The sequence below is a fragment of the Antechinus flavipes genome, chromosome 2 (assembly GCF_016432865.1).
Source record: "Antechinus flavipes isolate AdamAnt ecotype Samford, QLD, Australia chromosome 2, AdamAnt_v2, whole genome shotgun sequence".
Lineage (NCBI taxonomy): Eukaryota > Metazoa > Chordata > Mammalia > Dasyuromorphia > Dasyuridae > Antechinus > Antechinus flavipes.
In genome coordinates, this window is record NC_067399.1 from 405,092,369 (window position 1) to 405,164,457 (window position 72,089).

Sequence of the window (72,089 nt, forward strand, 5' to 3'; positions counted from 1 at the left end):
ATCTGGGTTGTCTTTATCTTTGACATCCTTAGGATATATATCTGTTAATGAGATCATATCAAAGAGTATGAACATTTTAATGACCTTTAAAAATACACTATTTCAAATTGTTTTCCATAATGGTTGGACCCATTCACAACACCATAAACAGTTCATAAATGTGTCTATCTTTCCACAATTCCTCTATAGTTTCATATTCCAAATCATTTGTCACTATTTTTCCGGTAAAATTTAATCATTGTTTTGATTTGCATTTTTTTACTAGTGATAAGAACTAATATGTTAAATGGTTCTTTGTTTGGAGTCCCTTTGTTTGTTCAAATTCTTTGACCACTTATGTAGTGTGGTTTAGCCTTCCTTTGTCCTCATATGTGTATATCTTTATATTAGTTGCCTATGTAACTTGTCTATATTTGATGCAAGGATAGCTTGTCCCAATTGATTCTTTTCATTCTTTTCAGCTACATTGATTTTGTCTTTACAAAAGCATTTTGATTTTGGGTAATCAAAATTATTTAGCTTATCTTTTTGACCTGAATAAGAAATAATAGTTATTAGAAAAAAGTTTGCACCTCATTGATTCTAAGAAAAGTAACAGAAAAGATCAAAATTACTGAACTGTACATCTGCATTCCCAATCTTTTTGCAAGATCTTACAAAATCAAATGCATTTCTTTTGTATACATCAAAGACTCTTGATGAGGATATTATTAAGGAACAGAAGGATATTTGGAAATAGAGAAGTATCATTTCTGAATTGACTGAAAAATGGAGAAGATATAAGATTTCATTGTGTTTATTATTTGTTGATAATTTTATGAAACATTTTGACATAGCAGAAATACCATTTAAAGGCTGTTAAGTGCTTTCAGGATCCAGAAAGTAGGATCAGAAACAAAATGCTCTGTTTGGCACTCAAAGACCTTCAAAAACCTAGTTCCCTCTTCTCTTTCCAATCTTCTAATATCTTACTCCTCTATGTGTACTCTTTATTCCAATGACATTGCTTCCTGACACAAACAAACTACTCTGTCTCTCATTTCAGGGCATTTTCTTCAACTATCCTTTAGGCCTGAAACAGTCTTCCTCCTTTGTTACAGTCACTACTCCCTGGCTTTCTTTAAGCCCTTATTAAACCCCCCCCCCCTTTTATAGAAAGCTTTACTTGAATCCCAGCTCTGTTTTTTTTTTTTTTAATTTTTTTTAGTTAGTTACATGTAAAAGAAATCTTAAACATTTATTTGTAAAATTTTGAGTTCTAAATTATCTTCCTCCCTTTCTTTCCTCCTCAAGAAAGCAAATAATTTGTTATAGACTCTACATGTGCAGTCATGCAAAACATATTTCCACAGGAGGCAAAAAAACACCCTAAGAAAAATAAAGTAAAGAATAGTATGCCTTATTTAACATGTATTGGTCAACCTGCCATCTGGGGGAAGAGGTGGGGGGAAGGAAGGAAAAAGTTGAAACAAAAGGATTTGCAACTGTCAATGCTAAAAAATTACCTATGCATATATCTTGTAAATAAAAAGCTATAATAAAATTTTTAAAAATGAACAATATGCTTCTGTCTATATTCGGACTCTGTCAGTTCTTTCTCTGGAGGTGATTAGCATTTTCATTAAAAAAAATTTTGGAATTGTCTTGGAACTTTATATTTCTGGAGATATTTTAGAACTTTAGTAAATCATTCACAGTTGATCATCACAGGATATTGCTGTTATGTGTACAATATTCTCCTAGTCCTTGTCATTTCACTTTGCATCATTTCATATAAGTATTTTCAATTTTTTTTTCTGAGAGCACCGTGCTCATCATTTCTTATGGTACAATAGTATTCCATCATAAACATACACCACAACTTGATCAGGAAGCCATTCCCTAATTGATGGGCAGATTCCTCAATTTCCAATTCTTTGCTATCATAAAAAAAGAGCTATTATACATATAGGTCCTTTTATTCTTTCTTTCTTTCTTTTATAAGAAATATCTTTCAGATATAGATTTAGTAATTTTTTTTTGGCTAGGTCAAAGAGTATGTATGGTTTTATAGCTCTTTGGTTATAGCGTTAAATTGTTTTCCAGAATTTTTGGATCACTTCACAACTCCACAAACAATGCATTAGTGTCTCATTTTTTCCACATTCTCTCCAACATTTGCCTTTTCTTTTTTTTCTGTCATGTTAACCAGTCTGATAGATGTGAAGTGGTGCTCAGAACTGTTTTAATTTGCAGGTCTCTACTCAATAGTGCTTTAGAGCATTTTTTTTTTCATATGACTATATATAAGTTTGATTATTTTGAGTGAAAACTTCCTGGTCATTTGCTTTGACCATTTATCAGTTGGAGAACAACTTGTATTCTCATTTGACATGTATTTTCATAAACTTAAAAAAGTGAGTTCCTTAGTGGCCAGAAACTGAAAACTAAGTGGATGCCCATCAATTGGAGAATGGCTGAATAAATTGTGGTATATGAATATTATGGAATATTATTGTTCTGTAAGAAATGACCAGCAGGATGATTTCAGAAAGGCCTGGAGAGACTTACATGAACTGATGCTGAGTGAAATGAGCAGGACCAAAAGATCATTATATACTTCAACAACAATCCTATATGATGATCAATTCTGATGGACATGGCCCTCTTCAACAATGAGATGAATCAAATCAGTTCCAATAGAGTAGTAATGAACTGAACCAGCTACACCCAGGGAAAGAACTCTGGGAGGTAACTATGAACCACTACATAGAATTCTCAATCCCTCTATTTTTGTCTGCCTATATTTTTTATTTCCTTCACAGGCTAATTGTACACTATTTCGAAGTCTGACTCTTTTTATACAGCAAAATATTTGAACATGTATACATATATTATATTTAACTTATACTTTAACATATTTAACATGTATTGGTCAACCTGCTATCTGGGGGAAGGGGTGGGGGGAAGGAGGGAAAAAGTTGGAACAAAAGGATTTGCAACTGTCAATGCTGAAAAATTACCTATGCATATATCTTGTAAATAAAAAGCTATTTTAAAAAAAGAACTGATAAACCAAAAAAAAAAAAAGTGAGTTCTTTTCCCAAACATTTGGATCTTTGTGCTTATGAAACACTAGATTATATAGTCATTTACCACAGTTTACTATGTTCCCTAATCTATTCCAGTGGAATACTACTTTATTTCTTAGCCAATAGCAGATTGTTTTAATGATTACCACTGTTAAATATAATTTAGAACTATTACTAGTAGACACCCTCTCTCCATTTTTTTCATCAATTCCCTTGACATTGTAGAATTTTTTATTCCAGATGAATTTTGTCATTTTTGGTAATCTGACTTATATGGTACTGAATAAGTTTATTAATTTAGGCAGAAATCATCATTTTTGTTATATTGCCTTAGCCAACCAATGAGCAATTATTTTGTTGTTATGTTGATGTCCCCCACTAATATAGTTTTGCTATCTACTTTTTCCTGTAATTCATTTAATCTCCCTAAGAATTTGGATGCTATACCACTTAGTGTATACATATTTATTATTGATATTACTTCATTGTCTATGATGCCTTTTAGTAAGTAGTTTCTTTCTTGTATCTTTGACTTATATCTATTTTTGCTTTTGCTTTGTCTGAGGTCAACATTGCTACCCCTGCCATTTTTACTTCGGCTAAAGCATAATAGATTGTGCTTCAATTTTTTACTTTTATTCTGTATGTATCTGCTTTAAATGTAAACAAAATACTTATATGATTCTGTTTTTTTTTAAATTAACTTAGCTATCCAATTCCATTTTATGGGAGAAGTCATTCCATTAATATTCACAGTTATGATTACTAACTATATATTTCCTTCCATCCTATTTTCCCCCTATTTTGCCTTTCTCCTTTTACTCTTTCCCTCACCAGTGTTTTACTTCTGACCATTGTCTCCCTAAATCTGCTTTTCCTTCCATCAGCCCACTCTTTTCTTTCCTTTTCCCTTCCTACTTCTACCCTTCTTTTTACCATTTTCCTCTTTTCCATTCATCACTCCATTCCCTTCCTACTTCTCTCCAGGGTAAGATAAATTTCTGTATCCAATTGAGTGTATATGTTATTCTCTTTTTGAGTCAAATTCAATAAAAGTTAGTTTCAAATGATGCTCACCCCTTCTCTTCTTTTCCTTTACTGTAATAGGTCTTTTGCACAACTTCATATGATATAATTTATTTTATTCTGCCTCCTCCTTTCCTCTTCTACTACAATTGTTTTTATTACCCCATTTTTTTTATACCATTACATATCTACACCCTCTGTCTATGTATAGTTCTTCCTGCTCTTCTAATAGAGATACAGTTTTCAAGAGTAACCGGTATCATCTTCCATGTAAGAATGCCAACAGTTAAAATTTATTGAATAACACATTTATTTTTTTCTTTCCTGTTTATCTTTTAATGTTTCTCTTGAGTCTTATTTTTGAAAATTGAATTTTTTGTTCAGGTCTACTCTTTCTATCAATGCTCCTCTTTCACTGAATAAAAATCTTGCCTTCTAGAATATAATTTTTCAAGCCCTTCTTTAGTGTAGAAGCTGCCAAGTCCTGTGCAATCCTGACTTTTGACATCTTCATATTTCAGGTTTTTCTTGGCTGCTTGGAGTATTTTGTCCTTGAGCTGGGAGCACTGGAATTTGGATATAATATTCCTGGGAATTTTCATTTTGGGATTTCTTTCAGAAAATGATTGATGAATTCTTTCAATGATATTTTTCCCTCTGTTTTTAGGGCATCAGGGCAGTTTTCTTTGATAATTTCTTTAAATATGCTGTATAGAATAAATTTTTGATCACAGTCTTCAGACAGTCCAATAATTTTAAAATTATGTCTCCTGGATCTATTTTCCCGGTTAGCTAGTTATTCAAATAAGATATTTTATATTTCAATTTTTTCAATTTTTAAATTTTGTTTGAGTGATTCTTGATGTCTTTTAGAGTTATTAGCTTCCACTTGCCCAAATCTAATTTTCAAGGCATTTTTTTAAAGTTAGATTTTGTCCCTCAATTTCCATCTGGCCAATTCTACTTCTGTTTTCTTTAGTCAATTTTTATGTTTCTTTTTTCAAGTCTTTGACCTTTTTTCTTAATAATAGGTTTTGTTTTCAAAATATATGAGAGGATAGTATTCAACATTTACTCTTGCAAAACCTTGTGTTTCAAATTTTTCTCTCTCCATTCCCCTCCTTCCCTATTCAGCAAATAATCCCAAATAGCTTAAACATGCAAAATTCTTCTATAGATATTTCAAAACATGTTGAACAAGAAAAATCAGATCAAAATGGAAAAAAAATGAGAAAGAAAAAAAACAAGCAAACAACAGCCAAAAAGGTGGAAATACTGAGTTGTGATCCACATTCAGTCCCCATAGTCCTCTTTCTGAATGTAGATGGCTCTCTCCATCACAAGTCTATTAGAATTGGCCTGAATCACCTCATTGATGAAAAGAGCCAAATCCATCATAGTTGATCATCACATAATCTTGTTATTGTTTACAATTTTTTTTGGTTCTACTCACTTCACTTAGCACCAGTTCATGTAACTCTCCCCAGGTCTTCCTGAAATCATCCTGCTGATTGTTTTTTTAACAAAATAATAAAATTCTATAACATTAATATGCCATAACTTATTCAGTCCTTCTCCACCTGATGGGTATCCACTCAGTTTCCATTTCCTTGCCACTACAAAAAAGGGGTGCTATAAACATTTTTGCACATGTAAGTCCTTTACTGTGATCCAGACACACTAGATCAAAGGATATGCACAGCTTGATATCCCTTTGGGCATAGCTCCAAATTGTTCTCCAGAATGGAGAACACAACTTCACCAACAATGGATTTTAGTGTCCCAGTTTTCCCACATCCCCTCCAACATTTATCATTATCTTTTCCTGTCATGTTAGTCAATCTGAGAGGAGTGTTATGGTATCGCAGAGTGGTCTTAATTTGAATTTCTTTAATTAAGAGTGATTTAGAGCATTTTTTCATAAAACTAGAAATGGTTTTAATTTCTTTTTGTTTATTCTTTTTTCATAGGTCTTCTGCATAATTCTCACTCTCCCCCCTCCCCCCCCAATTTTGCTTTTACCTCTCTTACTTTATTTGTCAAAACCTTTTGAACTGTTCCAAAAGGAATTTGGGGACAATTTATATTTTTTTGAGGCTTCATGTAAAGGCATTTTGATAGTATTATCATCTTCTGAATTTCTGTTTTGATTCTCCCTGTTGCTTTAGTATCTTTCTATGAGGCCTGACCATACTTATTTTTATTAAGTATATATTAAGTATAATGCTTATTTTTAGCCCATTTTGTAGTTTTTCAAGTTGAGCTTTGCTCCTAATGCATTGGGGTCAATCACAAGCTTCCTATACTTGGAGCAAGGGGCCTGGTCACTCACAGCTAGTGAGTGAGTCACTCACAGGCATCACAGCTAGCCTGCTGTGCCAATGTCTGCTGAGCCTGTATCAACCTTGGTTACTGATGTGTATTGTGGCCAAGAGCTCTTGCTGGCTTGTCTAGCCTCCATCTATTGGCTAGCTGAATTATACTCTTTTACCCAAATGGGACAAATCTTTCCCAAAGTCCTTCTGAGTTACCCCATAAGCTGTAGAATTGTTGCATTCTGTATTTCTGTGGGGTCTGACATTCCAAAATCTCATTAGAGGCTTGGTTTAACATTGTTTCTGAGGGAAACTCAGGAGAGTTCAGGCAACTTCCTGGCTTCTTTCCATGATCTTGGCTCTGCCTTTCTGCTGTTGTTTTAAATGGAATTTCTCTTTCTATATCTTCTTGCTGTACTTTTTGGTTAATATATAGACATGCTGATAATTTATTTGGGTTTATTTTGTAACCTGCAACTTTGCCAAATTTTTAAAAAGTAATTCCAATTAGTTTTTCAGTTATTTCCCCATGATTCTCTAAGTATACCATTGTATTATCTGCAAAGAATGATAGTTTTATTTATTCCAATTCTTTTCATTTATTTTTCTTCTCTAATTGCTATAGTTAATATATCTAATATAATATTAAATAATAGTTGTGACACTGAGTATCCTTGTTTTGGACTTTCTTCTTGGGGTAGCCTTTAGCTCATCTCCACTATAGAAAATGCTTGTTGGTGATGTTAGAGGTAAGAAAACTCCATTTATTCTATATTTTCTAGTTGTTGTTTTTGAATAAGAATGAATATTATATGTTCACAAAAGCTCTGCATCTTTTGAGAAAATCATATGATTTCTGTTGCTTTTGATATTAATGATAACTTATGCTATTAGTTTTCCTCATATTGAACAAGTATTGCATTTCTTCTATAAATACCACCTGATCATAGTCTATGATTTTTGAGATATATTACTGTAATGTCCTTATTAGAGTTTTAATAAGTTTTTTACATTAATTATTCATTAAGGAAATTGGTTTGTTGTTTTCTTTTTTGTTTTTTGCTCTTCCTGGTTTAAGTATCAGCAGCATTTTTGTGTCATAAAAGGAATTTGGTAGAACTTTGCCTATTTTTCCAAATAGTTTATATAGGATTGGAATTAAATGTTCTTTAAAAGTTTTAAATAATTCATTTATGAATCCACCTGGTTTTTCTTTTTGTTTGTTTTTTAGTTAATTTTATCTAGATCTGAAAGGGAAAAGTTGAGGTACTACTCAAGAATTATTTTATTTTCTCTTGTGATTCATTCAACTTTTCCTTTAAGAATTTGGATGCTATATCATTTGGTATATGTATGTTTAGGATTGATATTATTTCATTGTCTATGGCACCTTTTATCAAAATGTAATTTCCCTGCTTCTCTCTTTCAATTAGATCTATTTTTCCTTTTGCTTTTTCTGATATTATGTTAACTACCCCTCATTTTTTCTTCTTCTTTTTTTTCATCAGCTGTGGCATAACCTCTTATCTTTATTCTCTGTGTGTTTCTGTTTCAAATGTGTTCCTTCTATACAACATATTGTTGGATTCTGATTTCTAATCCACTCTCTTATTTGTTTCCATTTAATAGCTTAGTTCATCCTATGCACATTTGTAGTTATTATTACTAACTGTATTACTGTATATCACTCCATCCTATCCTTCCCACCCTGTTTATCCTTCTCCGTCTCTCCTTCTATACTGTCTCTTCTCAAAAATCTGTTTTGTGGCTGACCCCTGCCTTGTTTAATCTACACTTTTTTCCTGTAATCTTCCTTCCCTCCTACTTCTTTGGAGGGTAAAATAGATTTCTATATTCACTTCTTTATTATTATTATAGCTTTTTATTTACAAGATATATACATAGGTAATTTTTCAGCATTGACAATTGCAAATCTCCTCCTTCCCCCACCCCTTCCCCCAGATGGCAGGTTGACCAATACATGTTAAATATGTTAAAGTATAAGTTAAATACAATATATGTATACATGTTCAAATAGTTATTTTGCTGTATAAAAAGAGCACTTTGAAATAGTATACAATTAGCCTGTGAAGGAAATAAAAAATACAGGCGAACAAAAATAGAGGGATTGAGAATTCTATGTAGTGGTTCATAGTCATCTCCCAGAGTTCTTTCCCTGGGTGTAGCTGGTTCAGTTCATTACTGCTCTATTGGAACTGAGTTGTTTCATTTCATTGTTGAAGAGGGCCACGTCCATCAGAATTGATCATCATATAGTATTGTTGTTGAAGTATATAATGATCTCCTGGTCCTGCTCATTTCACTCAGCATCAGTTCATGTAGGTCTCTCCAGGCCTTTCTGAAATCATCCTGCTGGTCATTTCTTACAGAACAATAATATTCCATAATATTCATATACCATTCATATACCAGAATTTATTCAGCCATTCTCCAATTGATGGACATCCACTCAGTTTCCAGTTTCTGGCCAGTTTCTACACAAAGAGAGCTGCCACAAACATTCTTGCACATACAGGTCCCTTTCCTTTCTTTAAAATCTCTTTGGGATATAAGCCCAGTAGTAACACTGCTGGATCAAAGGATATGCACAGTTTGATAGCTTTTTGAGATCTATACTCACTTCTAATAAGAGTAACATTCAGGCATTGCCTCCTGTCCTTCACTATCTTTCCATCTAGTGTTAAATTATTCTTTTTAGACCTTTTTTATGTGAGATAACTTGTCTCATTCTACTTCCCCCTTTCCCCTTCTTTCAGTGCATCCTTCTCCCAGCTAAATTTTATTTTTTTTTTAAATCACCTATTTATAGTTAACTCACACCCATGCACTCTTGTCAGATATTCATATTCCTTCTTACTGTCCTACTAATGATGCAGTTCTTAAAAATAAAAAGTGTCCTTTCTCCATGTAGGAATGCAAACAGTTTAGTTTTATTGAATCTCTTATGTATTATATTCTAATTTACCTTTTACCTCTTGTGACTTGTATTTGAAAGTCACATTTTCTTTTCTTGATTTTTTTTCTCTGAACTTTTCATCAAGAATTCTTGAAAGTCCTCTATTTTCTTGAATATCCATTTCCCTTAAAGGGTTATATTTAGTTTTATTGTGTAGGTGATCCTTGGTTGTAATCCTACCTTCTTTTCCTTCCAGAATATTTTATTCTAAAAACTGATCCTTTAAAGTAGAAGTTGCTAAATCTTATGTTATTCTAACTGGCTCAATGATATTTGGACTATTTCTTTTGGATCATTTGTGGTATTTTCTCCTTGACCTGAAAGCTCCTGAAATAGGCTATTTATTTCTTGGAGTTTTCATTTTGGTGTCTCTTTCAGGAAGTAAATGATGTATTCTTTCAATTTCTATTTTATTCTCTGGTTCTAAGCAATTTTCCTTGATAATTTCTTTCTTTTTTGGTAGCTTTTTTATTTTCAAAATATATACAAAGACAGTTTTCAACAGTCACACTTGGAAAAACTTTGTGTTTCAAATTTCCTCCATCCCTTCTCCTATCCCCTCCCCATGACAAGGAGTAATCCAATATATGTTAAACATGTACAATTCTTCTACATATATTTCCACATTTATCATCCTTCACAAGAAAAAAACAGATCAAAAAGGGAAAAAATGAGAAAGAAAACAAAAAGTAAGCAAACAACAACAAAAATGGTGAAAAACCTATGTTGTGATCCACATTTAGTTAGAGGACTGCTGGTCCTCTTTCTGGATTCAGATGGCTCTCTCCATCACAAGTCTGTTGGAATTGTCCTGAATCACTTCAGTATTGAAAAGAGCCTTGTCCATAAGACTTGATCATCACACAATCTTGTTGCTGCCATGTACAATGATCTCTTGGTTCTACTTACTTAATTTAGCAGTGGTTCATATAAGTTTCTGCAGGCCTTGCTGAAGTCATCCTCCTGATAGTTTCTTATAGAACAATAATATTCCATAACATTCATATATTGCAATTTATTCAGCTATTCTCCAATTGATGGGCATCCATTCAGTTTACAGTTCCTTGCCACTACAAAAAGTGCCCCTTTAATCTTGTCTGCATTATTTTTGTTTGTTTGAAAACTTTTAAATTTAATATAAACAAAATCATCCATTTTGCATTTCATATTGTACTCTAGTTCTTCTTTGGCTATAAATTCCTTCCTTCTCACAGATCTGAGAAATAGACTACTTTGTTCTTCTGATTTGCTTATAGTATCACTCTTTATATCTAAATCATGAAGCCATTTTGATCTTATTTTGGAATAGGGTGTTAGGTGTTGGTCAATGCTTAGTTTCTGACATATTATTTTCCAATTTCCCCAATATTTTTAGTCAAATAATGAGTTCTTATCTGAAGCTGAAATCTTTGGGTTTATCAAACACTAGATTACTATGATCACTGATTATTGTGTCTTATGGCCCCAACCTATTCCACTGATGATTTTGATGACTGCTGCTTTATAATATAGTTTTAGATCTGTTATAGCTAAGCCGTCTTAATTTGCATTTTTTTCATTAATTCCATTGAAATTTTTGACCTTTTTCTTCCAGATGAACTTTGTTATTATTTTTTTTTTAGCTCTGTAGTTTCTTGGCAGTTTGATTTGTATGCCACTGAATAAATAGATTAATTTAGGTAGAATTGTCATTTTTATTATATTAGCTCAGTTTACCCATGAGTACTTGATGTTCTTTCAATTGTTTAGATCTGACTTTATTTTGATAAAAAGTATTTTCTAATTGTGTTCATGATAATTTCTTGAAAGATGATGTCTAGGCTCTGTTTTATCATGTCTCTTAGTCCAACAATTCTTAAATTATCTCTTATGGTCTATTTTCTAGGTAAGTTATTTTTCCAAAGAAGTATTTCACATTTTTTTATGTTTTCATCCTTTTGATTTTGTCACAAGCTTTCTCTTGCCCTCTTCTAATTTTTAAGTAATTGTTTTCTTCAATTAGTTTTTGTTTCTTTTTATTTGGCCAATTCTATTTTAAGGTGTTATTTTTTCCTGTATTTTTTCTATCTTATTTACCAAATTGTTATCTATCTTTTCATGATTTTCTCACATCACTGTTATTTCTTTTCCACATTTTCCTTCAACCTCTCTTATGTGATTTTTGAAGTCTTTTTTGATGTCTTCAGGATTTTTTTTTATAGGAGGCTGAGATTAATTCACATTTTTTCTTTTAAGCTTTGTATATATATGTTTTACTTTGTTGTTTATGTCTAGGTTTGCGTCTTGATCTTTTTTGTAACTATAGTAACTTTCTATGATCAGATTCCATTGTTGTCATTGTTGTTTACTCATTTTCCATCTTATTTCTTGACTTATAAGTCTGTTTGGGTTCTATTGCCAGGGTAGAGTAGGCACTACCTCAAGCTTCAGTCTATTAGCTTCAGAGCTAGTTGTGGGAGCCTATAGGTTTTCAGTTTTTTTCAGAGGGGTATCATCTAAGAAGATATGTGGTCAATGCCCTCCTGGCCTGTATTCTGGTCTGTGAATAACTAGAAAGAAGTGTTCTTCTCCTTTCTGTAACTGTGACCAGGGCCTCTGAACCCATGCTGCCACAAGTGTTAGTGACCTAGTGTTCTACTTAGCTCTGAGACTGTGATCTAAAACTGCCTATGGATAAGTGTCCTTTGTAATCTCTTTCTGACCAATTTTTTACCCTCTTAATGTCTGCTGATTGAACAGCTGCTGTTGTTGTTCATGAACTTTCTCCAAGGTCTGTTGCTGGTTCCCTAGCAAGCCCAGACTGTGCTAAGGGCCCTGTATGACCACTGCTTCATTGAGACAGGCTTTTCCTAATGACTTTTAAGTTAGATTTACTCTGACCTTTTGTTATTATATTGATCAAAAATTCAATTTGAGGCATTATTTTTAAAGTTGTTTGGAGAAGAATTTTGGAGAGCTCAGATGAATCCAGGCCTTTATTCAGTTATCTTGACTCCCTCCTTCCCAATCCCTCTTAATTCCAAGGTGTTCCTTCTGTTAATTATCTCCTATTTATTCCCTATTTAGTTTGCTTTGTATATACTTGTTTGCATATCCTTTCCCCCATTACATCGTAAACTCCTTAAGGGCAGGGCTGTCTTTTGTCTCTTTTGCATCCCTAATTATTAGCAAAATACCTGCCTCATAATGGCATTTATTAAAGTTTAATAATTGGCTGATCTTTTTTTAAAGTGCCTGGTATCAATTCATCAAAAAAAAAATTTCATGATTTTGTGAAAGACAACAATCATTCTCTCCCTAAACACAACCCTCTCCTCCCCTCCTGCCCCCCAAATCTGTAAAGTGGCCATCTGATTATAAATATCAGGCCAAATAGAACAAAAGAGATCCATATTCACCAAAGGCATTTGTGTCTATGATGGGGGAGATTTAATTGAGATTCCAAATTGAAGTATCTATTGGTATGAGTGAGGTCCACCAGATGCTACTTTATTGTGGCAATTGTAACAAGTTCTGGAACATTGAAAACCCATCAGGAAGATATCTGCAATTTCTTACATTTGTCCTATTCCTTAGCACAAGAAAGACTAAGCTGGAGAAGAATGTTCATTGCTTGGTTAGGGATATATTTGGATGAATATACTCTAGCAGGGGTCCTCAAACTTTTTAAATAGGGGGCCAGTTCACTGTCCCTCAGACTGTTGGAGGGGGCTATAGACTATAGTAAAAACAAAAACTTTGTTTTGTGGGCTTTTCTAGCCCTGGGTAAGGGGAATAATCGTCCTTAGCTGCAACATCTGGCCCGCGGGCCATAGTTTGAGGACCCCTGCTAGAATATACATCACTATACCTAGTTGAGAATGATTCCCTGGGACAGGCATTGCTGATAAACAATGAACTGAGCCCAGAGTTGAACAGGAGAGAGTAGATTGTATTAAAGGTATTTCACAATTCTTTTAATAATCCCCAGGTTCCCATGGAAATTAATGCCTATCCTCTTATTAGCCACATTCAATTTTCAGTGTTGCTATATATCAGTGAGAGAGGAAATAAATTCCTTAAAGATTTAAAAATGAATTATACACAGAAATCAATGGAGAGGTACATGATGGGAATACAGAGTCTACATCATGTAATTGAGGAACTTTGAAGAACATGATTAAAAAATGACATCAAGGAAATGTATGATAGAAAGAGAAGATGGTCATGAGGCAAAGGTAAAAAAGATAAACAGCCAGAATGGTCCACCAATATCTTTACACTGTCAGGAGAAAAGGAGGAAGGCCTTTAATATTGAATGGACCTTTTATAATGAGACCATGGAAGGACAGTGGCACAGGATGGGAATGGTTGGATAAGTTTTGATCTGTTGAATCACTAATGGAACTGATGACATCAAAGATATATTTTAGTATCTTTTGTGATGATCTCTATTACTTGCCTAAGAATCTCTCTCAGTTCCACTATCCCTCCTCTCAATACTCCCTGCTGTAATTGTGAAAGTTACTTGATATTTTTCCTTCTATTTTTACAATGAAAATATATCTCTCCATGTTCAAATCAAGAATCATTTTATGATCATTGTGGTATATGATGCAAGGTATAAATTTGAAACTAATATCTTCTAAATAGCTTTAAATTTTTTCTAGAAATTCTTGTCAAAAAGGAGTAATCCTCCAATTAATTTAATCATCAACATCATTGTTACCATAATAGCTAACATTATCATAGCACCTACTATATACCAAATATTTTGCTAAGCATTTTATGAATATTAGCTCATTTAATTCTCATAACAATCCTGAACATAGATGCTATTATTTTCCTCTTTAATAAATGAGAAAATGGAGGCAAAGGGAGGTCAAGTAACTTTCCCAGTAACTATTATGGTTTGAATTTATCAAACATTGGGTCATGAAGGAGAAAGTGTTTTGTTTTACTTTGTTTTCACCATAATGTAAGTGATACTGGCAATTTGACTATTTGATTTAAGTATTGTAGAATGAATGATGTTTGTTCATAACAAAGGGAAAAGCATCATCCTTTAAAATCCTCTTTGTCTACTATGTGTTTTTAGCAATTCTGTTTTCTGGACAAAAAACATTCTCCAAGGCCTCCTTCCACAGAAGGCCATCCTCCCTCTATGTGACCTAATTTTCCAACTAAGCAGTTGAGATTATTTAACAACCAATTAAAGGATCAAGGAATCTCAAAAACCAGAGCCTCGTTTTTCTCACAAGCATATTTCTTTGATGTGAGGTTGGGCCTGGAATATCTTTAAGACACCACAGAGCATTGATTGACAAGCCTATTAGACAGAGAATTTTCCACACAGAGCTGGGTGAAACTTAAAGGGTCATGAGATTATCTATTGCATGCTATCTTGCCAACACTGGTGCAAATACTTGAAGATTAGAAAAGAAAAAAAAAGTGGTAGAGGCCATTGCTATATGATATTTATTCTGGACTTAAGTGACATATGAATATATCTTCTATTTCAGATGAACCTCAAGAGGGAAACCAGAAAGTTTCGTCAAGATTTTAGTGTCCTAATTGTTCTGTTTGGGGGAGGAAAAAGATGAGTCATGGGTATTGTTGATTGTTTTTATTTATCTTGATTTAAAAAAAAAATTCAGACAAAAACCAAACGCTCAAATAGTTACTTCCGGCAAGAATACATTCTTACCTTGGAATTTTCTAAGAATTCTGAGATCCTTTTGATTCCCAATTGCAAGCATTTTCTTCTAAGGATAGTAGGAACTAATATATCCAGACAAATGAAGCCAGCATTATGAGAAATGGAGGAGGGGGAAAAATCATAGTAGAGTGGTAAAGTAATAGGATTTGGAATCATCGGCTGCATTGTATTTAAAGAAAGGAATTTAGATCTCATCTAGTGCAAGTATCTCATTTTACTGGTGAGGAGACTGAAGCCAAGAGAAAAATGTGGTCACACAGGTTAAAAAGTAGCAGAGTTAAAAGACTGGTTCAAATTCTTCCTCCCCCTATGATCTTGAGAAAATCATTTAATACCTCTCTCTCATTAAAAAGGAGAGTATTTTACTATATGGTTTATATCCTTTCAAGCTCTAAATCCTACAATTCATTACTTCCTCGGCAAAAAATGTTCACAGAACTGGGATAGATACAATGAATGCCTATCTAATGGGCAGTGGGTAAGAGAAAAATGTAGACGTGAAAAGACATAAAATTGATGCTTGATATTACAGAAAAATCAAAGAAAAAAAATCACATAAAGTTATTTGAAAAAAAAAAAAGCCAAAAAGCCAAATCATAGCCTAAGAAGAAGCTTATGAAGAGGGATAGCCCAAAGCAAAAATTCAGTCATTTATTCATTCAACAAACATAACACCAGCTAGTTTTAAAGCTTTGTATCTAGCACTGTGAATTCAGCATCCTTAACCCTCACTTTTATTTGCATCCTGTTAAACTCCCCTCCTGGGCTTTCTTCAAACATCTATCTCTATAGTTCAGGGTTCTCTATTGTCTCTCATACCTTCTATTAGATGGAAAGCAGACCTGATTAATCACTGTTTAAGCATATTTTTAAAAACATTAGGAATATATTATTATTATTATTAGGAATAATAGGAAGATAAATGCAAAAGAATGAATATCTAAGAATGGAATTTCAGACACTGGTAACTGGAAAGGAAAGAATCATTTTGTGGGGAAGGCAATAGGATCTTCCCAATGCCCTTCAAATCAAGCCTCCTCTTGATTTACATTTAAGTCATTTGTATAGTAAATATATAGTAAATTTCAGCTGATTTGATTTTTCACATAACAGTTATCTAAATCATTCAAAACCTATCAAATGGCTGAGATACAAACAAATAACAACAAATACAACAATTACAGATAAGGCAGTGTAATGATCTGGAGCAAAGTTAAACTGAGTCATGGGACCTGTGCTAAATCCCAGTCTTTCTACTTCTTATAACTTGTGTGGTTATGGGTAATCAGTTAACTTTTCTGGACTTTAGTTTCCTTAGATATAAAATTATGGTGTTGAACTAGATGATACCAAAATTCTCTTCTAACTCTAGACCTAAAGTGTTTCATTCTTTGATTCTTAAAACACTCCACTCACTGATTAGGGAACTGAGATTCAGAGAGATTAAACAATGGGCTCATCATCACACAGATAACAAATATCATTAGTGGAATGTGAGAATATGTTCACCTTCACCCCAAATTTGGTACTCTAGCCATTTTCACATTTTTTAAAATTTGAAAAAGTGACTACTTCCCTTGAATGTGCTCTTTCCAATCCACTATGCTTCTAAGTACTTCTTACTGTTCTATGACCCTAAGTACATGGCTTTTTTTTTTTTTTTTGATGTTATTTTTGCACACATTTTATCTACCCGATTTAGATGTGACTTCCTAGAAGGCAAGGGCTTCCTGGCTGTGTAACCTACTTCCTGGCTGTGTGACCCTGGGCAAAGTCACTTAACCCCAATTGCCCCAGCAAATAAATAAATAAATGCCTGTTGCATTAGATTTATAGAACATGAAATCTAGAAGGGAACTTAGTGATAATTTAGTCCAATTCTCTACTTATATAGATGAAAAAAACTGAGTCTCAGAGAAGCTAAGATACACAAGTTCACACAATTAATAACTTTCCTGGTCTTTTTCTACACAGAAATTTTTGACTCTTGTTCAATTCTCTTTTCAGTACCCTTCTCCTTCATTTTACTTTTTAAAGAAGTATACACTCTTTATTAGGCTTATCAAATGCAAAGTTAAAGAGGGTTTTTAGTCATTTTGGTTCTAGAGTCATTTCAAGGGTACTAATTCAGTTTTGCCAAGATGAGCCAAGTAACTGTGTTGACCTGGACCTGGAGTTAAAATTTTGACAGAGGACTTTTTGGTGTTGGTAAGTAAGCCATCTTAGCTTCTGGTGTTTTCTTTAACTTTCTCCTCTTTCTTTTGCTTCTCAGAAAATTTAAAAGCAGGACTACAAGAAGGATCTTCTCTTCACCAGACTTCAGTATGAATTTCTACAATGCGCTAATAGTTCTTTCATCCTGTTTTAGGGAGCTTCCTTTTTCTCTCCACCACTCCTGTTATTTTAATCCTGGACTATAAATAAGGTTGTTTTCCACACCCTTAGCAAACTCTCTGAGAAATTATCTATTGTTGCTATGTGACGAAAATGTGCTATGCTTTCTGTTTGATGAATTGGGTGCTCTTTTCTGCCCTGAAAGTTCTGAGAAATGGAGATTGGGGGAGCTTTCCCAGACTCCAGGACTTATCCCCTCAACAAACACATCCACACTGCTTCAACTATCAGGTCTAGTCTCAATCCTGAGCAAAGGTAAAGCTTGAGAATAAAGTCTGAAACTCCACCCTTAGAATTTTTTCCTTAGCATAACAATATCATTTTCTCCTAAAAAGTAAGTATCTCTGATATAAGTAAGCAGCTTTTTGAACCATGTCATTCATAAATAGCTGTGTAATCTTTAACAGTCCCTTAACCTCACTGAGTCTTCTACCTCTTCTGTAAAATGAGTGTTGCTTGGAAATCCTCTGAGGTACCTTTGGCTCTAGATCTGTGATCCTTTGACATTCCTGACTTATGTGGAAAAACAATTTTTGTCTCTCGAACTGATCATTTTACTTTTATGTGCTTCAGTTTCTTTATCTCTGAAATAAAAGGTATAGATTAGATGGCATCTGTGGTATCTTCTAGTTTTAGATCTAGTTCTAGATTTACTAATTGGTGGCAATGTAGTTCAATTCAACAAATATATAAGTTATGAATTTAACTTCATAATTTTTATTTTTTTTACTATTCATTTAAAAAAATTTTTCTTCCTCATTTTACCCTCTCTTTCACCCACTGAGAAGGCAGGTAATATGATATTCATTATACAAGTGAAATCATACTAAACCTATTTCTATATTAGCTATTCAAGAACTATATATTAACATGCAAAGTAAAAGGCACTGTGTTATAGTGAAAGGATATTCAATCAATTGGGTCAATATTTATTAAGCACCAGCTATGTGTCAGACACAGATGCTAAGCTCTAGTGATAAAAAAGTGTAGTTCCTTCTCTCAAAGAGCTCACACACAATCTTGTTGTTACTGTGTACATTGTTCTCTTGGTTCTGCTTACTTTATTCAGCATCAGCTCATATAAGTCTTTTCAGGCTTCTCTGAATCAGACTGTTCATCATTTCTTATAACACAATAATAATCTATTATATTCATATACCATAACTTACTCAGCCATTCCCCAACTGAGTTATCCATTTCCATTAGACTATTAGCATTTAAGTGAGACTATCAGCATTTAAGTGTTTAGTATATTCCAGGTAACTGTTCTAGGCACAGAAGACACAAATGCAAAAGGCAGATAGTCTTTTCCCTCAAGGAAGAACATACATTGTTCACAAATAAATATGTTTAATAGGTGGTTACTCAGATCTAGTAAGATCAGGAAAGACTGTCAAGGAAGCAGCATTTGGACTGAGTCTTCAGAGAATCTAAGGGTTCTAAGAGGTGAAAGCAAGGTGAGAAAACCTTCTAGGGAGGGAGAATGGCTTGGGCAAAGGTACAGAGGAGGGAAATGGAAAATCATGTATGGAGATCCGCAAACACCTCATTTAGGCTGGATCAAAAAGTGTGGGAAGTGTGTAACAAGCTTCTAAAATAGTCATGAATCACACTGCAGAGAGCTTGAAATGGCCATGGGCTTGCATTTAGGTTTTCCAGATTTAATCAGAAGATCTAACTTCAAACCAGAATTGGCCAATTACTAGGTATGTGACTAAGAGCCAATTACTAATCTCCCTGAACTTCAGTTTTCTCATTTGTAAAATGGAGATCTTAATATGGCTGCCTATTAGCCATTTACAAACAATAAAGCATTGTAACAATGAGAACTATTGCATTGCTTTTACTAGTCCAGTCTGATGACAGAAAGTGGATATTAATAGAGAAAACAAGCTAAAGAAAATGCAACTATCCAAAGATTGATATAGTTAAGTATGCCAGAGGAATATTATAGTCTCTGAATGAGTATTTACTCTCCAGTAGCATCTACGGATGATATAGAAGGTTGAATCCCCAGGGTTTTTTGGTCAGCATTGTTACTGTTGAATAATCAGACACAATTGTCCTGCTTACCAGAAATCAGTGTTGTCATGTGAAAGGCCTGAGAAGAGAGAGATGGCGAAGGTATTGCTTAGGGCTTTGAGGGAGTTTACAGCATCATTATGTACCACTGTTTCTCTAGCTAGATTTTATTTGCATGGAGTGGAAGCTGATGAGAAATTCTTGATAACTAAACTTAAATTACAATTACAATCCTAAGTATTTAATAGCCTGAAATGGACACTTAGTAGTAAGAGAGCCTTTTAATGAGAAGGTGAAGATGGTACTTCAGTGAACTGAAAAAATTCTGATTAGAAGTCTCCATGTTCTCTCTCTTTCTCTGTCTGTCTGTCTGTCTGTCTCTCTCTCTCACATACACACATACATGCACACATGCGCACACACACACACACACTCTCACACACACTCACATATTTGGCAGAAGCAATCATTGATAGGCTCATGGTTTCATTTCCAACACTAGATATATACTTGTCAAAAACCCCAGGAGTAATATCTTTAGTCAATGACTGAATTGTTCAAAAGATCTCTCAGACCACACAGCCACATCGTTATTAAACTGAACTTGATTTAGGAGAATGGGTGAAAAGAGACAGCAGTCTCAAAGCCCCAAGGAAGGTTTGAATACTGTGAGCACTAATATTAGCAGTGGGGCTTCCAGGGAGTATTTTTCCAAGAGCAGCTGTGCCCAGTGTGCTGAAAAGCTGCCTAGCTCAGTGGGCCAATCACAACAGAAGTGGGGCTTGGGATTCTCACATTTGCAATGTCTATCATCTGTTTTGCAGTTTCCTAGTGAATTACCTCATCTCTTTATTAAATCTGGGGACAAGCAAAGGGGTGGAAAATACTACTGCCAATTCCCAGAAACAGCAGAAAAAGGCTAATAGACTAAGTAGGTAAGGTTGGGGTCTCCATTCAGTGAGGTCAGTTTCAGTTCTGTCTGCTACATGGAGAAGGCTGAGGCGAAGGTTGCAACAAGTTGTAGCATATGCAGTGTTGGATTGGGAATCTAGACTGGCATTTAAATCTTGTCTAAAGCATTTCTTGGTTTTGTGACCCTGAACAAATCACTTAACCTCTTAAGAATTCAGTTTCCTCATCTGTAAAATAAGTGGGATAAAAACACTTATCTTTCCAACTTAACAGAATTATGGTGAGAATTAAATGAGGTAATTTTTAAGATGTATTAACATCAAAGACTATAAAATAATAGTTATCAAAATAAAACTTTAAAATACTTGACAGATTTTTATGAACAATGAATGAAAAGATTAAAAAATTATATTTAGTACTTATTAAAATAAAGGTTGTTTTTACAAGAATAGAAAGAGGAGACCCACAGACAAAATATTTTTTAAAATAGGAAGGCACCTTAAAGTAATTTAGCCCAATACTTCAGTTTTCAAAAGCAGAAATTGAGATCCAGAGAAGAGGAATTACTCCAAATGACACAAATTATTGATTCCACTTTAAGGTTACTTCTCCCCAAAAAGTCCCCAAAAGGTAGATAGTTATTATCTTGGGTTCTATGTGGAGTCTCCTATTATTATATTTCCTGGGCCCCTACTAGTATGCTTCTCCTTAATAATTATCTAGCAAATAAAAATTCACTCTTAGCATAGCTATCTAATATGATAGCAAATATAAAAATAGTGGTTCCAAAACATTTCCCCATAAACCCAAGGCATATTGTTCCACAAAAACATATAGTATCTGTGGGAAAAGTGGGTTCAAAGAAAGTACAAAGGTAGGAGGCACATACATAAGATAAACACACGTCAAAGGTAACTCCAACTCCTGCTTCTGTCAGAAAGGAAATTCTTCCTTTCTTTGAAGAGTTTTCACACAGCTATCCTTGAATGAAGCATCACTTCTGGGGGGTTGTTCATCTGTGTTCCCAGGATCTGCTTTTCTTTCCTTTCCTCAAAAGAGCTTCCTTATGTGAATGACATTAAAAAAAAACCCAGTATCTGTCTAGAATGTATATCTTTGCTTTTCTTATTATGCCCAAAGTCTTAAATTGACAAACTCTTGAAATGGTAGATGGGAATCTTCCTGTATTGCTTCTATTCACAGTAACCAGTAGGTAGGCAGGGAAGATAAAATCCCTACCCCTATTCCTTTAAGGGTCTTGTTCACAAAGAACCTCCAAGTCTGCACTATTCTAGGGTTTAACTCTTTAACTCAAAACTTCTTTTTTGATTAAAGCTTTTTATTTACAAAACATATGCATGGGTAATTTTTCCAACATTGACCCTTGCATAATCTTTTGTTCTAAATTTTCCCCTCCTTCCCCCTACCCCCTCCCCTAGCTGGCAGGTAGTCCAATACATGTTAAATATGTTGAAATGCATGTTAGATCCTATATATATATATATATATATATACATATTTATTTACATACATACATATATATTTATACAGTTATCTTGTTGCACCAAAAAAATCAGATCAACAAAGAAGAAAAAGAAAAACTTGAGAAAGAAAATAAAATGCAAGCAAATAACAATAGAGAGAGTGAGAATGCTATGTTGTGTTCCACACTCTTTTTCCATGGTTCTCTTTCTGGATGTAGATGGCTCTCTTCATCACTGCACAAGTGGAACTGGTTTGTCAGAATTGATCGTCATATAGTCTTATTGTTGCCATGTATAGTGATCTCCTGGTTCTGCTCATTTCACTTAGCATTAGTTCATGTAGGTCTCTCCAAGCCTCTCTGAAGTCATCTTGCTGGCTGTATTCCATACACAATAGTATTCCATAGCACTCATATGTCATAATTTATTCAGCCATTTTCCAAATGATGGGCATCCATTCAATTTCCAGTTTTTTGCTAATACAAAGAGGGCTGCCACAAACATTTTTGCACATGTGGGCCCTTTTCCCTCCTTTAAAATCTCTTTGGGATATAATCCCAGTAGAAACACTGCTGGATCAAAGGGTATGCACAATTTGATAACTTTTTGAACATAGTTCCAAACTGCTTTCCTGAATGGTTGGATCCATTCACAGTTCCACTAACAATGTATCAGTGTCCCAGTTTTCCCACATCCCCTCCAACATTCATCATTTTTTCCTGTCATCTTAGCCAATCTGACAGGTAAGACAATCTGATATGTCTTAATGTGCATTTTTCTGAACAATAGTGATTTGGAGCATCTTTTCTCATGTAGCTACAAATAGTTTAATTCTTCATCTAAAAATTGTCTGTTCATATTCTTTGACCATTTATCAATTGGAGAATGGCTTGAACTATTATAAATTTGAGTCAATTCTCTATATATTCTAGAAATGAGGCCCTTATCAGAACCTTTGAATGTAAAAATGTTTTCCCAGTTTGTTGCTTCCCTTCTAATCTTGTCTGCCTTAGTTTTGTTTGTTCAAAACCTTTTTAATTCAATATAATCAAAATTATCTATTTTATGATCAATAATGATCTCTAGTTCTTCTTTGGTCACAAATTCCTTCCTCCTCCACAAATCTGAAAGATAAACTATCCTATGTTCTTTTAGTTTTTATCATTCTTTATGTCTGGATCATGAACCCATTTCAACTTTATCTTGGTATATGGTGTTAGGTGTGGATCTATACCTACTTTCCACCATACAAGTTTCCCAGCAGTTTTTGTCAAATAGTGAATTCTTATTCCAAAAGGTGGGGCCTTTAGGTTTTTCAAATACAAGATTATTTTAGTCATTGGCTATTTTGTTCTGTAACCCTAACCTATTCCACTGATCAAGTTATCTATTTCTTAGCCAGTACCAAATGGTTTTGATGACCACTGCTTTATAATATAGTTTTAGATCAGATACAGCTAGGTCACCTTTAATTCCTTTTCTCTTCATTAATTCCTTTGAAATTCTTGGACTTTTTGTTCTTTCATATGAATCTTTTTGTTATTTTTTCTAGTTCAATAAAATAGTTTCTTGGAAGTTTGATTAGCAGAGCACTAAATAAAGAGATTAGTTTAGGGAATATTGTTATCTTTATTATATTCACTAGACCCATCCACAAGCACTTGATATCTTTCCAATTGCTTAGATCTGACTGTATTTGTGTGGAAAGTGTTTTGTAATTTTGCTTATATAGTTCCTGACTGTCCTTTGGCAGATAAATTCCCAAATACTTTAAACTATCGACAATTATTTTAAATGGAATTTCTCTTTGTATCTCTTGTTGATGGATTTTGTTAGTTATGTATAAGAATGCTGATGATTATGTGGCTTTATTTTTTATCCTGCAACTTTGCTAAAGTTGTGAATTATTTCTAATAGTTTTTTAGTTGATTCTCTGGGGTTCTCTAAGTATACTATCATATCATCTGCAAAGAATGATAATTTGGTTTCCTCATTACCTACACTAATTCTTTAATAGCATTTTCTTCTTTTATTGCCAAGGCTAGCATATCTAATACAATATTAAATAGCAATGGTGATAGTAGGCAATCTTATTTCACCCCTGATCATATTGGGAATGGTTCTAGTTTATCCCCATTACATATGATGCTTGCTGATGATTTTACTACTGACTATTTTAAGGAAAAGTCCATTTATTCCTATACTCTCTAGTGTTTTTAATAGGAATGGATGTTGGATTTTATCTCCATCTATTGAGATAATCATATGGTTTTTGTTAAATTGATTATTGATATAGACAATTATGTTAATAGTTTTCCTAATATTGAACCAGCTGTGCATTCCTGGTATAAATCCTACTTGGTCATGGTGTTTTATCCTGGGGGTAATTTTCTGTAATTTCTTTGCTAATATTTTGTTTAAGATTTTTGCATCAATATTCATTAGGGAGATTGTTTTATAATCTTCTTTTTCTGTTTTTGTCCTACCTGCCATGTCTGTGTCATAAAAGGAAATTGGTAGAAGTTCTTCATTCCCTATTTTTTCAAATAGTTTATGTAGTATTGGAGTTAATTGTTTTTTAAATTTTTGGTAGAATTAACAAAAAAATTTGGTAGAAATCTATTTAGTCTTGGGGATTTTTTCTTAGGGAGTTGATTCTGTGTGTTCTATTTCTTTTTCTAAAATGCGGCCATTTAAGTAAATTATTATTTTTCTGTTAATCTGGACAATCTATATTTTTGTAGGTTTTCCTCCATTTCACTTAGGTTATCAAATTTATTGGCATAAAGTTGGGTGGTAACTCCTGATAATTGCACTAGTTGCCTTTTCATCAGTGGATTAATTCTCTCTTTTCATTATTGAGACTAATAATTTGATTTTTCTCTTTCCTTTTTCTAATCAAATTAACTAAAGGTTTATCTATTTTGTTGTTTTTTTCATAAAACCAATTTTTAGTTTGTTTATTAATTCAATAGAATTTTTTAGTTTCAATTTTATTGATCTCTCCTTTTATTTCTAGAATTTCAAGTTTGGTATTTGATTGGGAGTTTATAATTTGTTCTTTTTCTAACTTTTTTAATTGCAAGCCCAATTTATTGATCTTCTCTTTCTCTATTTTATGCAAGTAAGCATGTAGAGATATAAAATTTGCCCTTATTCCTGCTTTGGCTACATCCCAGAAATTTTGGTATGCTGTCTCATTATTGTCATTCTTTTGGATGAAATTATTGATTGTGCCTATGATTTGCTGTTTCACCCATTCATTATTTAGGATGAGATGATTTAGTTTCTTATTTCTTTTTGGTCTATTTTCCCTTGGTCCTTTATTGAAAGTAATTTTTATTGCACTGTGATCTGAAAAAAATACATTTACTATTTCTACCTTTCTGCATTTGATTTTGAGGTCTTTATGTCCTAACGTGGTCAATTTTTGTATAGGTTCCATGAACTGCTGAGAAGAAAGTGTACTTCTTTCTGTCTTCATTAAATTTTCTCCAAAGATCTATCATATCTGTTTTTTTCTGGTATTCTATTTACCTCTTTAACTTCTTTCTTATTTATTTTGTGGTTTGATTTATCTAATTTTGAGAGTGCAAGGTTGAGATCTCCCACTGTTGTAGTTTTGCTGTCTATTTTTTTTTTTTTTTTTTTTTGCAACTCTCTTAACTTCTCCTTTAGGAATTTAGATGCTACACCACTTGGTGCATATATGTTTAATATTTATATTGCCTCATTATCTATAGTACCCTTTAGCAAGATAATAGTTTCCTTCCTTATCTCTTTTAATTAGAGCAATTTTTGCTTTTGCTTGATCTGAGATCAGGATGATTAGCCCTGCTTTTTTGACTTCACCTGAAGTGTAATAGATTCTATTCCAGCCTTTTAGCTTTACTCTATATGTATCGCTCTACTTTACATGTGTTTCTTACAAACAACATATTACAGGATTCTGGCTTTTAATCCAGTCTGCTATCAGCCTATGTTTTTTTAAAGGAGAGTTCACCCTATTCACATTTACAGCTAAAACTATGAATTCTCTATTTCCTGCCATCTTTTTAATCCCAAATCATACTTTTCTTTTTCCTTTTCCTCTTTCCCTCCTTCCCAGTATTTTAGTTATGAGCACTACTTGCCTCAAGCTGTCCTCTCCCTTTAGAGACCTTCCCCCATTCTTATATCTTTTCTTTACTATTACTCTTTTCCCTTCTATTTAGCTTATCCCTTCCCTTTTCCCTTTTCCTCTCCCACTTTTCTATAAGATGAGAGATGTTTCTCGGTGAAACCAAATATGTCTAACATTCTTTCTTTGAGCCAAATTTGATGAGAGTAAGATTCACATAATATTTTTCAACTTTCCTTCTTTCCTGCAATTATGTTTTCTTTGCCTTTTCCTAAGATGTAATTTCCCTCATTTTACCTCCACTTCCCCTCGCCTTTTTTTGTTACAATCCCCTTTCCATCTCTAGTTTTTTTTTTTTATATATTATAACAATAAAATCAGATTATACATGTACTCTCAATGTATACCCAAAATAGAAATACAGTTCCCAAGAATGTTTTTTTTTTTTTTTCCCTTTTTCCCTTTTCATGCTTTTCTTGAGTTTTGTATTGGGAGATCAATTTTTTTTGTTTAGCTCTGCTCTTTTCATCAAAAATAAATGGAATTTACCAGTTTCATTTAATTTCCATTTTCTTCCCTGAAAAAACTCAAAACTTCTTAAAATGAAGTTGCTCCCTTTAATTCAATTAAAAGGATAATGATATGGATACATTTTTATAATTTAGTACCTTTTTAGCACTGTGCAGTGAAGTGAACATATCCCACTTCCCTTGAGGGAGAAGAGAAGAAAATCATGTATTATCTAATGTATACTCTAGGTTGTGGGAAAGCAGATTTCAAGGGATTCAGAGGAAGGGTAGGTGGGAGTCCCATAGACTAAAACTCTATTGGGAAAATAAACTTCATAAAATTCCAAGGACCCAAATAAAACAATTCTGATGAGGAGGGAAATTGGGAATTCTCAAGAAGCACAAATAACTCACTAACTGACATATACATATATTCAGAGAAAAAAGAGCAAAGGCAGATAAGTATAAAACGAAATAAAACAACACACAGCTGAACTACATATCTGATATTGAAAGAAGTGACATGCATGATTGCTGTATCATTGTTAGAAAGATTTAAAATTTTTCCATGGAGAAAAAGAGAAGCATCAGAGAAAGAAAGAAGAGTAAACATTGGCTTCATTAAAAAAAGACATGAAATTAGAACTTCCTGTTTGACTTAAATTCCTTGAAAATTAAAGAAAATTAAAATTAAAGAATTAAAAGAAAAATTAAAGAGATATATTTTTAAATGTTTATTATGTGCCAGGTTATAAATTAAGCACAGGAAATAAATATACAAATATACAAACAAACACGATAGCTTTTCCTCAAACAGCTTCTGTTTGAATGCAGAAAAAACATATAAAGAGCAGCACAATAGGATATGTACAATGGACCTAGGAAGGGATGGAATGATCTAGATCATGGTAATATAAGGTAAAAGTTCATCTTTCAGAGTCAGAAGGTCCAAGAGTAGAGCCTAAGGCTATTTGAAAAAGATGAAGATGATAGCTATAATCTAGGTAGTTTGATTAGGAGATACTGGAATCATGGATCATTAAAGAGATTATCAGTGGTCCAATAGAAAAAAGAGATAATGGTAATAAAGAGGCAGCACTCCAATATCAAGAACAATCATGAAGAGAAAAAAATTCTTGAGAAGGTGTCTAACTGATAGGATGGGGGAAAGCTGTAAATATAATTTGGCAAATAATTTGCTAAAGCACCTCGTACTTTTGGACAATATGGAGACATGTAGGCTAGAGTAAAGCAATTAGATAAATTCAGAACTGGTTAACTGATCAAACTCAACGAGTGTTTGTTAATGGTTGAATAACAATTTGATAGTAACTCTCTAGATCTGTGTTTGTTCCTGTTCCATTTCCCATTTTAAACACTGACTTGGACTTTACAAAGCATACAATTCTTATTAAACATTCAAAGGACACAAAGCTGGAAGACATATCTAACACACAGGATAACAGAGTTAGGATCCAAAAAGATATTGACTAAGCTAGAATACTAAACCAACTCAAATAAAATGAAATTCAATGGCAATAAATGCAGTGTTTTACATGGACATATGATTATAGTAATTTTTTATATAAAAAAGATCTAAGCTTTTTTTAGTGGAATTCTATAGTCTAATCTAATATGAATTGGCAGTGAGATGTGGCCACCAAAAAAACTGATGGAATTTTTGTCCAAATTAAAAGAGACATATCATTTAAAAACAAGTCGATGATAGTTCCTGTTTCCTCTGCCCTGGTCATTTTGTATCTGAAATATTGTGTTTAGGATGAGTTCCAAAATAATAAAAGGGAGAAAGGACAATGATGATGGAAAGCAGGATAATATAGGATCTGAATTTATGACATATAAGGATTATTTGAAGGGACTTATTTGTTTATCTTGGAGAAGAGGTAGCATGATAGTTGTATTCAAGTATTTGAAGGACTTTCATATAAAAGAGATATTAGATATGATTTGTTTAAGTTTTATAGAGCAAAACACAGAGTAAAGGATATTTTATTTTTTAATATTTTATTTTTTCTCCTCAATTTCATGTAGAAACAATTTTAAACCTTTTTTTATTAAAGTTTTGAGCTCCCAATTCTCTCTCACCCTACATTCTTCCCTTCTTGTGACAAGAAATCTGATATAGGTTATACATGTGTAATCATGTAAAACATTTCCAGGATATATATATGCTTTAAGAAGAAGCTTAGATTTGATATCAGGAAAAGATACCTAACAATGAGAGAAATCTAAAGGAGTCTGCTGCTATGAGAAGTAGGTTTCCTTTCATTGCTTGTCTTCAAGTAGAGGATACATAACCATTTATCAGTAAGTTATAGTAGAAATTCCCTTTAAGGTATGGATGGCATAGATAAGACTGGATGTCCCCTGAGTTTCTTTTATCTATAAAATTCTGAGATTCTATGACCCTCTAAAGCTTATAACTTATAGAATCATAACCAAGGGCTGACTGACTGAATTTGCACCGTAGATGCTGAATTTCAAGGACACTAATAGATTTTGCAGGCTTTCAGTACCCAGAAACAATGGGATGTAGCACTTAGTTAGCAAGAAAAATGAGCTAAAACGGAAAAGTGCCAGATGATGGACCAGGATGAGCAACCCTCTCATTTGCCCTAGTTGCAAAAATTTCTAGTTATGGCTCTGGCCAACCTGCCTGCATGCATTTTAGGATTTATAATATATGCTAGGTCTATGAGTAGACAGGAGGCAGTTGATTATACTTGGGCTGTTTAGGGAAAAAAAAGTAATCTGGCCATCAGCAGGGGCCAAATGTAATTATATTCTATAATTTTAAGATATATACACATAATTCATGAGAAGTATTAAAGGTAAAGAGCAAGAAAGGAGGATAAAAATGATATAGAGGAAACAGTAGGTATATGAACTAGGGAAAATAGATTTCTTTCATTTCAACCACTAATGACCCTTAGAACATGAATTTCAGAAGTTGAATTAATCTCTTTTTCTTAGAGGAAGTTATATCAGTCGTTGAATTGATAGAATGTGATTCCTCATGGTAATAATTGTACTTAACATTTATAATAGTTGAAGGTTTACAATGCACTTGGTATATATTATCTCATTTGTTCCTTGTCATTGATACTCCATAAGCTATCAAGAGCTGTAGCTGTTTCATTTTTCTTTATATCCTCCAGGCTTACCAGGGTGCCTGATATATAGAGGTGTTTAATAAGTACTTATTGAATTGAAGTGATCAAATGTGCAGATATATTCTCATTTTTATTCTGAGAAGAAGGAAACTGAAAGGATGAAAATGCATACCTTAAGTCCCTACTATATGCTAAGCACTGGGGATACAAATACCAAAGTGAGATAGTTTCTACTCAAGGAACTTATGTTCTGATGGGATATAATACATATAGGGTAGTGGTGGCTAAACAAGGATGTTTTGATTTGAAATGGGACACAAATGGTGAGTGTAACCATAGGGAAGTTTATTGATGTATTCTTTCTATTATCAGAGAATATTGGTTCTATTCTTCTGAGTCTTAATTCAATATTCTTTGCACTGTATCTTACTTACTTTCATGTAAACTTTTTACAAATTTTCTGTCATGTAGGTGGGGATCTTTATGATTCCTTAGGGATACTATTTTGCTCATCACTACATAGCAGATGAGCACAGCAGTAATAGAGAGAAGTCCCCAGGGACTTACTGCAAAGTGATTACAGTAGGACACAGCATTGATGGCTTGGAGCCCAGTGGAAATGCCCTATGAGACTTTGGGGACAGCACCACCACCTGTTAAAATGGCATTGAGACCAGTAATAAAAGTCAGATTTGCCAAATTCTATTGGTGGTGCCCCTCCCCCACTAGTGAATTCTGTATTTTTTGTAAATCCCACCATAATCTTTATGTTAACTTTGTTTAACCCCTAGACTTCATTTCCCTCAAGTCCTTTTTCCTATATCCATGATGTTTCCTATGGTCCTCTGCCCATGCTGGGCACTCAGTAGGCACTGACTGATCAGACCGCTGTCCTCACAATTAGCTTTTACATAACTGACTGCACTGAACACCTTGCCTAGCTGGTTATTCTCTGCTACACTGTCTGCTAGAAGAACAAGGCCATCTGTTCTGGCAGGAGTTACTCTCCTCATGTCAGTGATGCTGAAAGCTTTTATTTTCTCCTCTGACCTACTTAGTCTTTCATAGCCCTGGTTTCACTCACCTTCTTCTGAGAATCTGGCTATCAACATCCAAAATGTTATGGTGATTTTTTTTGACTATGGTTCACCTTCCTCCCATTCCTGTAATTTCCCTTTGGCTGTCAGGAAATCACTTACCTGGGGAATTAATCTCTGAATTCACAGGATTAAGGATTCAAAACAGGAAGGAGTTTAGAGATTATCTCATCCCCTACACTGCTTTATTTTATGCAGGATTTTAACAAGAGAAGTTACTTGCCACAGGCTACATGAACAATATAGATCATAGCTGAATTCTAACCCAGTTTTCTGGACTTCAAACTGAGAGTTATTTGCTTTAATCCATGTTGTTTAGTACAGCTAAATCCATTTACACAGAGTCAGTAATATCTAATTATTAAGATTAACTGGGTTAAACTGATGTGATGCAAACATGACTGGCTGATACCATCTGGGAAGTATGGCATTGATGTAAAAAAACAGCACAAGATTGATAATCAGACCTACATTTCTTTTATCTAACTCTTAAATGAACAAACCTAAGTAGTTACTATTGTATGACTGGATAAGTCACCTAATCTTTTTTTATTTCATTTTTTTCTCATATGCTTCATGAGATTGTTGTGAGGATAAAGTGAGATAAAGTATGTAAAGTACTTTGTAAAACAAATCATTGCATAAATGCAGGTTATCATCAATCATCATCATCATCATCATCAAGAATGGTAAAGAAGATAATTAAATGGGTCAGTCTTGAAAGTCTCTTCTAGCACTGACATTTTATGGTTCTTTGGATCAGAAAAATAACCGTTAAAGAATTAAAAAGTTTAATACAACTTGAATGAGCATTTGTTAATCACCTACTATGTGCAAGGCAATAGTGATACAAAGATTAAACAACAGTACTTCTCAAGGATCTTCCATTCTACAATCCATATACAATTTGTATATGAATTACATTTGCGACAGTCTCCATTGCTTCGATTGCCTCTGACCATCTCCTTAACCTGACCTCATCATTTCTATTTCGACTAAAATGGATTTTAAGATTTTTCTCTTTGCATGGGTTCTTTTGAGTTATCAGATCATATGATTGATTTCCTGGTTTCTAGAATGGCAAAATGGAGATTTTAGATTTTGCAAGGTCCCTTGAATCAACTTGTATATCTTGGGTTTTTCTCCACTTTTTGTTACCATTTCTACCACCTTTGTTATGTATTGCAATAGCTATGCTATTGTAATAACTCTCCAACAAGTCTTTTTGCTTTCAATTTCCCCCCTTTCATGCAGCTCTTATTATCCTTTATATGCTGATAAACAAGACTTCCCTAGGCACAGAACTGTGTATGTCCCTTCTCTGCTCAAAAATCTTTAGTGGCTTCACATTGCTTGCTGAGCACAATTCAGACTTCAACTCTGATATTCAAGATTCTTTGCAACCTTATGCCATTTGGCCTTTTCCAGTTATAGCACATGTTATTTCCCTCTCTCCCTTTAGCATAACTGAACTATTTATTATCTGTTCCCTGTACATGCTTTGATCTCTATTCATGGGATATCCTCTCTCCTCCTTGATTGAGTTTCTGCCAGTTGTGAAAAGTCTAATTCGAATGTCATATCTTCAACCTCAGAGTTAGAGAAGACCTCCAGCCCAGTCCATACATGAACAGAAATTCTCTTTTCACCTTTCCGAGCAGCCTTTGCCTAAAATCTTCCAGGGAAGGGGGACCTACCACTTTTCAGGCAGCCTATTCCATATTTGGACAGTTCTAATCATTTTTTAAAATAACTTTTTATTGATAGAACCCATGCCAGGGTAATTTTTTTTACAGCATTATCCCTTGCATTCACTTCTGTTCCGATTTTTCCCTCCCTCCCTCCACCTTCTCCCCTAGATGGCAAGCAGTCCTTTACATGTTGAATAGGTTACAGTATATCCTAGATACAATATATGTGTGCAGAACTGAACAATTTTCTTGTTGCACAGGGAGCATTGGATTTAGAAGGTATAAATAACCCGGGAAGAAAAACAAAAATGCAAGCAGTTTATATTCATTTACCAGTGTTCTTTCTTTGGATGTAGCTGCTTCTGTCCATCTTTGATCTGAATTAATTCTTTATCGAAGAGATCCATTTCCATCAGAATATATCCTCAAACAGTATCGTTGTTGAGGTATATAATGATCTCCTGGTTCTGCTCGTTTCACTTAGCATCAGTTCATGTAAGTCTCGCCAGTCTTCTCTGTATTCATCCTGCTGGTCATTCCTTACAGAACAATAATATTCCATAACATTCATATACCACAATTTACTCAACCATTCTCCAATTGATGGACATCCTTTCATTTTCCAGCTTCTAGCCACTACAAACAGGGCTGCCACAAACATTTTAGCACATACAGGTCCCTTTCCTTTCTTTAGTATCTCTTTGGGGTATAAGCCCAGTAGAAACACTGCTGGATCAAAAGATATGCACAGTTTGATAACTTTTTGAGCATAGTTCCAAATTGCTCTCCAGAATGGCTGGATGTGTTCACAATTCCACCAACAATGTATCAGTGTCCCTGTTTTCCCACATCCCCTCCAACATTCCACATTATCTTTCCCTGTCATTCTAGCCAATCTGACAGGTGTGTAGTGGTATCTCAGAGTTGTCTTAATTTGCATTTCTCTGATTAATAATGATTTGGAGCATATTTTCATATGTCTATTAATAGTTTCAATTTCTTCATCTGAGAATTGTCTGCTCATATCCTTTGACCATTTATCAATTGGAGAATGGTTTGATTTCTTATTAATTAGAGTCAATTCTCTATATATTTTGGAAATGAGGCCTTTATCAGAACCTTTGGTTGTAAAAATGTTTTCTCAGTTTATTGTTTCCCTTCTAATCTTGTCTGCATTTGTTTTGTTTGTACAAAAACTTTTCAATTTGATATAATCAAAATTTTCTATTTTGTGGTCAATAGTGATCTCTAGTTCTTCTTGGGTCATAAATTCCTCCCTCTTCCACAGGTCTGCAAGGTAAACTATCCTATGCTCTTCCAATTTATTTATAATCTCATTCTTTATGCCTAGGTCATGAATCCATTTTGATTTTATCTTGGTGTACGGTGTTAAGTGTGGGTCAATGCTAGTTTCTGCCATACTAATTTCCAATTTTCCCAGCAATTTTTGTCAAATAGTGCATTCTTATTCCAGAAACTGGTGTCTTTGGGTTTGCCAAACACTATATTATTAAAGTTATTGGCTGTTTTGTCCTTTGAACCTAACCTATTCCATTGATCAGCTGGTCTATTTCTTAGCCAATTCCAGATGGTTTTAGTAACTGCTACTTTATAATATAATTTTAGATCTGGTACAGCTAGGCCACCTTCATTTGATTTTTTTTTTTTCATTAATTCCCTTGAAATTCTTGACCTTTTGTTTTTCCATATGAACTTTGTTGTTACTTTTTCGAGTTCATCAAAGTAGTTTTTGGGGAGTCTGATTGGTATAGCGCTAAATAAATAGATTAGTTTAGGTAGTATTGTCATCTTTATTATATTTGCTTGCCCAATCCAAGAGTATTTAATATTTTTCCAGTTGGTTAGATCAGACTTAATTTGTGTGGAAAGTGTTTTGTAGTTTTGCTCATAAAGTTTTTGATTTTCCCTTGGCAGATAGATTCCTAAATATTTTATACAATCAGTAGTTACTTTAAATGGAATTTCTTTTTGTAACTCTAACTGTTGGGTTTTGTTAGTGATATATAAGAATGCTGATGACTTATGTGGGTTTATTTTATATCCTGCAACTTTGCTGAAGGTGTGGATTGTTTCTAATAACTTTTTGGTAGTCTCTGGGGTTCTCTAAGTATACCATCATATCATCAGCGAAGAGTGATAATTTGGTTTCCTCATTGCCTATTCTTATTCCTTTAATCTCTTTCTCAACTCTTATTGCCAAAGCTAGCATTTCTAATACAATATTAAAGAGTAACGGTGATAGTGGGCAACCTTGTTTTACTCCTGATCTTATTGGGAATGGTTGCAGTTTGGCCCCATTACATATGATGCTTACTGCGGGTTTTAAATAGATGTTACTGATTATTTTAAGGAAAAGTCCATTTATTCCTATACTCTCAAGAGTTTTTAATAGGAATGGATGCTGGATTTTATCAAATGCTTTTTCTGCATCTATTGAGATGATCATATGGTTTTTATTAATTTGGTTATTAATATGGCCAATTATACTGATAATTTTCCTAATATTGAACCAGCCCTGCATTCCTGGTATAAATCCTACTTGATTGTGGTATATTATCTTGGGAATGATTTTCTATAGTTTTTTTGCTAATATCTTATTTAAGATTTTAGCATCAATATTCATTAGGGAGATTGGTCTATAATTTTCTTTCTCTGTTTTCAACCTACCTGGTTTAGGTATCAGTACCATGTCTGTGTCATAAAAGGAATTTGGTAGGACTCTTTCATTCCCTATTTTTTTCAAATAGTTTATAAAGCATTTGGGCTAATTGTTCTTTGAATGTTTGGTAGAATTTACATGTAAATCTATCTGGTCCCGGGGATTTTTTTTTAGGGAGTTGATTAATAGCTTGTTCTATTTCTTTTTCTGAAATGGGACTATTTAAGCAATTTACTTCCTCCTCTGATAATCTGGGAAGTCTATATTTTTGGAGGTAGTCATCCATTTCACTTAGGTTATTAAATTTATTGGCATAAAGTTGGGCAGTTCTAATCATTAAAAAGTTTTTACTTACATCAAACAGAAACCTGTCTTTCATTGGCTATTCTTAGTTCTTTCCTCTCTGGATATCCAGAATAAGTCAAATATCTCTTCCTCATATTTCTTTTCTCTATGTTAGGCTAAACTGATTTTTATTTATTATGTTCTCCAGTTATCTCATGATCTTAATTGTTCCCTTTTAAATGGATTCCAGCTTATCCACTTCTTTCCTTAAATGTGGTATGTAGAACCAAGAATAATTATTTAGGATAAGGCTTGACTATGGCATGAAATGTAGCAGGAATATTGCCCACCATCACGGGTTCTTAAATTGATACACACACACACACACACACACACACCACATATTGAGAGGTACAAAATAGAAGTACAGAGAGAGAGAGGGGAGGAAGAGAGAGAGAGAGACATAAGAGAGAGAGAGAAAAAGAGAGAGAGAGAGAGATAGAGACAGAGACAGAGAGACAGAGAGACAGACAGAGACAGAGAGATGGAGAGAGATAGAGACAGAGAGAGACAGAGAGATGGAGAGAGACAGAGAGAGACAGAGAGAGACAGAGATATATATTCCAACATAAGTGCTTTCATTTGAAATTCTTTTTATTTAATTCATTTAAAAGCGTTATTCTGAGAAAGAGTCTCTAGGCTGTACCAGATGGCCAAAGGGCTCGATGAAAAAAAAAAGTTAAGAATCTTTGCTCTAGATATTCTTTCTAATCTTAGGGCTTAGCATAGTATCTAGAACAAGCAGGTTCTAAATAGATACTTGTTGATTTGACTTGATTCTAGATGTCATTCCCTTTGATGTATCCTAAGATTGTTTACTGTGTTATACTGTTTACCTTTTGAATTTTCAGTTCACTAAAACTTCCAGATCTTTTTCCCATGAAAAAGACATGTCTTTTCCATTCAGGGCCCCAAGAATTCATTCCTTGAACCCAAATAAAGGATTAATTTTTATTGATCTCTACTAAATTTGATATTAGAAAATATTATCCCTCACTTTAGCCTACTGACATGGTTTTTGGGAAATGAATCAGTAACTTACTTTTCAGTTTCCTATCATACGCAAATATTACAAGCATGCAATCTATGCCTTACTAAAATCATTGATCATGATTTGAATAGCCTGGGACCAAAGAAAGATTCCAAAGCTACTCTATTTGGGATCTCTTTTCAAATTGCCAATGACCCATTCATTACTACTAGTTAGGTCTTTTTATTTTATCTATATGGAATCATTTCCAAATCTTTGATGAAAACTAGGTAAACTGTATCTACAATATCCTCCTAAGATACCAGTTTAATTACCCTATCTAAAAAGAAAACAAAGGCAGTTTGGCTTCATATATTCTTGGAAAGATGCATGAAGCTCTTAGTGCTTACTGCTTCCCACTTTTAATTGTCTGCAAAACATCCCTTTCATAGTCTCAGAATTTATAAGTAAAGTTAAATTACAAATTGACCAGCCCACAATTTATGGACTGTGGCATCTACTTCTTTTGTCAAAATTTAGGAAATATTCATATATCTTAAGTACTTTAGTATTTCTTCTGTTTTCTACAATTTTTCAAAGATCACTAATAGCAGTTCAGTAATCATATACATCAATTCTTTCAGAACTAGGATCCATAGTAGTCCATCTGGACATATTACTTAAATTCTATTACTTGTAATATCTCCTTGGCTTTCAAATTTCTTTCAAATTTCAAAAACATTCCCAGTCCAAAAATCATGTTGCTCAGCAGAGAAAATAGAAGTAAAATAGGAGTTGAATGTTCTGCTTCCCACTTCTGGCCATTAGTGCCATTTATTATAATTATCATATCCATTCTTATCAGGATGTAAAAGCCATTTGTTTGGTCCTAAGCATTCCTTCCTCGTTAGCTTCAGCTTATTCACAGCTTTCATGTACCTGACATTGATAAAGAATCACATAAAATTTCTATATTCCTAATCAATTTTTTGTCCTTGCTTCTAGTTTCTAGATATGACTTAAAAATCTATATTGGTTGATGAAGTCTTTGTATACCCATATAGTCTGTAGATAGCACCCTTTTTCTTCATCATTGGGATTGCTTCTATTTGTGTCTTTAGAATTTTATAATTCAGAACTTCTTGTCTTTATGGATTGACTTTTCTGGTAGAATTTTTTTTATTATAGGATATTACCTCTTATTTTGCTATGTCTTTGAAATTCTTTATGCTTTAGTTTAGGGTCCATTTTATAATTATGTTTAATTTCTTTTTTCATTTTGGGCAGAAATTGTCATGTGATATGATTATTTCTTCTTAAAATTCCCGTTATTTTGACCTCAATAATCATTTCACCTCTGATCAGAATTAGATACAAGATAGCTGTTTTCCTCATAACTTTGCCTATCTTTTTATTATAAAACTATCATTCAGCTACAAAGCATTTTAATCCATTAATCTTCTTGTGTGTGTTTATGTGTGGTTGTGTGTGTGTATGTGTGTGTGTGTGTGTGTGTGTGTGTGTGTGTGTGTGTGAAAGACAGACAGAGACACAGAGAGAAACAGAGACAGAAAAAAAGAGACAGAGACAGAGAGAAAAGACATTAGTTGAATTTCTTTAGTTGATTTAGTTGAATTAATTTATTTGCTTCATCACAACTACTTTGTGGTTTTGTACTATATTTTTCCTTCTCCCTACCTAATTCTTATTGAATTTGAACTGAATTGCTTCATAAACTACTTTATGGTTATGTTTTTTTTTCCTTCTCTCTACCTAATTCTTTTTTCTGTCCAAAAGGTCTATAGTATAATCTCATGGCAAATATTCCTTTTGTTTCTTCTTTCCTCTGGATTCCCATCCAAATGTTCTTCATCATATTCCCCTATCTAATTCATGGATTGCTACACGAGTATATCTTTCTGAAATAAAATGCTGTCACAGTGCTGATTTTTATCTACTATAGTACTTTTAAATAAAGCTCATTCTTTCAGGTCCATTTATTCTCATATTCATTTTATTAACAATACTTTTTACATTTATATAGATGTCTGGGACCCTAGTAGGTATTTTTAAAAACTTACTTTCTTCTTGGGCACTTTCTCCTGTGAATTATTTATCTTTTCTAATAATATTCTTCTTTAGCATATGATTTAGCAGACAGATATTGGTAGCATTCTTCCTCCACTATCATTTTTAGGTTAAAACCTATTGATTAGATTTGTAAGATTCCAGGAAAATATATTTTTAATTAGATCTTAGTCATATAGAAAAAGACCTTAGAGTCCATCAAGTCCAAACCTCTCATTTTGCAAATAAACTAAGATACAGAGAAGTTAAGTGACTTAAGTATCACAGAGAGTATATGACAGAACTAAAATTTGAAATCAGGTACCATGACCCCAAACACAGTGCTCTCTCCATTGAACTATATTGTCTTCTATTAGTGATTCCGGATGGAATGTGCATAGTGTAAGAACCCATTTTTCCTCTACTTAAAACCATTTGAAACCCAAATACTACAGTAAAATTCCATTTTCTTGACCAACTAATAATTTCTCAACTATGTCTTTTATTCTGAAACATCTACTTTTTTTTCAATAGCAGTGATGAAAACAAAACTTGTACTTTTAAGACCTTGGATTTTTTTTTGCAAGGACTTCATCATGTCTAGCAATGCTTTCCCAGGTTCTTTAAGAGGTATTATTTAACCCCACTTGTGTCAGCAGGAGTTGGTAGAGGATTTTAATTTTGACAGTTTTCAGTAGATTCTATCATGGGCCAAATACATATTCAGGGGATTTAGCTAACATTTCTATCTGAATCTTAGATCAACAAATTGTAAGTTTGGTACTCTTTGGCAGAAATTTACTCAACAATCTTTTTCTTAGTTCTTCCTCTTCCATCAGTACTGGATTACTTCTCTTCTGATAGCACCTGGTGATCCACATCACCATTCTTTGGAGCACAATAGTACGGTTCTTCTGTAGAAGGTAAAGCTTTACCTTCTACAACAGGGGTTCTTTGTCTAGAGTCCATAGTCAACCCAGGGATTCATAAATAGTTCTCTAGAGACCTATGAACTTGAATGAGAAAATTACATCTTTGTTTTCATTACCATCTAATTGAAATTTAACATTTCCTTCAATTATGAATGTATATAACAAATATTAATCTGACAAGAAGTCCACAGACTTCTATAAATTTTTCTTTTTTCTTCTCTTCTTTTCACTACCTTCTTTTTCCCTCTTTCTCTTCTCATTTCTTTTTTTTTCCTCTTTTATTTTTGAAATCTTTACATTAGTTTTATTTGGAAATTTCTTCATTGTAGCTAACTTAAACTGTCAGTTCCTACAATTTGAGTTCATTTACTTTTGTTCAGGCCTCAATGAAAGTCAGGAGCAGATAGTCATCATTCTATGTAATAGTTTTCCACATATTTTAAAGAATTTCTGTAAGCCTTCCCAACCTTCTTTTGCAAGATAATTGATATGCTCAGGCATGAACTTGGAAGTGTACAAAAGCCTGGGAGAAGATATAGTCTTCAAGTGAATTTTGTTTTCTAAGATAGAAGTAAAAATACTATTTATTCCTAAAAATATCAATGAAGAACATGGCTCAAGCTGGAGGTGAGAGGCCTAAAGTTTTCCTCTGATGAACAATAGACATAACTAACTTGAAAAAACTTAGATATTCCTTTATAAACTATTCCATTTAGATATTATCAAAAGTTGTTAACCTAAATGGTTTTTTAAAAATAGTTTAGAGAAACTCATAGGTAGATTGAGCCATAAATTTCCAATAATCTAAATGATCCTTTTTTGTGATTAAATGAAATAAAAAATTTATAAAAAGAAACAATTTGGAATTCCTAAATAAAAATCCTACCCACTGCAGTCAAATTACATATAAAATGCTTCTTGCCATTTGTCATTTGAATGAGCATTGTCATTTGAATAGTAATTATTCTGTCAAGTCATTTTCTCTAGTCATCAATTAATCCTTGTCCTGAGCAGCCATCAGTAGGAAAGAATGATGGGATAAGTGTTTCTAGGTTTCTTTTCTTGATGGTACTACTAAACTACTATAATTGTCAACCACCTTAAAAAAAAAAAGTTCTCCCTATGTGCAAGAGGCTGCCCTGGACTTTTTGGGATTTAGGGAACAGATAATGATTCTTGGGTTTATGGAACAATTCAGACTATGAATTTGACATCTCTTCTGTAGAATATTAAACATAGAAATTCATAGCTACAAGGAACCTGAGAATTAAGAATATAGAGCAACAAAGTCAGAGGAATGTGGAATTATAGGAAATTAATGTTGGAAGGGATGATCCTGATCACTCCCCTCATTTTACAGAGAAGACAACTGAGATTCTGAGAGAAGAACTGCTTTTTATCCAATATTCCATAGCTCATGGGTATGAGTAGAACTGGGGATATACCTGTATCCCACTTCTCTTTCTTTGATACTTTACTATTGTGGCAGACTGTGGGCAGATGGAATATGATAGGATGATGGCCTATTCTAGATGTTTCCTAAAATCTTTTTTGAACACAGGTCCCATGACTCTCTGAGAAATGCCATTCAGCTACTTAGAATTGCCTGAGAGCAGCTAGGTGGTGCGCTGTATAGAGCTCTAGGCCTAAAGTCAGGAAGTCAGAAAGACCTGATTTCAAATATGGCCTCAGGAACATAGTAACTTTTTGATTCTGATCAGATCCCTTAACTCTATTTCCCTCATTTTCTTCAACTATAAAATGAACTGTAGAAGGGAATGGCAAATCAGTTTAGTACCTTTGCCAAAAAAAAAAAAAAAAAAAAAAGAACCTGAAATGGGGGTCACCAAAAATGGGACCCAACTGAACAACAACTCAGAATTATTTTAGGAAGAGTTGGAGGCTGGGATGGCTTTGTTCTCTTTAATAAATACTATGCTTGCAGTATTATAAGGAAGCACTGGCCTATATTTAGTCAGAGAAGAACGTGTTCTTCATAGTATGATGCATCAAATGAAAATGCACTGTGCTAAGAACAGTGGATTCTAAGTAAGAATATCAGAGTTCAAATCCTTCCTTTAATAGTTATAACTTGTATGACTTTGAGCAAATATCACCATTCCTTTGGACCTCTATTTTCTGATTCTGAAAAATAAGAGATTTGTTGGAATCATTTCTAATTCTAAATCTACAAATTTAAGAAACTTGCAAAAATTCATCTTAGACCTATTGTGGTATTTGAGAGATATTACCCTTAGATATTATTTCCTTTGAGTTAAATCATTGTTTTTTGGTGACTTTGATATTTCTCTCTCTCTCTTACACACACACACACACACACACACACACACAGATACATCTATGTTACATATACACATGTAGATAGATATATCTATATGAATGTGTGTGTGTGTGTGAGAGAGACCCTAAAAGAGTAATTTACTTTCTTTTTTCAGTCATAAATATGTCAATATTTATTTATCATATTCCTAATGTCCTAAGACAATAGATAGAGAACAAATGTCCATGGCCACAGAAGTAAACTTAGTGTAGGGCACAATTTGTTACAATCCTTGGTCAAGAATGAGAGATCCTTAGCTATCAAGGTAACCATTCTGTTATAGGGCAGATCTAATTCTTAAAAAATTCTTCCTCATACTGTGGAAAGATCCAGCTCCTTTTTGGTATAATATACCAAAATGATTTAGCATGATTTAGCAGCTAATTCAGAATCTACTTCCTCCAGACAAATTGTACTCAGTTATTGCTATTCCCATAGTATCATATCTCCTAGTTGCATCATCCTGGTTGATCCCTTTGCTTAGACACAATAGGTAAGTACAAAAATAGAAGGAATCTGGCTGTCTAGGAGAGCAAGAAGAAGGAATGACTAAATGTGGAAACCACAAAGAAAAGTAGGTGAGAAAAGGAAGTTAACAGAATGAAGGTCCAACAACTTTATTAGCTTCACTTTAGCTAACCCTGTAAACAGACCTGAAGAAGTATCTATAGCAGCGGTCCTCAAACTATGGCCTGCAGAGCAGATGTGGCCCACTGAGAACATTTATGCGGCCTGCTGGGTTATGGCAAAATCAGATCAGAAGTGACGTTTGACCTAAACTCACAATAGTAATGCACACTTCCAGCACTGGGCTGAGGCTGTGGAGACAGAGTGTAAAGCGATACCGAGGGGAGGTGAGTTCCCAGGCTGGGATGTGTGGTGGGGGGAAGAGAGAGAAATGCAGAAGACGGAGAACTGACGGTCCGCCGCCTTGTACAGTAACGGCAGCCACCACAGCAGACAGGCACGGGAGATGTACATACAGTGCATGCTGCGCATGTCACAGCCATTGCAGGGGGAATTCACTGCAGCAGTGAAGGTGGGAAGTGGGAGAGCGAAGAGCAGGAGAGAGAGTGCGGGAAACAGAGGCATCACAGTGCAGAGGCAGCTTGGAGGAATTTGGGCATTGCAGTTTGTGTGTCTCTGTGTGGGCAAAGTTACTTCTGGTATATTGTTTTTGTAGCGCTGTATATATATATGTTGGTATTTTACTAATAGCAACTTGGAATCCCTAGGAAACAATGATGTCAAGAAAAAGAAAAATTGACTCAGAGTGTAGGATATTCAAAGAACAGTGGACTTATGATTACTTTTCCATGCCGTACAAGGAAAGAGCTGTATGTCTGATATGCCAGAATATAGTGTCTGTATTCAAAGAATATGATTTGCACCGACACTATGAAACTCAGCATAAAGATAAATATGATTGTTTGGTTGGAGAAGTGAGAAAAGATAACCTATTAAAACTGAAAAATACATTGACAACTCAGCAAAATACTTTTGTGAAGCAGAAGCAGCTAAATATTTCATCACTGCGAGCAAGTTTTCAAGTTGCCAAGCTAATAGCATGCACTGGCAGACCATTCATGGAGGGAGAATTTGTTAAAGAATGCCTTCTTTCTGTTGCCAAAGAGTGTCCAAAGAAGGCCGATTTATTCAGTACAGTGAGTCTTTCAGAACCTACAATTACATGGAGGATTGAAGAAATGGGAGACAATCTGCATCAGCATTTGCAAAACTTCATTAAAAAAAATCATATTTTTCCTTGGCACTCAACGAAAGCAATGATGTTTGTGATTCTGCACAACTTCTAATTTTTTTTCGTGGGACAAATGACTATTTTGAAGTCATAGAAGAGCTTGCTGCACTGCAAAGCATCAAAGGAACAACTATAGGAGAAGATATTTATGAAAATTTTGCCAAACTATGAATGATTTGGAGCTGGACTGGGCTAAACTAGCCAGCGTGACAACTGATGGTGCTCCTAGCATGGTGGTGTCTAAGAAAGGAGTAATTGCTCGCATCAAGAGATGGACAAATATAACCATTCTCATCCAATAGCCATATACTGCCTTATCCGCCAACAAGTGCTGGGTAGTAAATCACTGAAGTGGGACTCTGTTATGAAAATTGTGGTATCTTGTGTTAACTTCAGTAGAGCTAATGCACTAAATCACAGACAATTTCAGGAATTTCTGTCTGAGCTAAATGGTGAGTATGAAGATGTTCTATATCACACAGAAGTCCATTGGCTGAGTCAACGGAGAGTTTTGAAACGTTTCTATGACTTACTTCCACAGATTACAACTTTCCTGCTTTCAAAAAACAAAGAAATACTAGAGCTCAATGATGCAGATTGGAAATGGCATCTTGCCTTTCTGACAGATGTAACATAGCTACTCAACAATTTCAATATGCAACTTCAAGGAAAAGGGAAGCTCATCTGTGATATGCAATCACATGTCAAAGCATTTGAAGTAAAATCAGGCCTCCTCATCAAACAGGTGAAGTAGGAAAACTTCTGAAATCTCCCCAAAACTCAAAATCTGTTAGCGGAAAAATGGCTGATTGTATTCCCAAACAAAACATGTGTGAATTCACTGGAAGAATTGCAAAAGGAGTTCCAATTTAGATTTAAAGAGTTTCATCCATAACGGGACATACAGCTTTTCCATAACCCATTTTCTATTGACATTGAAAATGTGGATACAATTTACCAAATGGAACTGGCTGAACTGCATAATTGTGACTCTCTGAAAAACGCATTCAAGTCAAGCAACCTTCATAATTTCTATGCATCTCTCCCCTCTGAGACATATCCTCATCTCAGGAACCATGCACTCAAAATGGCAACCGTCTTTGGCAGCACTTATGTCTGTGAACAGACTTTTTCAAGAATGAAACATTTGAAATCTCCAACCAGATCAAGACTAATGGATGCACACTTGCATCACTTGTTACAACTAGCAGTGACAAATATGGAACCAGACATTGACCATCTCATTAGCCAAAAACAGGCCCATAGTTCCCATTGAAATACTGGTAAGATTGTTGATTTAACTTTACTTCATTTTAAATATTGTATTTGTTCCTGTTTTGTTTCTTCCCTTCAAAATAAGATATATGCAGTGTGCATAGGAATTTGTTCATAGTTTTTGTTTTTACTATAGTCCAGCCCTCCAACAGTCTGAGGGACAGTGAACTGGCCCCCTATTTAAAAAGTTTGAGGATCCCTGATCTATAGTATTAAGCTTGAGGTCAGGAACAACTAGGTTCATCTCTCTCATCTCTGATATACAATTCATAATCCTGGGCAAATCATTTTACCTCACAGTTCCTCAGACAATAGTTTAAGCGCAAAAATTGTTGACCTGTATTGGTAAAGCAAGTTCCTCATCAAACTTCACTGAGGAAATCCCAAGTCTGATTAAAAAAAAAAAAAAAAAAAAAAAAAAAAAAAACAACAACCCACAAACAACTTAGGAAAACTATGTAGGAAACTTTGTTTCCCACTTACGTACTTATATCCTTCTTTGGATTTTAGTACCTTTTATATTTTCTTCTGTAATAAACCTACTATATTATAAGCTCCAAAGTGGATACAAATCATGTCTTAAATGTCTACTACACCAGCATTTTACACTTATATTGACAATATATTATTATGTAGTTAACTGCCTTACAATTTTATTATCTCAATTGTACGTTGATATTTTCTGTTTATGCTGCAAGGCAAAAAATGCTGAAATGACCCAGGACACTTGGGATTGGGTATTACTTTGCCATTCATTAGCTGTATGACTTTGAGCAAGTCACCTTCCTTAATCTTAGAAGATTCCTCATGATAAAGACAAAGAAAATAACATGATTGCCTACAATATTATATTATTGCCAGTCTTATTTATCTCAATACTAGTATAAGTATTCAATAATATAACAGGCTTGAAAGTCACCTGAAAAAGTTACAACAATAAAGAGCCTAATGTTTGCAAAGGTCTTCATTTATATCATTTCAGATTATGTTGATTTAACAATCAGCAATCTGAAAAAAAATATACAACACACTTTTAATTTGAATTTGCAACATTAACAAAATCCCCATGACTTTCTCAAGTCTTAACAACCATCAAATAAATAAATCAAGCCCTGACTTGTAAAGTTTGTCTATTTCCAAAGATATATGCTCATACAGAAATTTAATCACAGTCTCTTAGGAAGCTTTTATGAGCTGGGTCCAATAACCCAAGACATTAGAAATTATGCACTCTTTTCATTTCATAGATGAATAAGATCCAGAGAGTTAAGTTCAAAGTCTCATAGGTAGGATATGGCAGAATCAGGATTTGAATCCAGATCTTCTGAATCCAAATGCAGCTTTCTTTCTACTGTGCAATACTGACTCATTTGAATACTATCATTTAAGTAGAACATTTTTCTGCCTATTTGAATTTTGGGAAATATGAGATCCAGAAAAATGAAAATAACATAACAAAGGACTTGAACTAGAAGGTGTTTTGATCCACTTTCTCCTGCTTTTTCTACTATTCCTTAGTGTCTTAGGGTGTTTTTTTAAAATTCAATAAAAATATAAAGCAATAGCTGCTAAATGGCCCCATGAATAATGTCAGGAAGATTTGTGTTCAAATTCTGTCTTGGATACTTAGCTGTGTGACATTAAGCAAGTCATTTGTTCTCTCTCATCCTAAGTTTTGTTCATCTATAAAATGAGGATAATAGCACTTGCCTCATAAGATAATTGTGAGCATTAAATTAAAAAAAATAATATGAAAAGCATTTTGTACATCAAGAATCAGAATCTTTCCATTCTATTACATTGCCTCCCTGTTATTTCTAAGGTCCCATTAAACAATGACATTTTATGCTCTAAGATAACTACCAGATCAGAATTATTATGTTCTAAAATCCCTTGGAGCCTCAAATTTTAATTCCAGTTCTGACATTGCATCTTTTAGGATTTTTTCCAACTCTAAAAACCTATATTTTAAAGGTTTCTTCCAGTTATTACAGTCTGGGATGCTATAAAATCACATACAACTTTGAAGAAGAATACTTTTTTCCATGACTAAGTAGTAAGTAGTCCTAGGGAGTTAAGTGGTGCAATGCATAGAGCACAGGACCTGAAGTCAGAAAAGTGAGTTTCATTCTAATTTCAGACACTCACTAGCTGTTTGACACTCGCTAAGTCACTTACCCCTGTTTGCTTTGGTTTCCTTATCTATAAAATAAGCTTAAGAAGGATATAGCAAACCATTTTAACATCTTTGCCAAGACAACTCTAAAAGTGGTCACAGAGTTGTACATAACTAAAAATAATTGAACAGTGATGACAATAAGTAATTTCTAACTATCACAGTCTGTCATTTAAATCTTTGAAAAAGGTTACATTTCAATATGCTTCAAAATTATGATTTAGAAGCTGCTAGATCTTGTGAAATCCTGATGGGATTTCCACAGTATTTAATCTAATTTTTTTCTTTTTATTTGTAATATTTTCTCCTTAATCTGGGACCTTAATTGAAAATAAAATAAATTAAAATTTAAAAAAAATCTATACTTTGTTTCCATTATAAAAAAGAAAAAAAAAGAAAACTTTTTTCTCCATGACTAAGTAGTAGCCTACATTTTTTGAGTTGTTTTTCACTTGTTTTTACTTATACTACAGAGTTGAATTTAAGCTTCTAGTACCTTAACATCTTATCACCTTGACCCTAGATAAAAAGAAATTTTCTTGTAATGGCTAGTGAATTCATGGAATGATTGAACTTGAGAGAGGAAAAAAGACCTCAGAAATCATCTCATCCAATCCACTCATTTCAATAGGGAGCAGTTTCTAGGTTGAACTATAATATTTCTTACCATAGAAAGGGTTAAGTACAATGCACAAATGTTGTTCCCTAAAGTACAAGGAGTGCTCTCAGTTGTAGGAGGGTAATCAGCTAAGAATTGAGCCCTAAGTAACAAAGAGAATTGTAGTCCAACATGTCAGGTTTTAGGAATTGGCCATTTAGCTCCTCTAAGTCCTGTGCCTTAGGAACCATTTGGGGGGCCTTCTCAAAAAACCTCTTATAACAAGTAATATTGCTTCCTCTCTGCCCTTTGGAGTTTCAGTTCACAGTGAAAATAGAAGAGGAAAGATATAATTTCCCCCCATTTTTAAGAATCCAAATAAAATCTAGAGACAAAAGTTCTGCAGAACAGTGAACTGAGTTTTCTTCTAGATTATGTCAGAATCTTGTCTTTGTTTTTATAGCAGGAAATAAGAAACAGCTGTTGCTATGACAATCTTTCATTAGGAAACCCCTTCTGCACATTCACAAATACTAATAATAACTCCCATTTACACAGCCTTTTAATGACTACATGGTACTTTCCTCACAACTTTTATCTTGTGAGGTAGGGAGTGAAAATATGATTATCACCATTTTTACAGATAAGGCAACTGATGCCTGGGGAGATTACATGACTTGCTCAAGGTCACAAAACAAATGTGTTTTAAAGCTGGGATTTGAGCCTTAGTTTTCAGGTTGTAAGAATAGTTCCTTTTCGGCTATATTATTCTGGCTCTAAAGGAAAGCACAATTTAGCACCTTTCCAAATTATGAGTAATTGCTCTAGACAATCTTAATTTGGGATAGCCATGGAATAGTAGATAAGAGTACCAGAAGACTCATGTTCTTGAATTCAAATTTGGCCTTAGATACTACTATATGAATCTGCTATTTGCTTCAGTTTCCTTATCTGGAGAAGGAAATGGTGAACCACTGTAGTATCATTGCTAAGAAAACCCTAAATAGGATCACAAAGAGTTAGACATGACTGAACAACAGCAGATTTTAATTTACTGATATGGGGAATTTTAGTTTGTCTATGTTGAGAATACAGATAATTTTCACTTATAAAGCTACATACACATATAAATCCAAGATTCCATCTTTTACCATTTCTTTTACTGGGCTCAGAGATATAATCTCAGTAGTAAAGAAAAAGAGGGAGATGCCGTTGACTGAGGTCCAAGGATATGCTTTGTAATTTGTGCTGATGAAAGAGCCATTCATTGTGCTGATTCTGTAGTTTGGAGATTTTTGTGCTCTTTCATTTATATAATATTCTTTGCTCTAATGACCCCTTAGAACAATGGTTCTTAAACTTTTTGTTGTTTCATTCACAGTACAGAATTATTCTTTTCTATGAGGAATACAGATATTACTAGAGAATTGAGGGATTAGCGCATGTGCATATGCAATTTCCATATTTTCAGCATAACTAACTGGAACTCCTTATACACCAGAGTGTGCCACATACAACTTATGAAGTGCCTATACCTTCGAATAAATGGGTTGAAAAATGAGAGTGGGTGTATCATATCTATTTTCTCATTAGTAAAAAGATGGTTTGGACTTAGATGGTCTCAGATGCCTTTATAATTTATGTTATGTAGCTCATAATGGATGCACATCATCTCACATTCTTTTTGAAACTTCATACAACACATCCCAAGATAAGGTCAAAATGGGTTCATGATTTAGACATAAAGAGTGATATTATAAGCAAATTAGAAGAACATTGTTTTGTGCCCACAGTTCTCTTTAACTGTCCTGACTCAGTTTCCTTAACTGTTCTGTCTCATCCCCTAGTTGCAAAATCCCCCTCTGGTCCATTAAGACTGAGGACCATTTGCTCTAAGGTTATAAATTGTCAAAGATTCAAGATAAGGAGATTAGACTTCCTGGCCCCTAACTCTTTCTGTACTCAAGAATTTACACTATTCTGCTAAAATATTCCAAGAGATAAGACTATCCTGGATACCTCATTGACACCTTTACTTCTGTTTATTCAGCCATCCTGACTCTGGCTTTTAGTAAGAATTTATAGCTTCACCCCAATCCTAACCGAGCCAAATGGGTCTGGGAAGAAGTTTCCTGCTTCTGTCCCCTTCTTTGTAAAAGGTATTTAAGAATTTGGGATTCTCCCATTCATTGCTGGATACTTTGAAATGATAGTCTCATCCAGCCCTGGGACCAACCATGGATGCATTTGGTTTCAGTCAGTTATGCTCTCCAATTAATAAAATACTAAAAAACTCTCTAATCTCTCTCCTGCCTCAGTTTCTCCGGCATTACAACAGGATAGTTTATCTCTTAGATCTGTGGAGAAGGAAGGAATTTGTATCTAAAGAAGTACTGGAACTCAAAAGTGAACACCAAATAGATAATTTTGATTATATTAAGTTAAAAAATTTTGTACAAACAAAACTAATGTAGACAAGATTGAAGGGAAGCAATAAATTGGGAAATCATTTTTATGTTTAAGGATTCTGACAAAGGCCTCATTTTTAAAATAGAGAATTGACTCAAATTTATAAGAATTCAAGCCATTCTCCAATTAATAAATGGACAAATCGGAACAGATAATTTTCAGATGAAGAAATTGAAACCATTCTTAATCATATGAAAAGGTGCTCTAAATCACTATTAATCAGAGAAATGAAAATTAAATTTTTTTTTACCACTACACACCTTTCAGATTGGCTAAGGTAACAGGAAAAGAATAATGACAAATGTTGCAGGGGATGTGGGAAAACTGGGACACTAATACATTGTTGGTGGAATTGTGAATGGATCCAGCCATTCTGAAGAGCAATTTGGAACTATGGTCAAAAGTTATCAAACTGTGCCATATCCTTTGATTTAGCAGTGTTTCTATTGGGCCTATAGCCAAAAGAGATTTTAAAGAAAGGAAAGGAACCCACATGTGCAAAAATGTTTGTGGCAGCCCTTTTCATACTGGCAAGAAACAGGAAACTGTGTGCATTCCCATCATTTAGAGAATGGCTGAATAAATTATGGTTTATGAATGTTATGGAATATTATTGTTCTATAAGAAATGATCAGGAGGATGATTTTAGAGAAGCCTGAAGAGACATACATGAACTGATGCTAAGTGAAGTGAGTAGAACCAGAAGATCATTATATATGGGAACAAAATTATATGATGATCAATTCTTTCCAATGTGACTCTTCCCAACAATGAGATGACTCATGCCAGTTTCAATGACTATGTGATGAAGAGAGCCATCTATACTCAGAGAGAGGACTGTAGGAACTAAGTGTGGATCACAACTTAACATTCTCACTCTTTTTGTTGTTGTTCACTTCCATTTTGTTTTCTTATTCATTTTCTTTCCTTTTTGATCTATCTTCTTTTTTTGTGTAATAATTCAAAGGAAGCACAATTCTAAGTATTATCAGTCACTTATTCCTTATATACTATCCCTATTTCCACAGTTTTATATTCTTATATCTTAGTTTACTCTTTGAAGCTACTTCTTTATTCAAAGTTCAACAGTTCTGTTCCTACCAGTTCAGTCCCAGATCTATGAATATACAGGTGAAAGCTAATCTTAATTAAAGAATAATATCCTTATTTAAATCATTGATTGGCTAATTAATTAAATAGTTACAAAGCACTTATTATGCTCCAGGCACTGTGCTAAATGCTGAAGATGCAAAGAAAAGGGGAAAAAAAGCCTTTCCTATCTTAATGAACTTATATTCTGATAGAGAATATATATTCAAAATACATATGGAGGGGCAGCTAGGTGGTGCAGTGGATAGAACAGCAGCCCTGAAGTCAGGAGGACTTGAGTTGAAATCAGTTCTCAAACATTTAACACTTCCTAGCTGTGTGACCCTGGGCAAATCACTTAACCCCAATTGCCTCAGCATAAAAACAAACAAACAAACAAAAAATCATATGGAACAAATGGAAAAGTAGACTTAGAATGGAAAGCACTTGTAACTTGGGGGGAGGTGAAAGACTCTCTTCCTTTCATCTTCCCCCCAGCTAGACTAGACTTTGGGTTAATTTGCTGGCCTCAAGACATTTTCTTCCCAGTCATTGAGATTTAGGAATTAACCAGAAATCCAAAGTGCCTTGGAATACCTTGTCAATCCAGTTCTGCCCATTATTCTCCTATAGATTCAATCAGATTCAATTAGGCACTTGCTTAATATTATCCTACAGTTGCATTACTTGTATTACCTTGCAACTGAAATCTCTAAATCTCTTTTGATTCCTAATCACTTTTTCAAGTCTGTTTTTTTTTTTTTTCCTTAAAGCTTTGGAGTTGATTTTACAAACAGTATTTGACTTAGAAATTTGAGCACATAGATTGTTTATCTTTCAACATGATAGTTTCTTAGTTTTCAACATGAAGTTCCTTTATGCTGTTCAGGTTTTTCAATCATGACTGACTCTTTGTGACCCCATCTGGGATTTTCTTGATATGTATGTTGTTGCTTTTTCCTTTTCTAGCTTATTTTATAGATTGGAAAACTGAGGCAAATAGGGTTAAGTGACTTGCTCAGGATCATGCATTTATTAAATATCTGAGGCTAGATTTGAATTCAGGAAGATAAATCTTCCTAACTGCACCTCTGGTGGTCTGTACATTATGTTGCTACCTAGATTTCTCTTACTCTGTGCTATTTCTCTATTAGTATAACAAAAGAATAGGACAATGATTATTAGATTATATGATCATCAATTCAGGGCTGAAAATATACTTGGAGGTTATTTAGTGCAAGTCCTTTATTTTATACAACATAAAACTGAAGTTCAGAGAAGCTAAGAGATTTATCCAAGGTCATACAATCAATAAGTGGAAAAATTGAAATTCTATTCAGGTCCTTTAACTCCAAACCCAATGACTTTTCCACTATCCCATGCTGCCTCTCTTAAATGAATATTTGTTTAACTATTCAAGTTGGGAGCAGATAAATTACTGTATAAAAGTCACTTTTAGGTAGTAAAAGAAAGACCATTCCTCATCTTTTTTTTTTTTTTATGACTTCATTGCTCAAGGAGGTCACTCTTAAGTCAAACCACTGAATTGAAAGTTCTGATGGGTTGCTTTGACAAGCTGGCAATGGACTGTGTGGACATAGTCCTATTCCTAAATAACCAGATTTAAATATGGAGAGGCTTACCTCAAGATGGTAATCAAGATAAGGATTTGAAAGGATCTTGTTCTATTTGGTACAGGGTTTCTTAATCTGAAATGTGTTTTTAAATTTTTTGAAAATTATATTTTAACAAGTTGGTTTCCTTTGTACTCTTGTATATTTGATTTATGCATTCAAAAACATCAGTTGAAGGAGTTCTTTGATTTCACCAAAACACCAAAGGGTCCGTTCAGTCATTTCAGTCATATCCAATTCTTCTTGACTCTATTTAGGATTTTCTTGGCAAAGATATTAGAGTAGTTTGCCATTTCCTTCTCCAGCTCATTCTATAGATGATAAAAATGATGCAAACAGATTAAGTGGCTTGCCCACAGTCACAAAGCTAATTAGCATCTGAGAATTTGAACTTAATTCTTCCTCACTCTAGGCCTGGTGCTCTACACATTCATTGCTACATAGAAGCTTGTGCATAAATGGAGTTGATATTCACACTGTGGTCATCATGGATGTTTTGAAATACTGAAATTGTGGCAGGAGTTTTCTTGGGAAATGTTTTAATCATCATCTATTTTGCAATATTTTCCAGGTGACAAATCCCTTTCATTGAAGAAATGACTAACCAGTTATACTGATTTTGACGCTCAATATCAGTAATCAGGACTGGAACATTAATAGAAAGCAAAACATCATCTCTTCTGTTACACTATAAAAATTCTGGCAGTATAAAATCTAGTTTAAAATTCTTTAAAGAAAAAGAAGCAGCCCAACTGTGTCCCAAATCTATCAGTCTTTTTCAAGATGCATTATATTTCATTGGTTTATGGAGCTTGTGATATACAGCCTAAAACAAGCCTTATGAAAGGATTTTTTTTTCTGTGTGTTCTGTTCTTATCAGGAACACCAAGCTTTCTTATTATATCTGATTTGAATTATTTATTTTTGTTTGACTTGGGAAAGAGTATCATGATGGAAAAATGAAATTACATTTAGATAAAGCTAATCTGTAACTGCCTACTTTAAAGTGTTGAATAATTATTATCCAAGTAGATCAAAGGAATTTCAGTATCAGGCCTTCAGCTATAGCAGCTAGGTGGCATAGTAAATAAGAATTAGAAACACCTGAATTCAAATTTAACCCCAGAAACTTAGCAGCTATGATTTTGGATAAGTTACATAATCTCTGCTTGCCTTAATTTCCTCAATTGTAAAAGCATATGCCTCTCAGGGTTGTTTTGAAGCTCAAGTGAGATGATAGTTGAAAAGTACTTAGCAGAGTGCCAGGTGCTTAATAAATGCTTGTTCCTTCCTTCCTTCTCTCTCCCTATAATAGCCTCAAAGTGTATAATATCCCAGAACCCATTTTGGAGGGATCAAGAAAGCATCTTGGAAGTCACATACTCCAACTACTTGATATGGTATTCTTCCATAATATATCCAGCATGTAAGCATCCAGTGCCTATCTGAGTATTTATTATCATGGGGATTTACATTTTGAAGGGAATCTTAAAGACCAACCAGGTATATTTTGTTATGTTTTCCAAACTTACCTTAAAAAAAAGTTCCAGGGGTGGAGCAAGATGGCAGAGAGGACACTCGTTTCTTTCTGACCTTCTTTGATGACCCTTACACTAATTACCAAATCCAACCTCTGAATTAGCTCTGGACTGGCAGAACCCACAAATATTGGGAGTGTAACAAATTACCAGCAGAAGATAATTTCGAAGATCATCAGAAAAGGTCTGTTTCAATTCAAATGGAGCAAGGGAGGCCAAGCACAAGCAGGCGGAACAAGAGGATTTGGAAAAGGCAAAACAGAAATTATCTGAAAAAACGTCCCTACAAAATAGACTTATTTAAATGGAAAAAGCATATTACTCATTAACAAATAGATTTGAAAAAATGAAAAAAAAAAAAAACAACTCCCAGAAAGATAGAATTTGTGAAAAGGAAAAAAAAATTCCATAGAACAAAACAATTCATTTAAAAATTCAATTGGACAAATATGAAAAGAAGTAAAAAAAAGTAAATGAAAAAAATAAATCACTAAAAATCAGAACTGAATAAATGGAAATGAATGACTCAATCAGTGTCAGTCAAGCAAAACAAAAAAAAAGATGTAAAATACATACTTGGGAAAACAATTGAACTGGAAAATAGATCTAGGAGAGACAAGCTAAGGATTATTGGACTTTCTGAAAACCACGGTGAAAAAAAAAGAGCCTAGACACCATTTTTCAGGAAATCATCAAAGAGAACTGTCTGGATGTCATAGAATGAGAAAGTAAAATAGCCATTGCAAGAATTCACTTAACACCTGCTAAAAGAGACTCCAAAATTAAAACTCCAAGGAATATTATGGCTAACTTTCAGAAATATTGGACCATGGAAAATATTACAAGCAGCCAGGAAAAAAAAAAAAAAAACAATTCAAATACCGAGGAGCCACAATAAGGATTACCCATGACCTTGCCAGCTTCCACTTTAAAGTATTGAAAGGCCTGAAATCCAATATTTCGAAAGGCAAAGGAACTTGGAATGCAGTCAATAATAAACTACCCTACAAACTGATCATTTTCTTTCAGGGAAGAAGAAGGATATTCAATAAAATAGGTTAATTCCATTTATTTCTGATGAAAAAATCAGAGAAAACAAAAAAAAAATTGACCTGCAAATATAGAAATTAAGAGAATCATAAAAAGGTAAAAAGAAAAGAATTCTTGAGAACTGTATTTCTTTTATGGGCATACATAGAGAGTTCATGTATAATTTGATTTTACTGTTACAAAAAAGAAACTAGAGGTGAAAGGAAATTGTACCAGAAAAAAGGGGAAACTGGAGGTAAAATGAGAGAAACAAATAACTCCAATACTATATAAACTATTTGAAAAAATATGGAAAGGACTCCTACCAAATTACTTTTATGACACAGACATGGTACTGATACCTAAACCATGTAGATAAAAACAGAAAAAAGAAAATTATACAGTAATTTCCCTAAGGAATATTGATGCAAACATCTTTTTTTTTTTTTAATAATTATAACTTTTTTATTGACAGAACCCATGCCTGGGTAATTTTTTACAGCATTATCCCTTGCACTCACTTGTGTTTTGACTTTTCCCCTCCCTTCCTCCACTCCCTCTCCTAGAGAGCAGGCAGTCCTGTACATGTTAAATATGTCACAGTATATCCTAGATACAATATATGTGTGCAGAACCAAACAGTTCTCTTGTTGCAAGAGTTGGATTCAGGAGGTAAAAATAACCCAGGAAGAAAAACAAAATGATGCAAATATCTTAAATAAAATATTAGCAATTAGATTACAGAAAGTCATCCCCAGGATATAGACCATGACCAAACAGGATTTATACCAGGAATGCAGAACTGGTTCAATATTAGGAAAACTATTAGCATAATTGACTATATTAATAATCAAATTAACAAAAACCATGTGCTTATCTCAATAGATGCAAAAAAAAAGCATTTGATAAAAATCTAACACTAATTACTATTAAAAACACTAGAAAGTATAAGAATAAATGGACTTTTCCTTAAAATAGTCAGTAGCATCAATTTAAAACCATCAGCAAGCATCATATGTAAGGGGGATAAACTGGAACCATTCCCAGTAAGATCAGGGGTAAAACAAAGTTGTCCCCTATCACTATTGCTATTCGATATTGTATTAGAAATGTTAGCTCTGACAATAAGAGATGAAAAAGAGGTTAAAAGAATTAAAGAATTAAAAGGTTATGAGGAAAACAAATTATCACTCTTTGCATATTATGTGATGGTATACTTAGAGAATCCCAGAGAATCAACTAAAAAACTATTAGAAACTAGGCATTGACCCACACCTAACACCATATACCAAGATAAGATCAAAATGGATTCATGATCTAGACATAAAGAATGATATTATAAACAAATTAGAAGAACATAAGATAGTTTACCTCTCAGATCTGTGGAAAAGGAAGGAATTTGTGACTAAAGAACTAGAGATCATTACTGATCACAAAATAGATAATTTTTATTATATTAAATTTTTGTACAAACAAAACTAATGCAGACAAGATTAAAGGGAAGCAATAAACTGGAAAAACATTTTTACATTCAAAGTTTCTGATAATGGCCTCATTTCTAAAATATGTAGAGAATTCACTCAAATCTCTAAGAATTTAAGCCATTCTCCAATTGATAAATGATCAAAGGATATGAATAAAGAATTTTCAGATGAAGGAATTGAAACTATTTCTAGTCATAAGAAAAGTTGCTCCAAATCACTATTAATCAGATAAATGCAAATTAAGACAACTCCAAGATATCCTCTATACACCTCTCAGATTGGCTAAAATGACCAAAAAAGATAATGATGACTATTGAAGGGGATGTAGAAAAACTGGGACCCTGATACATTGTTGGTAGAACTGTGAACAGATCCAACTATTCTGGAGAATGATTTGGTGCTCAAAAAGTTATCAAACTGTCCCAGCAGTGTTTTTACTGGGCTTATATTCTAAAGAGATCTTAAAGGAGGGAAAGGGACCCACATGTTCAAAAATATTTATGGCAGCCCTTTTTATAGTGGCAAGAAACTAGAAACTGAGTGGATGCCCATCCATTTGAGAATGGCTAAAAAATTATGATATATGAATTTTATGGAATATCATTTTTCTGTAAGAAACTACTCGCAGGATGAATTCAGAGAGGCATGGAGACACTTACATGAACTAATGTTAAGTGAAATGAGCAGAACCAGGAGATCACTATACATGGCAACAATAAGACTATATGATGATCAATTCTGATGAACAATTCTGATGATGTCTTCAACAATGAGATGACTCAAACCAATTTCAATTGTTCAGTGATGAAGAGAGCCGTCTACACACAGAGAGAAGACTGTGGGAACTGAAAATGGCTCACAATGTAGCATTTTCACTCTTTTTGTTGTTGCTTTTTTGCATTTTATTCTGAGTCTTTTTTTTTTACTGGTCTGATTTGATTTTTCTTGTGTAGCACAATAATTGTACAAATATGTTAGCATATATTGCATTTAACATATATTTCTACCATGTTTAATATATAATGGGCTACTTGTCATCTAGGGAGGACGTGGGGGAAGGAAGGGAAGAATTTGAACACAAGGTTTTGCAAGGACTAATGTTAAAGAATTGTCCATGCATATGTTTTGACAAATAAAAAGCTGTAATAAAAAAAAGTTCCAGAAAAAAATGTATTAATGACCCACATCAAAGTTTAATCTACATTATTAGTTTTCTATCTAGAAAATCAACAAAATATTAAGCTAATCTCTGATGTGTAGCATTGGTTGATTTCTGAGATGTAAATGCTCACACCACAAACTTAACATGAAGTTCTTAAAAACTTTTGTGAGCTGGTTCCAGTATAGTCCTGCTCAGATTGTGAGAGGGCCTCCCCCATACTTAATAGGGAAAATTCAAAGGCAGATTTTGAGATTCAAAGTCCAGTGTTTTATTTTACTATTCCAGGACCACTATGCTTATTACTTTTTGAAGCTGAAATACAGGCTATTAATAATAGGTTATTAAGAATAAGAATTAGTCAATGATAATCTTATAAGGAAGGAGGAAGAGTGTGAAAAAGGAATGAATTAGTATTTTATTTTTTTAAATTTAAGAACAGACTATCATTTACTACCTTTCAAAGTAGCCTACTCAGCTCTAATTTCCAGAAAAATCTATTTATGCAAAGCCAAAATCTGGTTTCCAATCTATTTTTTAGAAAGAAGATCTTGGAAAGTTCCCACTTACATGAGGCTTCTCAGGCTAAGTATCTGTAACTTCCACCAGTAGCGATAACTTCCCTCTGGACAACTGTAATAAAAGTGTTTGACATGACAGAGATAGAGACACTAAGTACACTTGAACTACATGAAACAGAATCTTATTGTTATATTTTACCATGCTCTCCTTTCTCTTGGCTCCTCTCCTTACTCTCCAAACTTTATTGCCTTCTTAATATTTTCTCATCCTGGAAACACCTCCACTCCTTAGGTCCCCACCTTTGATTAGTTCTTGCTAAGGACAACCATTTTATTAATGCTTAAGCCATCTATTCATTTTTCTTTTGATGCTATTCTTGTTTCTTCAGACTTTTCCCTTTTGCACTCTTATTTGCAGCTCCCTTTTATGGATTATTTTTCTTCATTAGAATTTTAGCTCCTTGACGGTATGGAATTTCTTTTTTGCCTGTATTTATATTTCCAAAACTATGTGCCAGAAACATTATAAGGTCTTATTAAATAATGTATCCATCTATCTATCTACCCATCTACTTATCCATCAGCATCATAGCTCTTTCTTCATCTATGATTATCTATTATTATTATTATTATTATTATTATTATTATTACATATTGCCTTTCCCAAAGAACAAATCCAGTAAAAAAAGACTTAATGATTACCTTAAGTATAATGGAGTTGAAACAGCTGCATTAAGGGGGGAAGGAGGGGAAAGACATGGTAAGAGAGAACATAGTACCCTTAAAGGCCTTGGGCAATTTTTCTTACATCATTCTCTCACAGCAATTATGAATCCTATCAGTTCCTGAGTAAAGAGAAAGTTATCCCCCTGAAGACAGCTAAAGCAAAGAATCAGGAAAGAGTAAATCTATCCATGTAAAGGTGGGGGCCAGTTAAGACATAGTAGATCATTTTCTGCTAACTTAACCATGTACAGTTGTAGAGAATGATATAAATAAATAATTACAGGTCTACAAAGATAAGCATATGGCATAAAAGATACCAACTTCAGTATCATAAGACCTTCCTGGGTTCAAGTTCTGCCTCTCGAATATGTTTGGTATGTTATCTGAGACAAAGCAATTTCAGATTCATATCAATAGAACCTCCATGTTCCACAATTCCCCCCCCCCCTCCCTTAATTCCCTTTTCTCCTTTTTTCTAGGACTAGAAGTTTGTTTTGATTTCTACTATTCCCTCCTCAGTACTATCTATCCTCTTAATCTTAATGCTCTCATCCCTGCCTATTTTTCTGCTGTTTGATGAATTTCTCTCCCTTTTTCCCTCCTTTCCTCCTCCTTCTCCTCCTGCCTCACCCTTCTCTCTCTCTCTCTTTCTCTCTCTCTCTCTCTTCTGTCTCTGTCTCTGTCTCTCTGTTTCTGTGTGTGTGTGTGTGTGTGTGTGTGTGTGTGTGTGTGTCTGTCTGTCTGTCTCTCTCTCTCTCTCTCTCTCTCTCTCTCTCTTTCTCTATCTAAGATCCTGATAAGGGTGAAGTTCATTTCTGCTCCTTACTCCTCTTCATGTTTATATATTTTCACCCTCCCCAATTATGAAGAATTGTAAATTCTCTTCTTTCTCTTTTTGACATAAATATATTGCTTTTATTTTCCCATTTTAAAAGTCTTAGAACTGAACAAGTTTATGTTTAGCATCTGCTTTTCTTAATTCAGTTCCTCGGTGCTTTTGGAAAGATGTTAAATTCTAAAGGGACACATTCTTCTCAGATATTAATACTAATAATAGCAAATATTTATTTATATGCCTGTATGCCAGGCATTGTGCTAAGAATTTTACAATTATTATCTCATTTAATCCTCACAGTAAAGATAAGTGCAATTATTATTAGCCTGATTATACAGATGATTAAACTGAGGCAAACAGAGATTAGGTGACTTTTCCAGGATGATCTAGCTAGTAAATTTTTGAGACTAGATTTAAATTCAGGCCTTTCCGACCCAGTATTTTATCCATTGTGTCACCTATCTATCTGTTAACTAACATTTATGTTACATCCACTATTTACAAGGCACTGTGCTAAACATTTTACAATTATTGCCTCATTTATTCTTCAAAATAACTCTGGCAGTTAGATGTTATTATTAATCCCATTTTAAAGATTATTACTTGTTCAGGGTCACACGATGTATTAGGTTAGATTTGCACTCTGTTCTCCCTTAATCTAGGCTCTTGAGCTTTATCTACCAAACTACCCAAATGCCTCTTAGAATGTTAGCCCTTAATAGAATATTATTTCTTTATCATGACACCACCCTTTCCAAATAACTTAAATAAATTCGTTTATCTTTCTAAGTTTCTTTTCAGTCATGTTTGCATTTCAAAGTTCCTACTTAGCTCTCGTCTTTGTATCAAGCGTATTTGAATGTTCTCTATTTAAATAAATACATTTTTCTCTGTAGAATTATATTCAGCATTGCTGAGTAAGTTATTCTTAGTATGAGCCCATTTCTTTTGCTTTTGGAAGGTTACGTTTCAACATTTTCTCTGAGTTACAATATTTCTACTGTCTACTAAGAACTGAACTATTGGGTGGATAGATGAAATATCCAAGTCCAATTGAGTCAAGAGAGATTTCTAAAATGCCTATTGTTTGCCCAGAAATCAATTGAGAAATAGTTCATAATTGTAGTGAGAGATTTAAGAATGGAAACTAAAATATATCTCAGTTTATTAAAAAAAAAAGTACATCCATATTTTGTGCATTGAATAGAATTTCCCTCTTGATTTATGCTATTTTAAAAAAGCACTATGTAATTATTTTTATTAGAAACTAATTGTGCATGGGCTAAGAAAACTTTGAAAATATGGAAAGAAAAAAGATTTTGTTATAATTTTGCAAAGCTCTCTCTGCTGAGAGTTATAGTCCCATCAATAGTTCAGTTTAGGATATCAATGAAGCTCTATATCTTTCTTTAACACCTCATTATGTCTGTATCTTTCCTTGACCCAAATCTTTGTGCCATAGTTAGAAGACTTCTTCATCCTTTTTGCTACTATTTTTGCACCAGACCACTTGTTACTAATATTGTAAAAGGGAGTTTTATAGTGTAGATCTCAGAAATATTTTATAACTCTTGTAGTCTGGATCCCAAGTACCTTCACCATTCACATTTTTATTCCCTTTGGGTGCAATCTTACTTTTCGATATCCCCCAAAACATGGTATCTCAAATTGAGCACAATATACCAGATATAGCTTGACAAGAGGGAAACACATTGGAATGTTACTTTGCTTGTTCTGAACACCAAACTTCTATTATTCCAGCCTAAAATTGAATAAGGTATTTTGGAAGATACATCACAGTGTTGACTCATCTTGAATATGCTAAAAATAAAAGCCCTTTTTATTGTCTTTAGCAGTTTTTTCAAGCCTCAGCTTGTTCTGAGCTAAAGTTTCCTTAACACTATTACAGGGGAAAAATAAAACTTTCATATTTGTCCTATATGTACTCCTTCTTTCTATATTTCTTTGAAATCTTTATCAAAGTCCAGAGTAAACATGTATCTATACTCTTCATTAACCTTCTCAGGTGCGTCAAGTATTAAAATGGTGTCATTTTTTTTTCCTTTCATGATTCCTCTGATTGGTTAGAATTCAGCTCAAAATAAATTAGTTTTTGTTGTTGTTTTTCAATTATTTCAGTTATGTCCAGTTCTTTGTTACCTTATTTGGGGTTTTCTTGATGAAGATAATGGATTGGTTTGTTATTTTCTTGAGGCTAAAAGGGCTAAATAACTTGCCCAGCATGATAGCTACTAAGTCTCTGAGCTGAATTTGAACTCAGGTCCTCCTGACTCTAGGCCTGGTGCTCTGTTCACTGTACTACCTAGCTGCTCACTTTCTTGTTAATTTCTGAGACAACATTGTCAGAAAATAAGTTAAGAATCAACTATTCGATCTGTTTTCAACAGACTGAAATTCCAAGCAAAGATGTCAAATTTGCTTGAAATCTTACCATCACTACTTGATCATATTTCTGTGCCAATTTTGTGATTTGTTATAAAAAAGTGCCATTAGTATCTTCTTTCTGATTTGGCAGTCTGTACATATTATCTTATAATGATATAATTTCTATTCTTTCCTTCATGTATCCTTATAAAAATGTTTTTCACCAAAGGATCATAAACTTAGGGCTGGAAGGGTTCTTAGTGGCCAGTTAATACAACCCCTGCATTTCACAAAGGAAGAAATTGAGAGGCAGAAACTTTGCCAAGATTATTCAGAAAACAAATTGGGTTTGCTCATGGTTTGCTCCAGCATTCTTTCCTCTGTATTACAGTCTTCCCTTGGATACATTGGTATTGAATAAGTATGATATACAGTGCTACTCATTCCCCCTTAATTAGATCTATTTCTTTTGAATGAGACATTATTTTCCATTACCATTTCCTAATCATCACTGCTCTCTTTTACCAAATTTCCCTTGTGTTAAAACCTCAAATTCACTCCATATTTCTTTTCTTTTTTTATTGCCCATATTCTGTGGACTGGTATATTGACATCTGAAGATAAGTATTATTACAAGCTCTCTTACTAGTTATGTCTTCCTAGCCATATTGAACACCTCTCTTACTGCTATTTTATACATGAGATCCTCTAAATGAGTATGCAAGGCTAACTTCAAATAGGTATCTCTTAAATGTGGTGATGGATTTTGTGACAAAGTGGGATCTGACTAAAAGAAAGTGTGAAAACATAGTTCTTGTTACTTAGTTTGTACATTATTATAATTTTGAAGGGTTCTAAATCAATGATTTCATCCAGCTTCTTAATTCATATGCTCACTGCCACAATGATAATAGCAAAACCTTCATAACAAATTATCATTATAATATATAATGTTTTATAGTAATAAAATATTTTAGCATATTTTTCTCTTTGATACAACAACTCTATTGAGATAGGTAATGCAAGTATTATATCCATTTTACAGATGAGAAAAATAATGCTCAGAGGAGGTAAATGTTTAAGCTAACAAGTATTCAGATTTTTGACTCCTGGGTCCAAATCCTACTTTTGTCTACTTGCTGTGGGACCTGGAATATTTAATTTTCTCTAAGCCTTTGCTTTTCTGTCTAGACAATGAAAAGATTGGGTTAGATGATCTCTAAGATCCTTTTCAACCTTAAATCTCTAATCTTACTGGATGCATTTGCTGGTCCAGTAAATGAAGCATTGGGCCTGGATTCAGGAAGACTGAATTCAGATATGCCTTCATACACTTACTAGTTTACCCTGAGCAAATTAATTAGTTGTAATTTATTTCATTTTCCTCAACTGTAAAAGGGGATTACACTGGCACCTACTTCACAAAGTTATTGTGAAGGACAATAAAATAATGGTAAAAGCAATTTGCACTGTGCCTGGATCATAGTAGGTACTATAGAAATGCTTGTTCTCTTCTTTCTTCTCTCCTCTCAACAATTCATTGTTCTTTCTACTATACCATATTTCCCTCCCAACAAAGGAAATGGTCCTGATCACTATTATATGGAGACAATACACTTATTGTTCATTATAATTCTAGAATGAAATAAGACAAAATCATTCAGAGATTCACATGCTGAATTGGAAAATCAAAAATTAGCTTTCTATGGGACTGTTGAAAATTCCTGTGCCACAAAACCCCTTATAGACAAGCCTTCCATTGTGGAAATGTAGCTATTGGGAACAAATTTTTCCATGTTCTCAGAAACTCTATGGAGCTTAATATAATTTGCAAAAAGTCAGATCTGGCTCAGGGGTAATTTTCTGCCCCATATTTTAAAATTTGCTGTAATAGTATTCTAGTGGAGTTGAGTGGTAGAAGCATTTTGGTTCTTCTGTTACTGCACCTCTCTGTTATGGGGCCAAGGCAATAGCCCTCACCATCTCATATTGTCATTGAATTGACTGCTTTCAGTCCCAACTGAGGTCCCTGGTTAAAATAGATTTGGAAAAAGTGGAGGTCTTCTCGGTCAAGAAATGTCAACTTGAATTTATTTTCTTCCCCTGTTCTCAGCCTATATTTATTATTAAAGCACAGCCAGGCAACACACTTTACTTTTCTCAAATGTGTCGACTGCAAATAATAAATATTGGAAAATATATAGTGCAATAAGCAATTGATTTATAAGCCCCCAGCAGACACATGCAGTATTCTGAATACATAATTACATTGCCAGCAGTACATTTTTTACCTGAGATATGACACATTTAGATAAAAACTAAGTATGCACAACGGGGTGCCTTGTCTAAATCTGGGCATGAAGAATGCATATAAAATTAGCATTCCATTAGAAATAAGCAAAATGTAGAATGAGACTATAAAGCCAAGCTATATCCCTATATAAATGCAAATGACATCACTTTAAAACTGCTTTCTTGGTTTGCTTATAGCAAAAAGGTCACTGCCTACTTTAGCATTAGAGCTGGTGAAATCCTATGTACCAATTAACCTTTGAGATGTGCCAAGTTATTTCCCAAACTCTTCCTTTCTGAGGTCACAGAGCCCTCTATAGGTAGGGAGGAAGTTCTCATCGGCCATAGGATCTTTGCAAAGTTGAAAGGATCTGAGAGATGATTTAGTCAGTCTAAGATTGGAGAACATGAAGACCCAGAAGAAATCATGTGGAATCATAAATTCATATAAAAGAAGAGAGTTCAAAGGTCAACTAGTCCAACTTCTCTCTTATAGATGAGGAACTCAAGACTCAGGGAGATTGAGTCACTGAGATTACCAATGGTAATAAAGAAGAGAGTCAGAATTTGAAGTTACCTTATGCTTCTAATTCAGTACACTCTCTACATTGTGCTGTCTACATGAGCTATGAAAAATCTTTCAAGTCCCACACCAAGACAATTAAAGAATTTTGGATTAAGAGTTAGAAGATTCAGGTTCAAGCCACACTTTGCTCCCAGCTAACTATATGACCTCTGGAAAATCAAATTCCTGAGTCAGTTTCCTCTATTGTCGAGCCAAAAGATTGAACCACATGATCTCCCAAGTTTCTTTTAGCTTTGACACCCTATGACTCATTCTATGAAATCAATTAAATGACCCAAATATTCATTGAGCAGCAACTTTTATAGAATCATAGACTGTCAGTACTGGGAAAGATTTTAAAATGCTCTCATATGGAGGAGGAAAATAAGGTACAAGAATGGAAAGGAACTTTCCCAGGACTACGCTTGTGTTCTGTGAGAAAAATAAGTAAAGTATAAGACATGATTCTGCTCTATTGCCTCCATTTTCTAGTTTTCTAAAATTATAGGATACAAGATTTATATAGGTAAAACTGAAAAGGTCCTGGGTAACTAGGTGGGATTGGCAGAAAAAGTCTGAAGTACTGATAGGATTATAATATTCCTTGAGGCAAGCAGGAAAGGGTACTGATAGAAATTGGCTCAGCCCTTACAGTCCCACATCTATGGAGGTCTTAGGAAATCCCATCTTACTATATCCAATCAGAAAGCCAAGTTATGATGTCAAATCCCTGAGGTTTGTTTTCCCCTATAAATCTGTGCATGGCTTATTCCATCTTTGCTGAATCCCTATTGGGGTTACTATGGAGTTCTCCTCATGATATCTTTCTCCTCATCCCTTCTTCATGTCTCATGGTGTCTTTCTTCTTATTATAACTAACTTTAGGGTGCTAAACTCCTCTAGAAATTTATCCTGCCAGTTAATGGCAGACTTCCCCCCATGGCATATTTTCTTTATTAATTTTGAGTTTCACTGAGGAACTTGTCTTCTCAATTGTTAATTGTTAAAACACCTTTCCTTGCTAACTATATACTCTCCGAAATATATTTCACATTTACCACTTCTGCTGTCTATTTTATCTCTTCATTTTGTCTTAAACTCTTCTCATAAACAAAGATACTTTTTGGCAATGAGAAAGCCATTGTGAATTCTTCACATGTGTTCTTGTACCTTGTCTTTTGTATTTTTAACTAGGGATTGCTATCTGAACCCTGACATTTGGTGCTGGACTCAAACTCAATAAAACTATTTGATTAATAAAAGGGACCCTCTATCTGCATGTTGAAAATAGGTAAAACATGGTATCGGAATTCAGAGAAAAAGAAAATCTGTGAGAGGTGCCACTAGTCAGGGAAGAAAAGGGAGATGGTTAGATTAGTCTAAGCAGAAGGGAAAGGAGAAAAGTAACATAAGAACATACATTTCCATAGTATTTTGTGTTTCACAAGGAATTTTCCTCACGGTAATCTGTGGAGGAACTAATGCAACAATTATTATCCCCATTTTACAGGTGAGAAGAGTGAGCTTTAGGCAAATTTATTTGATAAAGATTAGCAATTAAGAAATGTCAGAGCCAGGAATTAAAGGAATCATACATTATGCCCCCCAAATGACTTGTCTTTTCTTCTTGCACAGTTTAAAATCTCAAAGGTCACTTCTAGTTCTAAATTCTATGATCTAACGGAGGTGCTACCTGAAGAGTTTAGGCTGACTATTAGTTCTTTTCTCTGTCCTTCTAGGAAAAAAAAAAAGTGACATCTTTCCTTTGGTAGATAGTAATTTTCATTGCCTTGCTGAATTCCATTCCAAATCTTGTGTTTTGTTTTCTTTTTCTCCTTTATTCCATTTTAGTAATTTATTATTAGTACTGGTAAAAAATATTATTAAAACTATCATATTGGTGATTTTTATTTCACAAAGCATTTTCCTCACAATAGCCTTCTCAATCTGTAACTACACTGGGCATAGAGAACCCAAGTGAGAACTTCTTCTAACAAAACAGATTCTTGATTCATAGCTTTAAAGGATTGGGAGTGCTCAGAGTTTAAGTGTGTTGCCCAGGATCACATATATGTGACAAAAGCAGGATTAGAATCTGGGTCTTCAGAATATTGTGGTTGGGAAGTGGACCCCAAAAATTTGGGGTCATAGACTGGTGTCCCAAGGTGTCTCAAAAGAATTTGCAGCCTTGAACCCATCCCCTTAGCCAAGGAACAATGTTTATTGTAATTGTAACCCCATTATTAAGCAGGCTGAATTTCCAAATGAAATTATCAGAGAAAGAGAAGCAAGGAGACTCATTTATCCAGCTTTCTATCATAGATATGCCAATTCTATGGCTCATAGATAGGAAAGACGTGTGATCTCTGAAATTTGGTTCTGACTGACATGATTATCAGTCAGCATTGAATTGAGGAGTAGTCTCCAGAATCAGGCAGATTGTCAGAACAATAGCATTCCTAGGTCCGGTGGTGGTGGTGGGGTGGGGGTGGGGCAAAGCCAGAGGACTTTGGAATCAGATAGATTGCCAGGACAGAAGAACAGAAGCCTCCCAAAGTCAGGGAACCCCAAAACCACCACTATATTTCCCTAGACGTTATACCATATCATTTTTCCCTCTCAAGCAGTTTGTACCCCAAATTCATTTGGGACAAAAGACAGAGGTCCCATCTTCTGGAGCTATTTCATGCTGATAATGTTCTCTGATTAAATATGCAAGATAATGAGGCTTGAAGATTCAGCTGCCCATGCTGCTGCCCTTTTACCCCTGACAATGGCACTTTTACTTTACTTTTAGCTAGGAAAAAGGGGACACAGCCTTTCTCCTTCTGGGTAGTTTCAAACATGCTTAGGCCAGCTTCTAATCACAGAAGCAAGCCAGTGGGAACTTCCTTATGGCCTGCTCAGTTCTTTGCAGAGTTCCTATGGCCCAGCTTTTACTTCTCAAAAAACTCAAAAAGTGACTGAGGCACTTCTCTTCAGGTCTTTTCGTGTCACTCTGTGAGCCATGCCAGTGGGGAGATAACTCCTTAGTCTTTAGTCAGGCTAGGGAACTCATCAGGATTGTTGGGTGTGCTTGATGGGGGAACCCTGAAATTGTCCTTGACTTTTGGGGTGAGCCCTGAAACTCTCCTGACAGGGACCCACCCTTGGGGCAGTTAAGTGGTTTCATTAAGATTGGCCCAGGACTACTCCCTACTTAACTTGAACTTAAGTGGTCTCATTTAGTTGGAGATTTGGACCTGATATTTCTAGTGAGTAGCTGCACCCTCTATTGAGCTAAAAATTAGTCCAGCACCATTCCCACTTAGCTCAAACTTAAATGATTTCATTCAATTGAAAATCTAGGCCCAGGGGCAGTGACAACATTGAAGTAATTTCATTCAATTAAAACTTCAGTCTCAGATTTCCTATTAAAGGGCAATTTGAGGCTCATTTTTTTTTTGCAGAGGCTTTAAGTAGGAATCATGCCATGCCAAGGGACCTCTCTCCTTTTGGCACAGCTGCCTACCCGGACCCCTGCCCGCTGTGAAGAGACATTCTTTAGTTATCTTTCTGCCAGGATTTCTCTGCTAGGACCTTTCTCTCCCTGCCAGGACTTTGTCTCTCAGAAGTCAGTCTTCCTAGCAAAATCTGGCTTCTGTAGTGCCAACAATAAACTCCCTTTTTGCCAATCTAATAATTCAGGTTCGTGAATTCTTTCATGTTGGACCTGTGCCGATAAAGAGGAGTTCCCACTACCCTCTGAATTGCCACTGACCACATCATTTGGTTGCCTGACCTGGAATGACCTAACCATGCCCTTAGCAAGAATGTCAAAATCTATTTTCTATCAACTACATTGTCACATAGAACATGTGAACTCAATATTGTTAACCTCATTTAAGGAGGAGAAGTCTAAATCTCAGAGCCCTTTATAAATTGGTCTTTAAAGTTCTTGGAAAGTCCTTTTCTATATGTTTGGTTGTGTCCCCATTTTCACTGTAATCTACTTCCTATACTACTACCTCTCTTCTTAAAGTAATTACTTTATTTCTTTCCTTTATCTTGGTATCTGGTTTCTTTCCTTTCTTAGATGTTGATTTTCTTTCATGCTTTATCCTAGGTATTGGGTGTAAAAATATTAAAAATAACTCCAAATCTCTGATTTTCATGAGTTAAAGTATAAACCCAGAGGCACAGAAAGAATAGCTCTATTATAACAGCACACCACCAATTCACCTCCAAACTCATTATGTTATATGTGACTTGGATCAGTGGCTGACCTCGAGAGATTTAAAAGGACTGGAGGAAAGATTTACTTCAAGGGAACATGAAGTCTGGTGAGCCAAAGCCACTAAGAGAAGGTGGCATCTGTTAAGACCATTTTGTAATTGACTTGACCTTCAGCCACACATTTATTTGCTGGTTCACAAAATAAGAGCTGACTAGTTTAGGGATGTGTGAATAAGCAGGACAACGCAGTCTTTAGGAGGAGCTTTCAGGATGAATTTTCCTCTCACTCTTAGCATTTAACATATCCCCCTAAGCCTGGATGCTCTTTGAAGCAGGATACTTGCTTAATTGGGACTCTTTAATAAAATTTAAGGCTATTTTTTTTTTAAACCAAGAAAGATGAAAAGTTGCCTAGAGGGGAATCTTCAGCACAAGGTATTTAAAGAAATGGTTCTGTGAGGATGCAGATCACTATCTCAGCCTCCACAATTCATTTAATGAAATGAGATTAGCATTTCAATATAACACTTGCTCTCCTCTCTACCTCCTCCTCTCTTTCTTTTTTAACCAAATAGAAAAAAAAATGCAGACCTTAAACAGTAACTTCATGCTTCTGACTGAAGCTTAGTATTCTTTAGTTTTTACAAATGAGAGCTGAAGCTTGTACTAGATAATTAAGTAGCTAGCATTTCCTTTTTGTTATTAACACTGAAATTGAAACTTTAATTGTTCCTCAAGCTTGAGGAAAAATGAGGATGAAGTAGCTAGATACTCATCTGTATATGACATCAAGCCTCTCTAAGAGTCAAATTGCAGTTCAATCTGAGGAAGATTGTAACAAAACTCCCATAGTTCTGTGGACTACCTTCAGAAGCTGTTTAGCTTTAAATGAAAGCTAGATGGCCATATGTCTAGAATACATTAAATATATAATACACAATAGGACATTAACCTACTAATCTAGTGTTTGATAAACTCAAGAATTTGTGACTTTGGAACAAAAGTTCCATCTGAATAATAATTGCTGGGAAAACTGAAAAAAAAAACTTTTGGCAGAAATTAGATATAGATCAACATCTCATACTATATACTAAGATAAGATCAAAATAGGAACATGATTTGGATATAAAAAGGTAATAACATAAGCAAAGTAGGGGAGTATGAAAACTGTACCTGTCGAATCTATGGATAGTAGAAGATTTGTGACCAAAGAAACAGAGAAGATCACTGGCTATAAAATCGATAATTTTGATTTCATTAAATTAAATAAGCTTTGCACATACAAAACCAATGCAGCTAAGATTAAAAGAAAAGCCAGAAATGGGGGAAAAAACTTTAATAGCAAGTTTCTCTGATCAAAGCTTCACTTTTCAAATATGTAAAGAATAGAGTCAAATCTAAAAAATATGAGTCACTTACCATTATGTAAATGGTCAAAGGATATAAATAAACAGTTTTCAGAAATAGAAATCAAAGCTACCTTTGTCATATGAAAAAATAATTTAAAATTATTCTTTAGAGAAGTGCACATTAATACAACTCTAAGGTACCATTTCATAACTATCAGATTGGCTAACATGACAAAAAAATAAAATGATAATTTGGAATTGTGGAAAAATGATCAAACTATTTTGGAGAGCAATAGGGGGCTATGCCCAAAGGGCTATAAAACTGTACATACTCTTTGACTGAATAATATCTTTGATAATTCTGTATCTGAACGAAATCAAAGAAAAAGAAAAAAAGTACCTATATGTACAAAAGTATTTATAATGGCTCTTTTTGTAGCAAGAAATTGGAAATGGAGGGGCTCTCTATGAATTAGGGAATGGCTAAATGAATTGTGTTATGTGATTATAATGGAATACTATTTTACTATAAAAAATGAGGAACATGGTTTCAGAAAAATATGGGAAGACTTACAGGAACTGATGTAAAGTGAAGCAAGCAGAACCAGGAGAACATTGTATACAGTAGCAATAATATTGTATGATGATCAACCATGAATAGATTAAGCTATTCACAGATAGCAACATAGCTGTCAGACATGGAGTCAGGAAAGCTCACCTTCCTGAGTTTAAATCTGACTTCAGACACTTACTAATTATATGAGGACAAGTCATTTCAACGACTATTTGCATTAGTTTCCTCACCTTAATAATGAATTGGAGAAGGAAATGGCAAACTTCTCCAGTATCTCTGACAAGAAAATCTTAAATAGTGTCATGAAGAGTCAGATACTACTGAAATAATTAAACAGCAACAAATAAGAACCAAGAAACACCACTCCACCTCTAACCATATATATTTAACTATGATTATCACTAATTATCATTCCTCATACTTTTATTCTCTTTCGTGCCTATTTGAGGAAATGCAAACCCTTTCCTTATGTTAGCCTTTCAGAAACTAGAACAGAGTTTTTGTGTCTCACTCCAATTTTTTAAATCTTCATTTCCTTCAAACAATGATTATATTAATCTCTATGTTCCTCCTCACCATCCTGTTCTTCCTTCTTTGGACACCTTTCAATATAGCTATATGTCTGTAAAAAA